This window comes from Nerophis lumbriciformis, linkage group LG15 (genome assembly GCF_033978685.3).
Source record: "Nerophis lumbriciformis linkage group LG15, RoL_Nlum_v2.1, whole genome shotgun sequence".
Lineage (NCBI taxonomy): Eukaryota > Metazoa > Chordata > Actinopteri > Syngnathiformes > Syngnathidae > Nerophis > Nerophis lumbriciformis.
The window spans coordinates 42,262,620-42,324,561 of record NC_084562.2 but is presented as its reverse complement, the minus strand read 5'-3'; the positions used below and the strand labels follow the sequence as shown (position 1 = coordinate 42,324,561).

General features: G+C 38.3%; 1 protein-coding gene across 2 annotated transcripts; it reads left to right on the top strand.

Moving 5' to 3' along the window:
* The first annotated feature begins 36,310 nt into the window (after positions 1-36,310).
* LOC133616134 (zinc transporter ZIP13-like) lies at positions 36,311-59,452 on the top strand. 2 transcript variants are annotated; one of them, XM_061975252.1, is made up of 10 exons: positions 36,311-36,558; positions 40,550-40,912; positions 42,137-42,244; positions 44,592-44,734; positions 47,328-47,447; positions 50,066-50,155; positions 53,373-53,423; positions 54,981-55,113; positions 58,586-58,685; positions 58,766-59,452. In XM_061975252.1, the coding sequence occupies exons 2-10, from the start codon at positions 40,588-40,590 to the stop codon at positions 58,833-58,835; spliced, it is 1,140 nt and encodes a 379-aa protein (XP_061831236.1). In that variant the 5' UTR covers positions 36,311-36,558; positions 40,550-40,587; the 3' UTR covers positions 58,836-59,452. The 2 variants fall into 2 exon arrangements, with proteins under 2 accessions (XP_061831236.1, XP_061831235.1); XM_061975251.1 differs by having other exon boundaries at positions 36,312-36,535.
* Positions 59,453-61,942: the final 2,490 nt, after the last annotated feature.

Sequence of the window (61,942 nt, the reverse complement as noted above, 5' to 3'; positions counted from 1 at the left end):
CGTTGTGTCCTTGGGCAAGACACTTTACCCACCTGCTCCCAGTGCCACCCACACTGGTTTAAATGTAACTTAGATATTGGGTTTCACAATGTAAAGCGCTTTGAGTCACTTGAGAAAAAGCGCTATATAAATGTAATTCACTTCACTTCACTTCACTTATAAGGCGCCTTTCTGCGCACTGCGTACAAAATCAAAACAATAACATAAATTGGATAAAAACAACAACAACAACAAAGATCGATAAGATTTACAATGAATAAGCAGCCTGATGTGGATGATCTTCCAAGCAATATTGGTATGGCCGTCACCCGGCCACTACAACATGGCCATGACCTGGAAATACTTTGTCACATCTTGGGTTATTCCTTTAAGCTAGAATTTGGCTTCAAATTGCTAAAATTAAGGGAGTAAATTGTTATTCAAAAGCATAAAGTCTAATGATACAGGTACATCCAAAATAATTTAAATATCATGCGAAAGTAAACTTTGCACAATTATATACTTTTTTTTGAGAAGCGGTAGAAAATGGATGGAATCTAGAATAAGTATGATAGTCTTTGTTGCTGCATTTTTCTCGTCTTTTTCTATCTGTGTGATGCGATGACGAACTGTAACGTCAACAATAACACGTTGAGAATTGTCATTTTTTAGGTTGTTTTCTAACAACTGGCAATTGATACTTCATACTTATGATAAGAACTGATGTTAAATCCTTAGTGTACCGTAAGCGTTATTGCTATGGCTGTCACCCGGCCACTACAACACGGCCACGACCTAGAAATACTTTGTCACATCTTGGGTTATTCCTCTAAATTAGAACTTGGCTTCCAATTGTTGAAACGACGGGAGTAAATTGTTCCGCAAAAGCTTGGTCAACAGTCGCAGCTGCGATGTTCCTTGTTCGCATTCAGCCTTGTTATTGATGTCGAAGAAGAAGTGCATCTTGATTTAAGATGAGAGTTGATCTCCTGATAGTTAATTAACCTGAAATGTTGCACCGATGCTACGTCCAGCTGTTGTATTTTGACTTCACTCACATTAAAGGCTCACCATGTGGAGATGTGTTATTGATGAGGCAGGGGTTGACGTTGAAGTCCATCAAAATGTTGTTCTGCCAAAACTTGATCATCTTGAGTCTGTCGTGAGGAAGATTAACAGTCAGAATATGCTTGAATTTTTATAATTTTATTGTTTTTATCTGCAAAATAGTCAAGCCGCAATATTTGATGTAGCGAGGGACGACTGTACAGTACACTTAGCTGCACGCTTAATTTTTGAATTGATTACAAAAGTGGTCACTTCTACAGATTTTTGAAAACCCAGTTTTAAAGATACACATTTTCCGTTTGGATAGATGAGGGTTGTCCAAAGATATGATGCATAAAGAAAAATTAAATGATGTAAGGGGCTAATTTGATACATTTTGAGACCAATTTAATGTAGGTCAAAATATATACATATACATATACATATACATTCTATACAGTACCGTATTTTTCGGACTATAAGTCGCAGTTTTTTTCATAGTTTGGCCGGGGTTGCGACTTATACTCAGGAGCGACTTATGTGTGAAATTATTAACACATTACCGTAAAATATCAAATAATATTATTTGGCTCATTCACGTAAGAGATTAGACTTATAAGATTTCATGGGATTTAGCGATTAGGAGTGACAGATTGTTTGGTAAACGTATAGCATGTTCTATATGTTATAGTTATTTGAATGACTCTTACCATAATATGCTACGTTAACATACCAGGCACGTTCTCAGTTGGTTATTTATGCCTCATATAACGTACACTTATTCAGCCTGTTGTTTATCATTCTTTATTTATTTTAAATTGCCTTTCAAATGTCTATTCTTGGTGTTGGGTTTTATCAAATAAATGTCCCCAAAAAATGCGACTTATACTCCAGTGCGACTTAGTGTATATATGTTTTTTTCCTTCTTTATTATGCATTTTCGGCCGGTGCAACTTATACTCTGAAAGCGACTTATACTCCGAAAAATGCGGTATATAGTCGACAATGCAAATTAGCATAAAGTCTAATTATACAAGTACATTCCAATAAATGTAAGTATTGTGTGAAAATAAATTTTGCACAATTATATATATATTTTTAAAATTAAATAAAGTATGATAATTTTTTTTTGGCTCCTTATTTCTTGTCGTTTCTATTTGTGTGATGCGAGGACAAGTATTAACACCAACAATGACATGTTAAGAATGGTCATTTTTTTAGGTTGTTTTCTCACAACTGGCAATTGATAAGTCATACTTACAATAAGAACTGATGTTAGATCAAACGTTCTAAAAATCAATGAAATGATAGTAGACTTGACCAAATCTAACCAGATGAGCACACATCGAATGAAATCGTTTGACTGCATGAGTTGTCACATGACAAGTTCTATGAAGCATCAGGCTTTGTCATGGAAGATTTCTATTTGTTCCGTGTTGACAAATATGAGTCATATAGTAGCACTCAAAATCACTCAACCCCTATTGTATATTACACGTATTTTCAAATTGTACAAACTTTCATTAAATGGTAAACAAAAAAAAGAGACCGTTTTGTAATATTAGATGTGTTGAGCTATTTGTTTATGTTGATTTATGAAGTTTATCCATTTGAATAATTTTGAGTGCAACTATATGTCCGCTTTGAATGAAATAGAAAAAAAAAAACGAAATGCACTAATGCACTACACAATTATATATATATATATATATATATATATATATATATATATATATATATATAACAAAAAACAAACACACATCGTTGTATATTATTATTGTATTGTATTTTATTACTATCAATGAAAAGTACTCTAAATACACACATATTCTTACAGATGTGTTCAATTAAAAATATGTTTATAAAAAAAGAGGACTGGAAAGTACAATTATTGGAATATACGGTACTAAATATAATACATATATGTTTCCATATACTACAGACACATAAATGATCAATAATTGCATGTGAGGCAACACAGTACATTTTTATTGATAGCTGTGTCTTAAATGAATTGTTTCTATTGCAATTTTATGCATCTCGGTGGCGTGGAAAAAAAAAAAGTGCAGCATACAAACTACAGCATTACAAGCACAAATGTGAAAAGAGGAAGTGAAAACTTGTCTTCCGGATTCAGTTCTATGAATGTCTTAAAATGGACATATGTACATGTAGCATTCATGGGATGATCCCAATTGTAATAACTATTGTTTAGGGTATTTCTACTGTTGCAAAACACAAGTAACTACATCATATCAAAATATAATTTCAATGCACAAGTAATATTATAAATCAAAATGTTTCTTTTTAAGTTATGCAATCACAGTTACTGAGAAGACTGAACAAAGAAAAACTGAAAATAACACCAAGAACTGATCTTTTACTGTCCTTTAGTCATGTCAACAATTCAATGATGGTGTTGCAGATACATTAACATGCAGCAATAGTTCAACAATTTTAAATGTACCACCATTTACATGACTGTATTAATTACGGAAAAAAAACACTTGAAATGGAACTCATCTAAATCAGTGGTTCTCAACCTTTTTTCAGTGATGTACCCACTGTTAAATTATTTTTAATTCAAGTACCGTATTTTTCGCACCATAAGGCGCCCTGGGTTAAAAGCCGCGCCTTCAATGAACGGCATATTTCAAAAGCCGCATCTAACTGCGCTAAAGGAATGTCAAAAAAACAGTCAGATAGGTCAGTCAAACTTTAATAATATACCGTATTAAAAACCAGCGTTCTAACAACTCTGTTCACTCCCAAAATGTACGCAAATGTGCAATCACAAACATACGTATATCAACATGGACAGAGCTGCGTGAAAAAAGCCACCCGGCCTCTTCGCGTAAACTTAAACTTACCTTAACCACTCGCTCATCTTTTCTTCATCCATCCCTTCGAGTTAGCTTTTATGATGACGCCGGCTGGAAAGGTCTCTTTTGGCAAGGTCTTCCTTTTGAATATCACCATGGGTGGAAGTTTCTGGCCATTAGCATGGCAAGCTAGAACCACAGTGAAGGATGACTTCTCATTCCCTGTGGTGCGAATATTCACCGTACGTGCTCCCGTTGTATCCAGTGCGGTTCACAGGAATATCAGTTGCTGTGAAATAGTACCGGTAATCCGTGTGCGGATGGAGAGATTGCGTCTTTTCATGAACCGGATCCCTGACGCTTAGTAGGAGCCATTTTGTGGTCTTTACAGATGTAAACACACAAAGGAAATGAAACGTACGGTGATATCCGCGCGCTTTTTCTTCTTCTACGCGGGCGGGTGGTTGCTTACAGTAGAAGAAGAAGCGCTTCCTGTTCTATGGGGGCGGGTGCTTACCTTGGCGGTTGCTTGCGTAGAAGAAGAAGCGCTTCCTGTTCTACCGGGAAAAAAGATGGCGGCTGTTTACCGAAGTTGCGAGATCGAAACTTTATGAAAATGAATCGTAATATTAATCCATATATAAAGCGCACCGGGTTAAAAGCCGCACTGTCAGCTTTTGAGTAAATTTGTGGTTTTTAGGTGCGGCTAATAGTGCGGAAAATACGGTACCCCCTAATCAGAGCAAAGCATTTTTTTGGTTGAAAAAAGAGATAAATAAGTAAAATACAGCACTATGTCATCAGTTTCTGATTTATTAAATTGTATAACAGTGCAAAATATTGCTCATTTGTAGTGGTCTGTCTTGAACTATTTGGAAAAAAAGATATAAAAATAATTAAAAACTTGTTGAAAAATAAACACGCTATTCAATTATAAATAAAGATTTTTACACAGAAGTAATCATTAACTTAAAGTGCCCTCTTTGGGGATTGTAATAGAGATCCATCTGGATTCATGAACTTAATTCTAAACATTTCTTCACAAAAAAAGAAATCTTTAACATCAATATTTATGGAACATGTCCACAAAAAATCACGCTGTCAACACTGAATATTGCATTGTTGCATTGTAATGAATGGAATAGCCTACTTGATTTTATGTTCAGTTTATGAACTTACATTCATATTTTGTTGAAGTATTATTCAATAAATATATTTATAAAGGATTTTTGAATTGTTGCTATTTTTAGAATATTTAAAAAAAATCTCACATACCCCTTGGCATACTTTCAAGTACCCCCAGGGGTACGCGCACCCCCATTTGAGAACCACTGATCTAAATGATAACAATTGAGTTGAAAAATTACACTTCGGAGTAAACCTCAAAGCGGATTTTTGCAACTTAATCACAGTACAATTATATACAGTACAGGCCAAAAGTTTGGACACACCTTCTCATTCATTGCGTTTTATTTATTTTCATGTAGATTGTCACTGAAGGCATCAAAACTATGAATGAACACATGTGGAGTTATGTACTTAACAAAAAAAAAGGTGAAATAACTGAAAACATGTTTCATATTCTAGTTTCTTCAAAATAGCCACCCTTTGCTCTGATTACTGCTTTGCACACTCTTGGCATTCTCTCGATGAGCTTCGAGAGGTAGTCACCTGAAATGGTTTTCACTTCACAGGTGTCATAGTTCTGATGCCTTCAGTGACAATCTACAAAGTAACTAGTCATGAAAATAAAGAAAATGCATTGAAATGAGAAGGTGTGTCTGTTCTTTTTTTTTTTAAGCATTCATATTTTTCACAATTACTAAATATATTAAACAAAAATTGCTTGAGCTCGGATCGTGTGCACATACACGAAAGCATTCATTTCATTTCATTTCATTTTTTATTTATCTCCTTCATTGATGTGCATCTTTGATCGATAGACAATTAAACCTTAGCAACTAAACACACATTTACACAACAATACCTGAGAAGGAGCAGGATGAAGAAAAATCTTATATTTTCCTGCCCCTTTCAACATAATACTAGTCTTACTTCATAGATATCATATAAACCAAACAAATACATCCAAATATAATGAAAACAAACAAAAAACACAAAAAAACACAACAAGTGCAAAACTTCATGAAGTACAAACCGAACAAAAAAAGTAAATACACCTCACGGGATGACACAAAACAAATACAAAACCAGACAAAAAAAATAAGTAAAATTCCAAGAGAAGCAGTTAACAATTTGCAGTCATGTTGTTGTTAAGATAGAATGCACCAACATTCGAAAATAGTTCATGTTAGTCAGCCAAATCGCTATCATTAGTTGACTACACTCAAAACCAATGGTGAGTAGAGGTCGGAATCTTTGGCGACCTCCCGATGCGATTAAGATTACGATTCAGGAGGTATATGAGGCGATTGAAAGTCGATTATTGATGCATCTTTAATTCGTGTACACCAGTGGTTCTTAACCTTGTTGGAGGTACCGAACCCCACCAGTTTCATATGTGCATTCACCGAACCCTTCTTTAGTGAAAAATAAAATGTTTTTATATTTCAAATTCAAGACAAAGTTATTGGTAACACTTTAGTTTGGGGAACATATTCTAAGTAACAAAGACTTAATTTAGAGTTTTTTGGACACTATGGGAACATATTCTAAGTAACAAAGACTAAATCCAGAGTTATTTGGTTAGGGTTAGGGTTAGAGGGTTAGGGCCAGGGTTAGAGGGTTATAATAAGGCCATGCCGAATAAGGCATTAATAAGTACCTAATAATGAGTTAAGTAAGCCAATATGTTACTAATTTACGAGCCAATATGTTACTAATTTGCATGTTAATAAGCAACTAATTAATGGTGAATATGTTCCCCATACTAAAGTGTTACCATGTTTTTTACTGGTGCATAAAATGAACCGTGCATGAACATCACCTTGTTCAAAGAACGAAACCAACACAGTGCATAAACTCACAACAAATTACACACCTGCAAATCAGTGTGACTTCTGCTGTTGCCGTATCGTAATACACCGATAGGGAGAAGTTTTTATTTACACGATGAGTCGGGTGTGTCTTGACCTCCGCCGAATCCCTGAGCCCGACTCACCGAACCCCTAGGGTTCGATCGAACCCAGGTTAAGAACCACTGGTGTACACTGATGCAGATTTACATTTATTTTTCGTTTCACTAAATACGCGTTTATCACTTGCAACTTTAAAAAATTATCAAATTATAAAATGTATGGAAATGTGTGCAAAACTGGAACATAAGTTCCCTAAAACACAAGAGCTGGTCAGATCTCTCGGTGAGGTGGCTATCTGCAGTCAGCCAAATCTTAAAAAATTGTCTGCAATACTTTATATACAATAAATAAATTGATTATCGACGTTTACTAATCAATTTTATAATCGTCCAAATTGCGATGCATCTAAAAATCGATTATTTCCCCCACCTCTAATTGTTAGCGCGTGTTACGCACAGGTGTAGTTACGTCATTAGGTGTGGAAGAGGGTGGGACACAATGCTTAAAACATGTTGGAAAGCTGGCGCCCTCTAGGCATCCGCATAAAGGCTGCAAGCAGCCCCTTTAAGAAATGCATGACAGAGTACACAGTGGTACTGTACCTCGAATTATGAGTGTTTCGATATACAAGATGTCCCTCTGCTTTTTGTTACACTGAGTTGCGAGTGGAAATTTTAGTTATGAGCCTCCCAACCGCTAGTTGGTGTACAATTGTAAAATCCACCCCCAAATTTAAGTCCCATCTTAAAACTCATTTGTATACTCTAGCCTTTAAATAGACCCCCTTTTTAGACCAGTTGATCTGCCGTTTCTTTTCTTTTCTCCTCTGCCCCCCTCTCCCTTGTGGAGGAGGGGGGGGCACAGGTTCGGTGGCCATGGATGAAGTGCTGGCTGTCCAGAGTCGGGACCCGGGGTGGACCGCTCGCCTGTGCATCGGTTGGGGACATCTCTGCGCTGCTGACCCGTCTCCGCTCGGGATGGTCTCCTGCTGGCCCCACTATAGACTGGACTCTCACTATTATGTTAGATCCACTACAGGTAAAAGCCAGTAAATTAGAATATTTTGAAAAACTTGATTTATTTCAGTAATTGCATTCAAAAGGTGTAACTTGTACATTATATTTATTCATTGCACACAGACTGATGCATTCAAATGTTTATTTCATTTAATTGTGATGATTTGAAGTGGCAACAAATGAAAATCCAAAATTCCGTGTGTCACAAAATTAGAATATTACTTAAGGCTAATACAAAAAAGGGATTTTTAGAAATGTTGGCCAACTGAAAAGTATGAAAATGAAAAATATGAGCATGTACAATACTCAATACTTGGTTGGAGCTCCTTTTGCCTCAATTACTGCGTTAATGCGGCGTGGCATGGAGTCGATGAGTTTCTGGCACTGCTCAGGTGTTATGAGAGCCCAGGTTGCTCTGATAGTGGCCTTCAACTCTTCTGCGTTTTTGGGTCTGGCATTCTGCATCTTCCTTTTCACAATACCCCACAGATTTTCTATGGGGCTAAGGTCAGGGGAGTTGGCGGGCCAATTTAGAACAGAAATACCATGGTCCGTAAACCAGGCACGGGTAGATTTTGCGCTGTGTGCAGGCGCCAAGTCCTGTTGGAACTTGAAATCTCCATCTCCATAGAGCAGGTCAGCAGCAGGAAGCATGAAGTGCTCTAAAACTTGCTGGTAGACGGCTGCGTTGACCCTGGATCTCAGGAAACAGAGTGGACCGACACCAGCAGATGACATGGCTTGTGCAGCCCTTTGAGACACTTGTGATTTAGGGCTATATGAATAAACATTGATTGATTAATTGATTGATTGAAATGTTGGTCTTACTAGTCAGCATCAGTTTATAGCTCGATATTGACATAACTTTGTTTTCCAACCTTGGGAAAGAAAAAAAGGAGTGTGGAGGACAGTGCTGACAAGAAGAAGTGGATAATATTTATTCAATTTAGGAAATAATTAAAAACAGCACGGTGGAACAGGGGTTAGTAGTGCATGTGCCTCACAATACAAAGGTCCTAGGTTCGATCCTGGGCTCGGGATCTTTCTGTATCGAGTTTGCATTTTCTCCCCGTGACTGCGTGGGTTCCCTCCGGGTACTCCGGCTTCCTCCCACCTCCAAAGACATGCACCTGGGGATAGGTTGATTGGCAACACTAAATTGGCCCTAGTGTGTGAATGTGAGTGTGAATGTTGTCTGTCTATCTGTGTTGGCCTTGTGATGAGGTGGCAGCTTGTCCAGGGTTGTATCCCCGCCTTCCGCCCGAATGCAGCTGAGATAGGCTCCAGCAAAAGGGACAAGTGGTAGAAAATGGATGGATGGATAAAAACATAACCAACCTTGTGGCCAACAACTGTAATGGCAGTGTGCAGCCGTTCAAGTGTGTCGGCAGACTTGACACCCTACTGAAACAGTATCTCGGATTTGTGCCAGCCAAGAACGTTTAAATAGTATTCAAACGGCAGACATGTATCCATGAAAATATGGAGAAGGAGTAAATTGTCGCGGTCCGCGGCTGCCCTAAGAGGTAATTGTACATTATTACATGACTTGAGAAAACTACAGTAGCTGTTTGCGGTACATTTTCTTTTGTCATGCAATATTTCATATTTTAAAGTTGATTTTTCTTTTTAAAAGGCAGATTGCATGTTAAAATTGTGCTGTTTTAAATTGAGATATTTATATTTATATAATTATATATATTTGATTGAGAAAAAACATTGAGATAAATGTTTTTTTAGTTCCAAACTCGTAAGTTGAGGTACATGCTGTATTTGTTTTTCGTTTCCATGCTAACTACACACATGCTAGCATACTCATAAATTATTGTTATTATTTAATGTTTTCAATGTGTGGGTTCCCTCCGGGTTCTCCGGCTTCCTCCCACCTCCAAAGACATGCACCTGGGGATAGGTTGATTGGCAACACTAAATTGGCCCTAGTGTGTGAATGTGAGTGTGAATGTTGTCTGTCTATCTGTGTTGGCCCTGTGATGAGGTGGCGACTTGTCCAGGGTATACCCCGCCTTCCGCCCGAATGCAGCTGAGATAGGCTCCAGCACCCCCTTTGACCCCAAAAGGGACAAGCAGTAGAAAATGGATGGATGGATGGATAGTCAAGCTAAGCGTTGCACGCATTACAGTCAACCATAACACAAGGATGTTTATGAGACAGGAAAAACAAAGCACAAGATCCAGTGGCTTACAACCAGTATAGGAAGTGTTGGCATGGCAACCCAGGACAAATGGGTACATCAAGAGAGAACCCCCACCTGCACCCACACCCTTCCTCCATCTGAGGAGGACAGAGGCTATATGTTGGTGAAAGCAAGAAGGGGGGGAAGACATTTTGATAGCAGCCAACGTCTCTCTTCTTTAAATTGTACATTTCAATCATTCAGTCAATGCGGGGCATGTATCAAAAAGTATGTCGTTACTAAGTTAATAATGCTCAGTTTTGATATTGAACAAAATGTTATGAACAATTAAATTTAAAAAAAGGACCCTGCATTATTCAATCATTCCAGCCCGTAGCTATAGAAACTGTATTGACATAAAATGTGTATTTTGGTATAAGTACTACACTCCTGCACAAAATTGTGAGCTGTGACAAAGCATTATTCTTGTGTGCTCTCACAACAGGGTGTCATTTTCCACTTCTCAGTTTTCTGTCCAATTACAGTCAAAAGATTATCATCTTCGATAGTTATGTCAGGCAAACATTTGCAATGTTTTTTTGCAGCATGTAGTGGTGTTTATGTAATAAAAAAATATATTAATTTTTTTTTTTTCCTTGCACCACCTTGTCTTGGGGTTATACAGTTGGGTTGTGTGATACATATAAATAATATACATTTGGCCGATGATGGAGCTTTTAATACTTTCGTTATATCGTGATAATGCATGTTGATGACACATTCTTGCTGTGTTGATACAAATATTGACAGACAGTATAGACTTGATACAATATTGGTTAGATTATTTTTTTTTGCTATTGTCGTTTTTGTTGTTGTTTACAAAAGGAGGACTTTAAGGGCAAAAACCAAAGGATTTAAATCAAAGCCAATAGTTAGAAATAATTGTAATATTTTTTATTTATATTGTTACGTTGCCATCCTGTTTTTTGTCTAAATATAATTGTGATAAAAAATGTTAACATTAATTTATCTTAAAAAGTTAACGTATGAGCATTGGTATGGTCGATACTGCCCCTGTGACTACTTGGTATTTGATCCACACCCACATTTGTAGTATTACCCAAAACTAATGCAAAGTATTCAACATTAGAATAAGTGTTTATAAAATTTTAACAGATTTATCAGGGATATAAACAAAAAATAAAAAACTACATTTTAACAGAAATGTAGATAGAACCATGTTACAACAGAAAGTAACCAATTATTAACAGTAAAATAGCAAATAGATTAGTAATAATTTTTACAAAATAAAACAACTGAAAATAACACAATATTTTACTGCATAGGTCAGCAGCTAAATTAGGAGCCTTTGTAATCCATTTTAAAATGCTTCCATTATCAAATAATATATATCTAAGTTGCAAATGCAAGTAATTACATCTTATTAAAAGTTGACTTCCATTCACAAGCAACAATAGTCTTTTCTGATTATTTTCACGCAGGAGGCTGCAATATATATCTCGATATAGATTTTAGGCCATTCTGCCCATCCCTATTATGCAGTAATTTCAGGTGTCAAACTGAATGCATTAATCCTGATTAGTTCGTTTGCGTGATTAATTTGATTGAACCTTCAATTCAATTCAATATCAATTAAATGTTTTTTTATTTGGTCATCGGTTCATATAAACAGTACACCTCAAGTTCATAGCAGATAAACAAATAAAAGTATCGGTTTACATATCCTGACCAACAAGGTTTAGGCTGAAGCTAAAAGCTTATTATGCCTACAGTTTCCACATTAACTTTGTACACGTCAAATAGAGAGAGAAAAAAAAAAAGACTTCAATCTTTTGAGATGAAGAAACACAAGAAAGGACTGGAGAGTCTCTGTCAAAATCATAGTACTTGATCACATGCATTTACCTATATATATATATATATATATATATATATATATATATATATATATATATATATATATGTATGTGTGGGAAAAAAATCACAAGACTATTTCATCTCTACAGGCCTGTTTCATGAGGGGGTTCCCTCAATCATCAGGATATATATATATATATATACATATATATACTTATACACATACCAGCAACCTTTGAACACTGTGACTCAAAATCCTACTGAAGTACCCCAAAGCCAACTACATCAAGTAGTTTACACTTCTTAGAGTATAAAATGTATGAGATATGATAATTAAATAGAATATGCCACCAACTGCTGACACTGCACAAAGTCCTTCCCTGGCAGATGCCATCTGGTGGTTATTGGGCGGTTTTGGGGCCTGAGTTATATAAAATACCACTTGGTATTTTTGTCCAAGTGGACAAAAAATTGGACAAACATTTTACATTTTAAGAAACGTGTAAAATCAGCAATGACCCATTGCAAAATTCCTTGGTGGTGCAGTTAAATAATCCTACCACCTTCAAAGACTGAAAGCTCTTTTGCATTTTGCATCAGGTCATCAGTTGCCCAGCGTTGTACTTTTTAAGGCTAGGTTTTTTTGGTCTCTTGCTTTTGTTTTCGTTCCTTGTTTTTTTCTTTTCTTTTTTTTTTTGCATTTGATGCCCTACTTACAATCTCGTGACAATCCACCAGCCCAAAATGGGAATCCATCCATCCATCCATGTTCTTCAGCATTTCCGGAAATCGGATAGCAGTCCCAGTAGGGAAGCCCTGACATCTCTTCCAGTTCCGGGGTTGGGCCGAGGCGTTCCCAGGCGAGACATAATCCCTCCTTCTGGCTGGGCATGCCTGGAGCATCTGACTAGGGAGACGTCCAGGAGGCATCCGAACTAGATGCCCGATCCACCTCAACTGGCTCCTTTCGATGTGAAGGAGCAGCAGCTCTACTTTGAGCTCCTCCCGGATCACTGAGCTCCTCACCCTGCAAAATAGGAAAACTTGTAAATGTCCCCAGGCCTGTTTGAGAGTGTAGTTTTAGATGATCCCTCGTTTTGTGTTATGTCATGTGTTTTTAGGGCCCGAGCAGCGGAGCAAGCACCACAGGTGCAATGCAAGGTGCAGTGCAAGGCCCTTTTGAAAATGCTGTGGTTTTTATTATTATTATTATTATGGTTCTGACACTTTTTTGAGACACTTAACGTACACAAAAAGTCTCAAAATTTTGCAGGCGAAAAAAATGTAATATTTTGGGGTTCCCAAAAATGATTTTTTTTTTAATTGACTCTCCAGTGCCACCTGTAAAATTGGTCAAATATATATAGTCTACATACCAGTTTCACGAATCGACACAAAAATCGCCAGTGACGTCCATCATGGGGACGTACATAAAACTCTGAAGAACCCATAACTGAAAACAAACAGGAAGTCAGCCCTCTTGTTTTCCGTCAAAAAACAGGGGTCGTTCTTTTTTAACAAAGTTTTGAGTATTATGTTACATCGGCAGGTCCAATTACCTCGATCGTCTTTTTTTTAGTCATTTAATAATGTGAACACTAATGTGAATGTACCCTTTATGTGCCACCAAGAACAAAATAAATCATTTGATTGATTCCAAACACCCTCACAAAAGCCCCGGGGCCCTTAATCACTATGCCTCTGTCAACGGACAAATAGATTGCAAAAAACTGCAGCCTGATTAATTAAATGTTAGGACACAGACTTTTTAAAGGGTTTGCAAGTTGCATCTTAAGGCAGTGTTTTTCAACCACTGTGAGATACAGTCTGGTGTGCCGTGGGAGATCATCTAGTTTCACTTATTTGGGTTAAAAATATTTTTTGCAAACCAGTAATTATAGTCTGCACATTATGTGTTGTTGTTGAGTGTCGGTGCTGTCTAGAGCTCGGCAGAGTAACCGTGTAATACTCTTCCATATCAGTAGGTGGCAGCCGGTAGCTAATTGTGTTGTAGATGTCGGGAACAGCGGGAGGCAGTGCGCAGGTAAAAAGGTGTCTAATGCTTAAACCAAAAATAAGCAAACGTTTAGTGCCCCTAAGAAAAGGCATTGAAGCTTAGGGAAGGCAATGCAGAAGAAAACTAAAACTGAACTGGCTACAAAGTAAACAAAAACAGAATGCTGGACGACAGCAAAGACTTACTGTGGAGCAAAGACGGCGTCCACAAAGTACATCCGAACGTGACATGATAATCAACAATGTCCCCACAAAGAAGGATTAAAACAACTGAAATATTCTTGATTGCTAAAACAAAGCAGGTGTGGGGAATAGCAGTCAAGGAAGACATGAAACTGCTACAGGAAAATACCAAAAAAAGAGGAAAAAGCCACCAAATTAGGAGCGCAAGACAAGAACTAAAACACTACACACAGGAAAACAGCAAAAAACTCCAAATAAGTCAGGGCGTGATGTGACAGGTGGTGACTGTACACCTACTTTGAGACAAGAGCTTTAAAGTCATACCCAACAATTGACGTTAAAACGTTTTACTGTCAACTGTGTTTTGTTTTTTAATGATTTCTGCTGGTGGTGTGCCTCCGAATTTTTTCAACACAAAAAATGTGCCTTGGCTCAAAAAAGGTTGAAAAACACCGCCTTAAGGCGTTTGCACAAGGCGGCATCAAGAAGCACAATAACGATAACCATTGAAACAGAACATTAGTAATGAACAGAGCTGTCGCACCCCATACAGAAGACTCCTGAAGGGCCCGCCATCCCACACTAAACCTAATGTTACAACACTCTTGGTAGGTTTATACACACAAACAAAACCTAATTATTGCATGCACTGGGTTGAAACCATCTTTTTAAAAGACATATAAAAACCTTGATGAGACATATTACTTTTTTAAAGATGGGATTAACATATCTAGATAAACCACCCTAAATACTTTGGCTTTGTTGAAAAAAACAACACATGTTTTTTAACAAACAAGTGCCAACAAATTCAATATAAAGTGGCCAGAATGATTTTAAATATTCATATAATGTGTCATTATGTACTTTAATATGATAATAAATATGTCAAATTCCCTTTACTTCAGTGCATAGAGTAGAGATTTGCTGATTGTTGTTGTTTTTTTTTGGTTTTGTTTATTGAGTCAGTTCCACATCTTACATGTAGTACATAATATACATACCAGTACATATCTCCATTGAACAGTCTTGTGCTCAATGGCAATATTATTATTTCACAAAAAATAAAATAAAATTGAATTAAGAAAATACAATTAAATACAATTAAACATATCTCAAAAGGGTAATGGGAAGCTTTTTAATTCCCCCCTTTTTTACACAGTTGTTTTAACTATTATCCATTCACGTTGGATAATATGAATCATAATAATCCATCGTTATTATTATAACTATATTATTAAAGTGCATCCACTGTCTTTTAAACCTAGTGACGCCTCTGTTTCTACCTTTATTCAAGGGTCTTTGAACGCACCACAGTTATGTGCAACGAGATGCAAAAGTGAAACCTAAACATAACTTTCTCCTATGCTGCCACAGATAGATTTATTACATTTGTACCTTTTTTCTATCACCTCATCCTTGTTCCAAAATGTTGGTGCTTTGTGTCGAACGCTTTATAAGTGAGCTTTGATGACTTTATGATGTCTGTGGTGACGGAAGTGTTACACGCTGGGTTTTCGCTAGGTAGAACGAACCATTTTGTATTTTCTATAAATTATTTTTGTAATATATTTATATTATATTAACATTTATGATATCACTTTTTATCATGTATATATTAAAATTACCAGGGAAACAACATTACAAAAGCCCAGGCTTGTGCTTGGAAGCTTCTTATAATGGATTGGTGTGAACCGTAATTAATCTTGAATTAATCCACATCGATGTTGTGATCAATCTGACATAAAACTTGATGATTGACAGCCCTAGTTGTAATATTAATATGTTGGACCAATATGTTGTATTAGCAGTCATATCAGAGCTTCTGTGAACCTTGCACACACTAAAATGATCTCGCAACAGATGAAGTCACACACACAATTTGTGTTTTTGCCTTAGTGTTGACCATATTTAGGTACCTGTAACCTTTGTGTTGATCTAAGCTGCGTCTGTTTCAATTAACAACTGAAAGTAAGAGGAAAGTGGCTGAGGCAAGTTGGACAACAAAAAGGGTAAAGCATGTCAAAGTTCGATTTGAATATACATCAATTTTCCCCTATTTGGTTCCACGTCGGCCCGAAAGATAAAACTGCTGCCTGACACAACTGACACGTTCTAATTGTCAACTGACAATTTGTTGTGTTGCAAAACACCTTTTTGCTGACATTTAGAGTCTCTCGTGTCGGAGTTTCACACTCACAGCACACAGGGTCACAAGATTGTGCCCACGCAGGCCTGCAGAGGGGAATGACACGCATGACCACTGACTGTGGAAAACAGGATACAGGCTACGTCGCAACAGGAAGTGTTGCGCTCCTCCTCTACAGAACATCAGTTTGGCCAGACTGAGTGCCGGGCTATGTCCACATAGCTGTAACTCCTGTGGTAGCGTGCATATTTCGCAATCACCTTCGCTCAACATTTCTTCTGAGATAGTTGAGAAATGTAGTTGCAAAAAAAAGTTTGTTAAATCTTCGGTAAAATACCCCCTTACTAACAGTTAACATAAGTATTTATTGAAAAATTAAAAATAAATTTAAAAATAAATAAATAAATAAAAATAAATGTATATATATATATATATATATACACACACACACATATACGTAACTCCTGTGTAACACTGTCCATCATTCACTTTTTAAACATGCTTGAAAAATGTTATTGCATTGACATTTCAGTAGGGATTAATTACACTACGAAACATATTTAACTATGGCTATGACAACAAAGTATTGTATCTAAACTATTTTGGTTTTAATTGAATTAATTCATTATTATTTGTATCTTGATTTGATTTTTATTGATGATTTTATTCACTGTCTCGCAATTTTAAAAATGTGTAAAAATCTCAAAATTACCTTGTGTGTGAATTGTGATTTACAAATAAACTTGCTACAAATAAGCATGCATAAACTTGTTTATACACCACAAATAAACAATAATTAAACTGAACCCCAAGCAGTTCCTTCTTAAATTTGCGACTTTAAGACAACATTGTCTTATTCTTTTTAATACACACTTTGTGCATTTTCTGTTCCAATTTGAATATGTAAAACTAGACTAATCCTATCCAACACTGTGATGTGTCTTTTGAGTAATACAGTCATTTGGCTCTTATATCCATTTTTTGGTCATCAATTTTAAAGCATGATTTCAAATAATTGATTGAATTCTAAGAAAATAAATACAACTAAATTTAGTAGATAAAAATAACAGAAATGATGAGGTAAATTAAATTGATTAAACAAAATATATACACTGTTACTAATGAATGAATAAATAATGATTAAAAAACAATTGGAAATAAAACAAGGCAAGCTTATTTTAGAGTACAATTTGTCCGCAAAGCATTTTAAACTGTTTTACAGAAACAAGCAGTGAAATAAAAACATGAAAAAATCAAAAATTAAATCATCAAGATTTTAAATCCATTAAAATCAAAATGCATACAAAATACTTGAAATAAGGTGCAAATGGTTTATTGCAATAAGTTGCAAATTAATTATTAGTGATGTACTGTTTGAAAACTGACTGTTTGAAAAATATAGAAATTTAATGAAAGTAGCTTGCGATTAGAAAATTACTGCTCAACACAACTAAAGTAGTAAAAGCAAGAACTGGTCAACTGTCAACAATTTGTGTATTTTGCAAATAATTGTCATTTCACCAATTTAGTGTGTAAAGTCACTAACACATTTGACAGTCGACAACTGAACATAGACAAAGTAACACTAAAACTAACACTAGTGTGTCCCGCTCAGGTAACGCCCACAGTCACCCGAGAAGCAAAAGCTCTTTGGTCTTACCATCATGTTGTTTAAATCCTCCACGGACACGCACGTATGTTCCCACAAAAGTCCATCCGTTAACTGCTGGAAGCAAATTGTCAAAGATGGTTGATAAATGCAGCTTTCTATATATCTGTGAATTAGCAGGGGAACTAAAAGCTTCCTTAATTCTGCCAATTTAGGTTGGGTACCATAAAGCTTCTTCTCCTATTTTCTTCTTCCTTATTAAAAACAAGAAGGTGACAAACTTCCTACAGAATGTGTTTTTCAACCCAACCGAGATAGACAGATAGATGAGCATTATAGATAGATTTTTGTAGAGCAACTGCAATATCCATATCCATATACGGTATATATATATATATATATATATATATATATATATATATATATATATATATATATATATATATATATATATATATATATATATATATATATATATATATATATAAATATATATATATATATATATATATATATATATATATATATATATATATATATATATATGCATATATAAATATATATATGTATATATATACACACTCTATATATATATATATATACTGTATATATATATATATATATATATATATATATATACAGTCTATATATATATATATATATATATATATTGTCCTCACATTAGGTTAAATATAGGTGTTCCCCGGGTTTTGCAAGCCCCACTTTTTGTATGATTTGATTTTCAGCAAAAATATCACCCAATTGTTCCTGCACTTTTCGTAACAGTCTGGGTTATCATACAGGCAAAACATGCCCGCGTATCAGTCCGCAGAATCAAGTACCCAAACAAAGAATTTCACATGTTGGTGATTCAGTCTCTGGGCTTTTTTTTATAGCATAGGGCAGCAAAAATGCTTTTTGGGGCCAAATAAAGTTGTGAGGTGCAGCACTTAAAAAAAGAAGGTAAGAAACACCATTGAATTCAAGAAAGAGTCTTAAATCATTAATATCATTCGTATGTGTTTATATGTAGTTCCCATTGTTTACTGCATGTACAGCAGTGCTTCTCAAATATTCCCTGTTGCGCCTCCCTGAGGAAGAAGAAATTATTTTACGCCACCCCCTCTCTCCACCGTCAATGTAAATATATATATATTTTTTTAAATAAAATTGTTATAACTATACTTCTGCATTACATTGTAAGCTTATTAACACAAAAGTAAACAACACACTGGTCTTTCCTTTTCTCCCACCGTAGTTACAGTCAAGCCAAGTGCTACATACACTTCGTCATATTCTGGTATGGCAAAAAAAAGCATGCTCTCAGAGGTCACACGCGCCCCTCCACGGGGGCCCGCCTCGCTATATGAGAAGGACTGATGTACAGTAATACCTGGTTTATATCCCTGAAGTAGAAATCATTAATTATAAATTTTATAGCTGGAGAATGTATAAAAAACTGGGTTATGTTGAATTCATCAGATAAACGGAGAACTCAAGCCTTGTGCTGAAAGATACAACATCCCATCAGTCGACATCCAAGTGAGAGCAGACATTGTGCAGTAAGTGATTGTTTTATCATGTTCCCAGTTTGTATTTCTTGTTTAAAGGCCTACTGAAATGCGATTTTCTTATTTAAACGGGGATAGCAGGTCCATTCTATGTGTCATACTTGATCATTTCGGGATATTGCCATATTTTTGCTGAAAGTATTTAGTAGAGAACATCGACGATAAAGTTTGCAACTTTTGGTCGCTGATAAAAAAGCCTTGCTTGTACCGGAAGTAGCAGATGATATGCGCGTGACGTCACAGGTTGTGGAGCTCCTCACATCTGCACATTGTTTACAATCATGGCCACCAGCAGCGAGAGCGATTCGGACCGAGAAAGCGACAATTTCCCCATTAATTTGAGCGAGGATGAAAGATTCATGGATGAGGAAAGTGAGAGTGAAGGACTAGAGGGCAGTGGAAGCGATTCAGATAGGGAAGATGCTGTGAGAGGCGGGTGGGACCTGATATTCAGCTGGGAATGACTAAAACAGTAAATAAACACAAGACATATATATACTCTATTAGCCACAACACAACCAGGCTTATATTTAATATGCCACAAATTAATACCGCATAACAAACACCTCCCCCCTCCCATCCATATAACCCGCCAATACAACTCAAACACCTGCACAACACACTCAATCCCACAGCCCAAAGTACCGTTCACATCCCCAAAGTTCATACAGCACATATATTTCCCCAAAGTCCCCAAAGTTACGTACGTGACATGCACATAGCGGCACGTACGTACGGGCAAGCGATCAAATGTTTGGAAGCCGCAGCTGCATGCGTACTCACGGTACCGTGTCTGTGTATCCAACTCAAAGTCCTCCTGGTAAGAGTCTCTGTTGTCCCAGTTCTCCACAGGCCAATGGTAAAGCTTGACTGTCATCTTCCAGGAATGTAAACAATGAAACACCGGCTGTGTTATCCGGCACAACAGTCAGGGGGTGCATTCTACGGCGGGGGGGTGTTATCCGGCACAACACCTGCCGCAATACACCGCTTTCCACCTACAGCTTTCTTCTTTGCTGTCTCCATTGTTCATTGAACAAATTGCAAAAGATTCACCAACACAGATGTCCAGAATACTGTGGAATTTTGCGATGAAAACAGGCGACTTAATAGTTGGCCACCATGCTGTCCCAAAATGTCCTCTACAATCCGTGACGTCACGCGCAGACGTCATCATACCGAGACGTTTTCAGCAGGATATTTCACGCGAAATTTAAAATTGCACTTTAGTAAGCTAACCCGGCCGTATTGGCATGTGTTGCAATGTTTAGATTTCATCATTGATATATAAACTATCAGACTGCGTGGTCGGTAGTAGTGGGTTTCAGTAGGCCTTTAATTATACATTTTATAGCTGGAGAATTTATAAAAAAAAACTGTGTACTACTTTCTACATAAAATTGTCAACATTATGAGAGAGCTCTGTAGACATGAAGTGATATAATTTAGTCACCTTTACACTCTTTTGGCCCGGTTTAGTAATGCTGTCTGAGGCTGAGCCAATCAGTGGCCACGATACTGAACAACACAATCTGATTGGTTTGGTCTCCTCTAGTAGCCAGTACTAATATAGTATTGATATTTTTAGTTAATATCGCCATTTTTATGCCTGAAAACGCTTAATTTAGGACACAAATGTAGAATATAGAAAATCTGCAAGTGGCAATGTTATAAGAGCAATGTGGCGAAGGATGACTGTAAAACTATATAGTAACTATTCATTATAAAAATAAAAAATGTTTAATATTTTGGATGTCTGGAAAGGGTTTATTGGATTCACATTAATTATTTCATTGTCATCTGAGTTTGAACAGATTTTTCTAACTAATACCGACACCGTACTGTATTTCATTTGTGTGGGTGGACAGTGCACAAAGAAGGACATTGTTGCCTGACTGACAGTCGGCAGAGGTTTCAGTGGCCATCATGTGTTTCACAATGACATCCAACAGTTGCCTGCTTGCGTGCAGGGGACATCCAGTTCTCTCACTTCTTATTCCTGATTCCTCATTTTCTTCTGACTCCATGACACCAACCCCCTCAGCCGAGGCTGTAAGTATTATTAGACGAGGCTGAATCACAAGGCGCATGGACAAGCGTGATCAGTAACGTGCACATAAAAAGAGATGCTCCAAAAATGGACACTTAAAGCCTAAAGTAATGTACAGTACAAATATGATTTTTTTTCTAACTCATACTGGATGTTTCATGTGCAACAACTAAACAAATGCACAGTGAGAATTTAATATCCATATAAGGATTTTTCAGCGCCTATTCTTCCAAACCAAGTTCCTCTTTTTTTTTTGCATTGCTTAAGCCAGACAAAGATGACTCAGTGCAGATATTAATCATGTTTTATTTTTTTTCACTGTTGTTATCTTGATATCGCACTAAACCGAGTTTGCCACAAGCACAGTTATCTATTTTTAAAATAAGAGAAGTTAGATAGGTAAGCTAGATATATAAAAAATATCAGTTTGACTAAGAAAACTATGTGGACTTGTAAGAACCATGTTGTTGATGTTTTTTTGAACATATTAGCAATTTATATAATTAATGTGTGGTTTGAACTGAGGAGGAGCCGAAATGCGTGCGTATGCAACAAATGCGAGCTAGCTTAGCTGTGTGATTTTAACTCACTCCCTGATAACTTAAACGGGAACTGCACTTCTTTTGGAATTTTTGTATAAAATTGGAAATCCCTATGTGAGACAAGAACAATTGCAATAAATGTGTTTCTCTTTTCTGTGCAGCATAGATTGTAAAAACAAAACTGCTAGCATGAGGTGGCTCACAATCAGTGGCGGGCCATGAGTTGCCCACCTAGGCCTTCAGTGATGTACGACTTAAATGATTACCTCTCAAAATACCATAATTTATGTCACCACATGACCATTGCTGGAGAAATACTATACAGAAACACATTTCCGCACTACTGGGCATTGTAGAAAATGGGTTATTATGTGCCGCATTTAAAAACCAATAAACCCGCATCAGCAATTAAAACGTATCTTATGTGGTACTGTCAAAATTTAAATAGCAAAAAACATATTAAACGTGAAAAAATAAAGAAATAAAATATTTGAACTCACAATTTGTGGCACCCATTGGACACCGTATAAGCCAGCGGTACCACTCGTCGATTCGAGTGGAAATGGCAGGCATTTCCCCATTTCATCGCCGACATCGTATCACAAGATGTAGTATCTCTTTAAATATCCTTCTTGAAAATGGCCTTGCAAATATATAACCTAATCAACGTTTTGTTCTCCTTCTTTGCGGGTCAACACTTCCTGCTTATTGCTAATTGAGTATCCAATCACAGTCTCGTTAACATCAGGCTACCTACATAGGCTACTGTCAAAACTTGTGATCTGATTGGCTATCGCAACTGTCTATCAACTCTATGTGTCCTCAAATGCATCCTCTAACGGTCCCGGTGAGTATCCAATCACAGGACACGTAAATGTCACGTTCAACGTAAGGCATTACTGACAACAACTCGTGATCTGATTGGCTATTGCAACTGTCTATCACCTGTATGTGCCCGTTCTCTTAAAGTGTATAGACGCCTGCTAGAAATGCGCGGATAGGCAAATATTTCATCCGCAACCGCATCAGAAAGTCGTCAACCATCCGCCATCCACCCGATGTAACGTTTGATCAGAACTGCACCCGCCCGCCATCCGCCCGCACCCGCCCGTTGTTATATATCTAATATAGACGATGCAAGGCATTAGTGAGGCATACCTGCCAACTACTCCGGTTTTCCCGTAATTTGTACGGTTTTCATCAACCTATTCCGGGTTACGGTTGCAGTGATAAAAAATACGGTTTTTCATTAATTAAAAAAAAAAAAAGGGTGAAAACTACGCGAATTGCACCTTGTGCAGACAAGATTTTTCGATCGGACACGGAGGAATTAGCGATGTAAAAGACCACGTTGGGACAAAAAAACACAAGTCTAATGCCGTTGCTAGCGATACAAGTGGAAAACTTTCAACGTTTTTCGTCGCCCAAACAGATTCTTTGGATGTGATAAATGCCGAAGTTTTATTTACGGAGGCAATAATTGAGCATGGACTTCCAATCGCACTGGCTGATCACATGGGACAGTTAAATGTTTGTAATGCAACCTTTAAAAATCATTACGCGGTGATCGCGGTCCCAAAAATAAACTTTTCTTGCATGATAATGCCCAGAAAAATTTGCTTTATATTACTATAGAGTCCTTTTAACGAATGAGTTTGATGGTTTATCACAAACCTTAAATGAAAGAAGTCCTTTGTTCTCCTGCAGCATGCATGCACTTTGGCCTTGCTTCGTGTTTGGTGCGCAATCCTGTCAGCTGTATTTCACAGCACGACATACTGTTAAAAGTGTTTATACTATTTATGCTTTCAAGTCCAAGTTAAAGAAATCTTGTTAAATGTTAAATAACTACCAAAATACAGAAGTATGTCCTTAATATTTTTGCAGTGCTATTTCTGTTGAAAAGTTCAAATGATTACATTAGAGATGTGATGTGCCACTTTTCAAGTGTCTGATGGCTTAAATTAATTTTCATAAATTTTTCATATTTTGAATTCTTTTGAAAGGCTTACAAAAAAACTACATTTGAATTGTAATTCCATGCTATTGACAGGACTATTAATTTTAATGAAGTTAGCTTACCATGTTTACAGTATGATAATTGTGATAGAAATGTGAATTTTAGGCACATAATATTTTTTACAATTGAACAAGGCAGTAGATTATACAAGCTTGGACAGAAAGTTAATAATGACACCAATTTTTTTTTTTATGGAATTGTTTAGTACTGTTTTACCATTTGTTTACTGTAAAAAGTGTTTATACTGTTTATACTTTCAATTAACAAATTGAAGTCTTGTGAAAGGTTGACAGGATAACTGGCATTGACTGTCAAAATAATTTCAAACTATTGAAGTTAGCTTACAGAATAAACATGCCAATCAACCCATATGATTTTTGCTGTAATATTTTTGTTTTGAAAAGTCACTGTGACTGATAGAAAAGTGATGGTTTTAGCAACATTTTAACCTGTCTGAATGCTAATAATCATTTTGCGTCGGGGGGCGAAGCCCTGAACCCTCCACCAGGACTTTGTCCTGGACCTACCGGGGCCTGCGGCCCTTGGACCCTGGCTACTAGGTTTTTCTGATTTCAAAAGTTGGCAGGTATGGTGAGGTTATAAAGCTTTTGCCTGTTAAAGAAAGGAGACTGATCCAATGCAGCACAGACTTTCGCGTGCCACGCTGTCACGACCCAGACGCACACCAGTGCGCAATCATATGGGAGCCGCGCTGAGCGCACCTCCAAGCGCGTCTCGCTGCCGGCGACGGCCGGGTATGGGCCCGACGCTCCAGCGCCATCCATTTTCAGGGCTAGTTGATTCGGCAGGTGGGTTGTTACACATTCCTTAGCGGGTTCCGACTTCCATGGCCACCGTCCTGCTCTCTATATCAACCTGGGTGAGCCCCACCCCTTTCGTGAGCGCACTGCGCGCGGAGTGACCCCTGTTACGCTCCCCCGGCAACAGGGGTGGCGGGCAGATAAGCTGCGCGGGCGGAGCGCGCGGAGTGACCCCTGTTACGAGCCCCCGGCCACGGGGGTGGCGGGCAGGTAAGCTGCTTACCTGCTGCGCGTGACGCCGGCCGCGGCGAAGGCGGACGAGGCGGACGAGGCGGGGTGTCGGTGCGGTGGGCGCGGTAGTGACCCTGGACGTGCGTCGGGCCCTTCTCGCGGATCGCCTCAGCTACGGCTCCAGGTGGGGCCCTCTCGGGGGAAGGGGCCTCGGTCCCGGACCGCGGCGAGGCATCCCTTCTCCGCTCCGTAAAAGTGTCCATCTCTTTTCTTTTTTTTTCTTCTGTTGTGGCATATGCAGCAGGTGCCTGCTCGTTTTTCGTATGTGGGTAACAACATTTAACTATGTATATATATTTCCGAATTGGTTTAACTGCCACCCGCCTGAATCTATTTAAAATCAAATTTTTTTTAATTTCAATCGCCCGACCCGATCCGACCCGATCCGACCCGACTCGCGGATAAAATCTAATTTTTTTTAATTTCATCCGCCCGATCCGCGGATAATCCGCGGACTCCGCGGTTGTGCCCGCAAACCGCGCATCTCTAACGCCTGCATTGTGATTCTGAAGACCCCGGGCAGATTTCTTTCAGCATGGTAACATAAGCCTGCTGAATTCTGATTGGATAAAAACTCTAAACTATATGCATAATATATATGAAGAGAATATGAATACTTTTAAGATAGTTAGGGAAAGTAAAGTAAAAAATACTTGTATCTTTAATTATGATCATGATTTCTGGTTGACGGCCCACCACTGCTAGCAATGGGATTCATCCATTCTGCCTATAAAGTCGTCTAAAAACATTCAAAAAAGGACAAAAGTAAGTTCATTTACATGCCGTGACCTCCATATTAACCAAGATACGACGACGCAGTTATTATAAGAACTGACACAGCGCATTGCTCACAGAGGTAAGCTAGCTACTGAGCTATTGAGCTGCTGATGAATATAAGTGTGTGCTAGATTATAAATAATGCCTCTCACCTGCATAGTAGAAGGTGAGAACTTGGTAAACTTTGAAATTCAACTTAAACCCGAAGACATCGCTAGTAAGACGTGACAACAGAAGTGTAGATAGAACAGGTTAAAAGAGAAAGTAAGCGGATATTAACAGTAAATGAACAAGTAGATTAATCATTCATTTTCTACCACTTGTCCTTAATAATTTTGACAAAATAATAGAATGGAAAATGACACAATATGTTACTGCATATGTCAGCAGCTAAATTAGTAGTCTTTGTTTGCTTACTTACTAATAAAAGATATGTTGTCTTGTATGTTCACTATTTTATTTAAGGACACACTTGCAATAAGAAACATATGTTTAATGTACCGTAAGATTGTTTGTTAAAATAAAGCCAATAATGCAATTTTTTGTGGTCCCCTTTATTGGTATCGGGACAACACTACAAGGTACAAATAGTAAACACACACATAAACAACTTTGTATAGTGCAGTATTTAAATCTGTATTTACTTTTCCTTTTAAAAAAAGACACATCATAGAATAATATTTGCATCCTTTAAATGTATTAAAAATAAGCTGAGTCAATTAAACATCTTGAATAGATTGTGTTTTACACCCTCTCAATTGTTTAAAATGGGTCCAGTGGATAGCAAGTTATGTATAAAGTGTCAGACAGCTGAAGGAACTCCAATTCATTTACTGTGGGAATGTCAGAGAATACAAGTTGTGTCTATTGTGAGAATTGTCTTGTTAGTCCATCCAAGGCCACCGTAGGTCACATGTGTCAGCAGACCTGCTAACGTAAGCGAAGTTATCGCATGCGTTTTGAAGTGGAGACGGCTGAGGGAGTGTATGAATCAAGCTAGGCTTCCTCATTAACATGACATGGTGTCACAGTTAAGGACTAGACGCCCACAGTCACCAAAGAATGACAAAGTTTGGGCTCCCAGAACCGTTTCATTTGCCATATGGAGGCAGCTCTTTTCAAGCTTTAAAACCTTACAAGACCTTTTGTATCCAGTATGCAAGCCGCAGCCAAAGAAAACAAACAGAGACCCACGACGCAATTTATCAATGACGGCAGTTATTGAGTTCATTTTAATTTACCGATGATTGACTTACCACTGTCCGCACAGTCAATCAATCAATCAATCAAAGTTTATTTATATAGCCCTTAATCACAAGTGTCTCAAAGAGCTGCACAAGCCACAACGACATCCTCGGCTCAGATTCCACATCAGGGTAATAAAAAACTCAACCCCCCCCCAACCCCCTGGGCGACCGGTGTAATGGATGTCGAGTGGATCTAGTTAATAGTGTGAGAGTCCAGTCCATAGTGGGGCCAGCAGGAGATCATCTTGAGTGGAGACAAGTCAGCAGCGCAGAGACGTCCCCAACTGATGCACGGAGGAGTGGTCCACCCCGGGTCCCGACTTTGAACAGCTAGCGCGTCATCTGTGGTCACCTAATAACCTCTCCACGCAGGAGAGAGGGGCAGAGCAGAAAAGAGACGGCAGATCAACTGGTCTAAAAGGCGGGTTTATTTAAAGGCTAGCGTATACAAATTAGTTTTATGATGGGACTTAAATGCTTCTACTGAGGTAGCATCTCTAACTGTTACCGGGAGGGCATTCCAGAGTATCCATCCATCCATTTTCTACCGCTTGTCCCGTTTGGGGTCGCAGGTGGTGCTGGAGCCTATCTCAGCTGCATTCGGGCGGAAGGCGGGGTACAAACTGGACAAGTCGCCACGTCATCGCAGGGCCAACACAGATAGACAGACAACATTCACACTCACATTCACACACTAGGGCCAATTTAGTGTTGCCAATCAACCTATCCCCAGGTGCATGTTTTTGGAGGTGGGAGGAAGCCGGAGTGCCCAGAGGGAACCCACGTAGTCACGGGGAGAACATGTAAACTCTACACAGAAAGATCCCGGACCTTCGTGTTGTGAGGCACATGTACTAACCCCTGTTCCACCGGGCTGCCCCATTCCAGAGTACTGGAGCCCAAATAGAAAACGCTCTATAGCTCGCAGACTTTTTTGGGGCTCTGGGAATCACTAATAAGCCGGAGTTCTTAGAACGCAGATTTCTTGCCGGGGCATATGGTACAATACAATCAGCAAGATAGGATGGAGCTAGACCGTTTAGTATTGTATATGTAAGTAGCAGTCCTACAATTGTATACACTTTTTTAATGCCTCTAGACATCAAATGTAATGCTTTTCAATGCCATTTAAGGCCTTGATTTTTGTTAAATTCATTTAATGACGTTTAATGCCTCGCGGAAACTCTGTATGTGCATTGCTTTAAGATGCTATTTTAAACTTGTTGTGGGCCGATGACAAAAAAGTATGTTGCTGCAATGCCAACAAATTACCTCAGTTTGATCGAAAGTTCCACCGGAGTTTGTTCTGAAGTGAAATTGGCCGCCTCTCCTCACACACTGTTGCACCATGAAACAATAGGCGCAAACCTCTGGGTTTATACCAAGTCATAACAAATGGTGTGATTATTTTCATATTTGAATTATTTTTTCATTAATCACATGCGCTATGTGTTAATGTTCACAGCCCTAATACAAATATTTAAATACAACAAAATATCAATGAAATAATTAAATAATTACCTTATTCCTTTTTATTACAGAATAATAACCCCAGGAAAACAGGAAAGAGGAAAACAAAAACAAAAACTACTATAGTATTTGTTTCAATAAAATTCTTTGGCTTTTGCCCTACTGTGTCCAATAACTTATTTCCTGGGTATGTAACCCCAAAACAATAGCAAAAACCCAACAAACACATATAGTGTATCCAGGGGCGCCGCTAGGGATTTTGGGCCCCATGAAAATAATCTTTACAGGGCCCCCAACACAGTGTCATTATTTTTTCTGTATTATAATTTCATCATCATTAGGGGCCTCTCTGGGCCCCCTCCACCATGGGCCCCTAGAATCCGTCTCCTTTACCCTCCCTTTTCGGCGCCCCTGACTGTATCTGAAAATGTATACAGTACAGGCCAAAAGTTTGGACACACCTTCTCATTTCAATGCGTTTTTCTTTATTTTCATGACTATTTACATTGTAGGTTGTCACTGAAGTCATCAAAACTATGACACCTCCATCCATCCATCCATTTTCTACCGCTTGTCCCTTTTGGAGTCGCGGGGGGTGCTGGATCCTATCTCAGCTCCATTCGGGTGGAAGGCGGGGTACACCCTGGACAAGTAGCCTCATCGCAGGCCTGTGAAGTGAACACCATTTCAGGTGACTACCTCTTGAAGCTCATCGAGAGAATGCCAAGAGTGTGCAAAGCAGTAATCTGAGCAAAGGGTGGCTGTTTTGAAGAAACTAGATTATAAAACATGTTTTCAGTCAATTCACCTTTTTTTGTCAAGTACATAACTCCACATGTGTTCATTCATAGGTTTGATGCCTTCATTGACAATCTACATGGTCATGAAAATAAATAAAAACGCATTGAATGAGAAGGTGTGTCCAACCTTTCGGCCTGTACCGTATACATATATATAAATATATATATGAAGTTTTCTCGTATCTCCTTTAAGCCTGGTTCTACAGCAGAAGCCTGGGAGATTGAGGGTCCTGAGCAGGTTAGCTGTTCCCAGCATTGCACACTTCTGGACGGAAAGGTCAGATGATGTTCCTGGTATCTGCTGGAGCCGTCCACCCAGCTTGGGACGTGACTTCCCCCAGTGCTCCGATCCCTACTGACACATTATCTCCAGCACTTCCTTCAGCCAGTTTACTTGAGTTTTTAACAGATGTTGCTATCACTCAAGATAGCTATATCTATCTCAACCGCTGTCTTCTGATGTCTAGCCGCCACCACTATGTCAGGCATGTCTGATTGATAAACATCCAAACACAGCGGTAGTGATATTACATTAAAATCCCCCACACATCAAAAGACCCCAAAAAATTTAATGTAAGGCGTTGAGTAAACGACATAGGCGCCAATCCAAAGCCGAGCACCCACGTGGGATTGATGGCAACTTTCAATCTTTAAAATCATTTTGGAAAAATCAATCTTGTTGTTGTTTATTTTGTGGCGAGTTTGGTCCGTTTTACAAAATAATAAAGCCACAAATCATTTTGGATATTAACTTTGATGAACGTCTTTTTTTTTTTTAATACACACACACCGAGCACCCACTGGCAGAAATGTAGATCGGCACCTATAGGTAAACAATACTCCTGCAATGTTTTGTCCCTGTGCAATGGTTGCATGAGGAAAGTGCTGTATGTGGTTGCTGCCTCACAGTGGTGGTGTTGTAGGCTCCAAAAAAGGTTAAGGCAGCTCTCTCTCTGTAGAGGCTGTATTTTTTTCCCTCTTCCTCTTAAATTCTGCTTCCTCTCACAGTCCAAAAACACGTACGTTTATTCAATCAGTGATAACCAGTGGTCAAGGAGAGAAACTGCCGCTGAAATACGTCCGATCGCTTTATTTACACACTAGTGCTCTCTTCAAATAGTCAAAGATTCGACTATTTGATTTGGAGGAGTCTGATTCGACTGTCTATCTCACAGACCCTCTAGACACTCTATGGGAGGAAGGTCATTTAATAAATGCTCGGTACCCTGCATGCAGTTTTGATTGATTGATTGAGAAGTTTATTGACATCTTAAAGAATTGAATCCATGCAATGCTTTAAAAAGGCAAATGGATGGCACAAAAAGCCAAAAGGCTTGTTTCCATTGCGGTCCATTAAACATTCATCATATTTGATACATTCAATTATAAAATATATATAAACTGTAACATGTATGTAAAAAAAATTACGTTAAAAAAACGATAAATTATGTACATATACACAGTATACATGTCAGGTGATTTGAAAAACAATATATACAAAAATGTGTATATGTACATGACACTATGCACATGTTGACTCCAAGAGTGTGTAAAACAGAATGAGAAAATATATATACACTATAACCACATATAAACCTGCTTGATGTTTCGAAGAGTTGCTTGGGATCAATTTTGGCTCAGATCAGGTAAATGTTGAGCTGAGCCATGATTTTATGGCAGTTTTAAAATTTAGTAGGGAAGTTCGAATTTTAAGGTCTGTTGGTAGTGCATTCCACTGTGTGGTGGCAAAATAGTAGAATGAAATTGTGGAAATGAAGAAACAGGTCTATATTTGTAAATTGGTGTTTGTCTCCAGCCTTATAAATCATTGCTACTTTAGCTAATTTCATTTTGTTTGGGAATATACCTGTTTGAAATGATAGGTTACTGATTATTAATGGTCCTGAGATCTCTTCAATCACCCTTTTTATCGTTTCCATATCAATTTCATTACAATCGATTGAATTTTTTCACGATATTAACTATTTCCTCCTGTGTCACATTATTGAGGAACATTGAGTTGGGATTTCTATCTAGTTCGGAACATTATTCAACATTTATCCATCCATCCATTTTCTAACCTTGTCCCTTTTGGGTCAGAGATCATTATTTTGTTAGCGCAATTGGACCGGATTTGACACATAGTACTATTCTTGTGAAGGCTGGAAGTGTGTGACTGGTGGGAAAAAATAGTGCTAATTTAAGTTGTGCTCATTAAACAAGTGCCTCTAGAGTTCTTACCCGCCAAGCTTGCAGATCCTCAGTTAAAAATAGTTGACCATTTTGAGCACTTTAATACCACACACATATTTGAGATTAAAAGTGTCACTCTCCACTTGCATCCTGCACTGACATGCTGTAGCTCTTGCTGTGTGGATCACTTATTTTGGTGTCATTGAGAAATAGGTTCGGTAGTTTTAGAGATATAACGATAAACAGTAATACTGATAATCGTGGTAAAAATAGGTTAGTATGACCGTTTTAAATTAAAATTATCGGAAAAACAGTGATTTGTAAACTGATGAATTGATAAACTCATGGACTGACTGGCTCTAGCTCGCAACTTTAAACGCTATCATGAAAACAACAGACATTAACAACATTCCCCATTAAGAACCAACATTATCCAATACAAACTTGTATAAACACATTGCTGCCTCAGCATCTAAGAAATTCAATTGTGCACATTGAATCTGCGAGCTGTGCTCGCTTAGAAAAGAGTGATCGATATATACTCGGAGGAATATGACACAGAGGTCTTTTTGCCGTGCATTCAAGGAAGACTGAAAAGAGTAAGACACCACAACCCCCAGAACACTTATCAGTGAAGCATGAAAAACACAAATCATTCAAAATAGTTGCCTTTCTCACAGTGGTTCTACAAACCCTGTTTCCATATGAGTTGGGAAATTGGGTTAGATGTAAATATAAACGGAATACAATGATTTGCAAATCATTTCCAACCCATATTCAGTTGAATATGCTACAAAGACAACATATTTGATGTTCAATCTGATAAACATTTTTTTTTTGCAAATAATCATTAACTTTAGAATTTGATGCCAGCAACACGTGACAAAGAAGTTGGGAAAGGTGGCAATAAATACTGATAAAGTTGAGAAATGCTCATCAAACACTTATTTGGAACATCCCACAGGTGAACAGGCAAATTGGGAACAGGTGGGTGCCATGATTGGGTATAAAAGTAGATTCCATGAAATGCTCAGTCATTCACAAACAAGGATGGGGCGAGGGTCACCACTTTGTCAAAAAAATGTGTGAGCAAATTGTTGAACAGTTTAAGAAAAACCTTTCTCAACCAGCTATTGAAAGGAATTTAGGGCGTTCACCATCTACGGTCCGTAATATCATCAAAGGGTTCAGAGAATCTGGAGAAATCACTGCACGTAAGCAGCTAAGCCTGTGACCTTCGATCCCTCAGGCTGTACTGCATCAACACGCGACATCAGTGTGTAAAGGATATCACCACATGGGTTCACGAACACTTCAGAAACCCACTGTCAGTAACTACAGTTGGTCGCTACATCTGTAAATGCAAGTTAAAACTCTCCTATGCAAGGCGAAAACCGTTTATCAACAACACCCAGAAACGCAGTCGGCTTCGCTGGGCCTGAGCTCATCTAAGATGGACTGATACAAAGTGGAAAAGTGTTCTGTGGTCTGACGAGTCCACATTTCAAATTGTTTTTGGAAACTGTGGACGTCGTGTCCTCCGGACCAAAGAGGAAAATAACTATCCGGATTGTTATAGGCGCAAAGTTCAAAAGCCAGCATCTGTGATGGTATGGGGGTGTATTAGTGCCCAAGATATGGGTAACTTACAGATCTGTGAAGGCGCCATTAATGCTGAAAAATACATACAGGTTTTGGAGAAACATATGTTGCCATCCAAGCAACGTTACCATGGACGCCCCTGCTTATTTCAGAAAGACAATGCCAAGCCATGTGTTACATCAACGTGGCTTCATAGTAAAAGAGTGCGGGTACTAGACTGGCCTGCCTGTAGTCCAGATCTGTCTCCCATTGAAAATGTGTGGCGCATTATGAAGCCTAAAATACCACAACGGAGACCCCCGGACTGTTGAACAACTTAAGCTGTACATCAAGCAATAATGGGAAAGAATTCCACCTGAGAAGCTTAAAAAATGTGTCTACTCGGTTCCCAAACACATCCGCTGGCAGTGCGCCCAGACATGCCCCTGCTTGCGCTGGGCACGGCACCCCCACGCAGCGACAAGACTGCAGGCAATCGGGAATCAGCGCACCTGGGTCCAACGAGAGGGAGCGGCATAAAGACCAGCGGACCCAAGGAACCTTTGCCGGAACGTAGCCAATCTTCACAGTAAGCATCACGTCTGGCACCCCTCCCTCGTTCCTTGCTCGCCTTCTCTGTGCTTTTCCTTGTTCCCAAGCTTATGTCCCTTGTGTCTTCCGCAGTGTCTTCCCCGTCGTCTGTTATCGTGTGTTGCCTTACGACATCCATCCAGATCTTTGACTGCCTTCCTCGATCCTCGACCCCTGCTTGGACACGGACATCGTTGCCTCTCTCCAACTCTCGACTGCTTGCCTCCCTTCGGACTTTCTCTTCGCCTTGCCCCCTTGATTCGATGAAAGATTCATCCAACACACACAGAAAAAAAAACCCTGGTAATACTTACATAGTTAATTATACACATCGTCCGCACTCATTTACTTGAAGTAGCTTAGACACTCCACACACTCATCAAAGGTTTCAATAAACCTGGTAAACCGCAGTTCTGCCTTGGTGTCACCTCTTTCCCTTTCCCTGTACACAATACCTGTGATATGAAATGTTCTTTACATGCCTAGGAAGTTTTAATAAAAAAAACATTTGTTTTCTTCTCGCCTTTGCCTCGTTTGCGCTCCACTTCTCCTTGTCTTGAGAAAAAAACCTCTCATAACCACCCCAACAGGTTTGTTTTGGTCTGTCTTCCAGAATTAAGTCTAAGTCTGTGCACGTGCGATAGCATGGAATAGTCCATTCTGTGAGATGGAGGGGAAGAGTTGTCAAAACTGATCATGATTGATACATATTTTGAAGCACACAAATTAAGACAAAATATACAGATTTTTTTTTAAATAGAATATAACGTCATTAATATATTTTTTTGTTTTGGGGCCCCATAGAAATCTTTGGTCTCAAGCAACTCACTATGTTTGCCAAATGGTAAGTCCACTCCTGACTTTTTTTTTTCTCTCTCAATACTTTATTCATCTTTTCAATTTGCAATCAATTATGTAAATGAGGTCATCTAGCGACTTTTAGGACAGCAAATAACTACTTTTCTGACTTTAAAGTTGGTACCAATGCTTTCTAGCTGACTTCGGGCTACCCTGGACTGATTACCAGCTCATCGCAGTGCACATACTGTATAGACAAACAACCACTCACACTCACATTAATGCCTATGGACAATTTCGGATAAACACAACAGAACAAATACCCAGAACCCTTTACAGCACTAACTCTTCCGGGACGCTACAAGATGTGTGTGTGGGGGGGGAGGTTTGGTGGTAGCGGGGGTGTATTTTGTAGCTTCCCGGAAGAGTTAGTGCTGCAAAGGATTCTGGGTATTTGTTCTGTTGTGTTTATGTTGTGTTACGGTGCGGATGTTCTCCCGAAAAGTGTTTGTCATTCTTGTTTGGTGTGGATTCACAGTGTGGCGTATATTTCTAACAGTGTTCAAGTTTTTTATACTGGCACCCTCAGTGTAACCTGTATCGCTGTTGATAAAGTATGCGTTGCATTCACTTGAGTGTGCATACAGAAGCCGCACATATCTTGTGACTGGGTCTGAACAACATTAGAATGGATGAAAAGCGGACGTGACGTTAACTCGTAGAGTACGTTAAAGGCAGTGCATTTAACACGGCTGTGGTCCGGGTGGACGAGATATAATGACTGATGAACACCTTAGTTCGATAATGAAGGTTACCTCAGCTCAAAGCCTGAGCCCTGACATTAATGAACTAGCATCCAAGAAAAGATAGCAGGTATCTGGCTTGGGCACATCAGATTAGATCAGTGTTTTGCAAACTGAGCAGTTTAAAGTCCTGAATGGTTGGTTTATTAATTATTTTATTTTCAAATTTATTAGCCTGTGGAAAAAGTTAATGTTGATATTTACCTCAGAAGGCTGCAAATAGAAAATATTTTTATTTAAATTGTATTTGATTTGCCATTGATATTTTTTAATTATTATTATTATTATTTGAAACTCGATTTTGCATGTCACTATAAAGTTAGAGTGTCCGCCCTGAGATCGGTAGGTTGTGAGTTCAAACCCCGGCCGAGTCATACCAAAGACTATAAAAATGGGACCCATTACCTCCCTGCTTGGCACTCAGCATCAAGGGTTGGAATTGGGGGTTAAATCACCAAAAATGATTCCCGGGCGCGGCCACCGCTGCTGCTCACTGCTCCCCTCACCTCCCAGGGGGTGATCAAGGGTGATGGGTCAAATGCAGAGAATAATTTCGCCACACCTAGTGTGTGTGTGACAATCATTGGTACTTTAACTTATATAAGCCTTGCTTGTTCAATGCAAAACTTCTTTGGGTCCTTATTAAAAGGTTAATTTGTTCAACCTTAGCCTGCGGCTTTGTTCAGTTTTAAAGTTTGGCCCACTCTGTTATTGAGTTTGACACCCCTGGTCTAGGGCCTTGTGCCATCTCATGTGCTGGTATGATAATAAATGTCCTTGAATTAAACACACAAATAAAAATGGCTAAAATAAATTACGTCGACTTGCCCTGCAAGGTGTCCCTTATTTTTTTTCCCCCATGGAGTTGGCAACGGTAGGTTTGACTAATCCGCCATGTCTTCAAAATCACATGCGCATTTTTTTTTTAGTAGCAGTGTGATCATCCACGTCCCAAACTTCCTGTCTGGTTGAGCAGTTTTTCCCCTTCCCAGATCCTCATACGTGGCTGCAAGGAGGAGGAAGAGGAGGGAGAGCCAGGCAGCTGCAGCTGGCCCATTCCTGCCGTCAGCTGCCCGCCGGGAGTGTTGACAGTTTGCGGCGCTAGTCAGCCTCCCTCTCGTCGGCTTGGATGGCAGGGACACTCCGGTGCGAACCCTGCTTAAGCCACAAGGTATTTGCCCAGGGATAAGGCGGGTATGTGTCGCTGCAGCAACTTAGTTCAATGTGTCACTTGTCTCTTGACGTGCACTGATTGAGCCTCCATGCTAATAGCATTAGCATGCAAGTGTTTCCATCGCGCTAATGCTAGCATGCTAACACTTTAAGTGCAAATGCGTCAGAGCTAGTTTAGAATGATAGGGTCAAAAATATAAATTATTTAAGATAATTTCCCTTAACTCCAGCGGAAACTTTTTTATTTTTTTTTATTTTTAATATGAGTGAGGCTCAATCAAACTACCCTTCTAACTTTAATTCATGGACATATTTTACTAATCTGCAATGCGTCTATGCTTGTATTTTGTCTATAAGTGTGTGAGAAGCTGCATTATCTTACTGTCACCTTTCTGTGAACCTCTCAGAGGCATGGCCACTTTCATTCACGGAAAAATGCTACTTGAAAGCAAACACTTATTCTGAAAACTTGTGTTGTTTACATTTAGAACACTTTCCATTCCATCTTACTTGTACCATTGTTTTAAGGTGGCTGGCAGTGGCGAAAACACAACAGAACTACATTTTTTTTTTAAAAACATCACACAAACACCCTAAAATAGTTTCGATGGAAAAATGCGGTAGTGCACACCCCTGCTATTTGGGGGGTTATGTTCTGAGACCACTTGCAAATCACGAAAATGAGGAGAGTAATTGAGACTACCTAAATATGTTTTGTTATTGGAGAGTTGACTTAACAATATCAATAATTTTTGGGATAGACACTATTAATATCAATAAAAAATGTGCTCAATAATGTTTTCTCAAAAATAATACAAAATGTGTTCAATAATATGCTCCATATGTATATATATATATTCACACCTAGTGTGTGTGTGACAATCATGGGTGCTTCCACTAATCAACCCTGATAAGGCACACCTGTGAAGTGAAAACCATTTAAAGTTAAAGTACCAATAATTGTCACACACATTCTAGGTGTGGTGAAATGTGTCCTCTGCATTTGACCCATCCCCTTGTTCACCCCCTGGGAGGGAAGGGGAGTAGTGAGCAGCAGCGGTGGCCTCGCTCGAAAATCATTTTAGTGATTTAACCCCCAATTCCAACCCTTGATGCTGAGTGCTAAGCAGGGAGGTAATGGGTCTCATTTTTTATAATCTTTGGTATGACTTGGTCAGGGTTTGAACTCACGACCAATGTTCCCTCTAATTGTTCATGTGTCTGAGCAAACACAAAAACTCCCTGAGCATTCAGTGGAGCACATGTGAGCAACATCACACCTGTCTCAAACCAATCTTTTATAATAACACTCAAATGACAGGAGTCATTTTCATGAGATTATTTTGTAATATTAGTGATTTGGCCCACTTGCAATGAAAATAAAAGAAATCTTGTTTTTCATAAGCTATGGATTAGTATTGTACAATATGTCTGGGTGGGGGTCCTGCTTTGGAAATCATTTGTACCCCTTTCAGAGATCACATTTAGTTCCCCTTAAACATCCTCATGTTGCACAATGAAATGTAAGCATAGGATGAAGTGTGTAATCCTGTAACTTTCTCTAGTAACAGCATTCCATGATTAATATCAATAAATTAACATTAATAATAAATGACAGTAAAATAAGCACACGTATGACTGAGGAGTCATAGTGTAACTTTGTGTGGTGTTTGAGTTGTCCGACTTTTTGTGTGGCCATAAACGCACCAGTGGCTTGGTGGTATGCGTGTTGGTGACAGATGACAAGTTGGTTTTGGCCTGGTTTGTACGGCAGAAAATGACTAGTTTTTCGAGATAGAAGTTTCCTACTCATGTTTTTGGTGTGGTCATGGCCGAATATAAACAGTTTTGCTCAATAAAGTGATCAATATAATTCCTGTCCTCGAAGCATCTCGATAGACGTTACAATAATTGAACGGTGTTGACGAACACCGTTAGGGTCGCTTGTTGTCACTGTCACTCAGAGTTGCATTGCAAAATTACACTGAATAAATGTGTTTATTTTTGTTTAGAATTCAGATGGGTTTGATATTTGCTGTGCGCAGAGGACGCTTGAGCAGTGCACAATTGCGCAGGCGCGCACCTTAGAGGGAACGTTGCTCACGACCTACCGATCTCAGGGCGGACACTCTAACCACTAGGCCACTGAGGAGGTTCGAGTGACCACCTCTTGAAGCTCATCGAGAGAATGCCAAGAGTGTGCAAAGCAGTAATCAGAGCAAAGGGTGACTATTTTGAAAAAACTAGACTTTAGAACATATTTGAGATCGTTAGGTCGTGAATTCAAACCCCGGCCGAGTCATACCAAAGACTATAAAAATGTGACCCATTACCTCCCTGCTTGGCACTCAGCATCAAGGGTTGGTATTGGGGGTTAAATCATGAAAATGATTCCCGAGCGCGGCCACCGCTGCTGCTCACTGCTCCCCTCACCTCCCAGGGGGTGGAACAAGGGGATGGGTCAAATGCAGAGAGTAATTTAACCACACCTAGCGTGTGTCTGACTTTAACTTTTCAGTTATTTCACCCTTTTGTGTTAAGTACATAACTCCACGTGTGTTCATTCATAGTTTTGATGCCTTCAGTGACAATCTACAATGTAAATAGTCATGAAAATAAGGAAATGGCATTGAATGAGAAGGTGTGTTCAAACTTTTGGCCTGTACTGTATGTATATAGGTATTTTGTTGGAGGAAACTGGAAAGAATGAAGCATGGTTGGTTGCATGAACAAGGGCACTCACGGTCTGGTTCTCTAGCAAAACAGAAAGTGATCAGTGAGCAATGGGAGGGACACGCTAGACAGCCAATCGTGTAACACTATAAACTATCAAGTTTGATTGCGCTGTCTCTCTGTTGATTCTCTGCATGGAGTGAGAAGAGAACTAAAATGAGTGCTCGGAAAAGTCACCTTGAGAGTATGGTAGTTTTTTGGATTTTTTTCAAACGGCTCTTAATCCTTCGCCACACTCATCTTTTCTTTTCAACCCTCGTCCGTTATGTATTCGTATGTACAGAAACAACAGGTAGGAACTTCAGTGCAGGACTGTATGAATAAAATAAGTAACAAAATATAACAAATGTGCTACTTTAGAAAAATATTTTGGTCCAATAATATTTAAATAGTGATGACTGCATAACATAAATTCATTTTCATACCTAAATAAGAATAACATACCAATTTACATGTTCGACAGGCCACGTAACTTCCTCGCAGTAAACTTGCAAAAAAAAACAATATACACAAAGAACACCACCGCTAGCTTATGTTGCCACCGGTAGTTTAACAGAGCACATTTATTTGACAATTTTTTCACAATTACAAAGTTGATGAAATAAAAATTTTTACCGGCCCGAATAAAATGATTGGTGTTTACGACGGTCACACACCCGGTCTCGTCTACACATACAAAAGCAGTGCAAGCGAAGCAATGAACAATTTGCAGTCATGTTGATGTTATAATAGAGTATACATTTATTGACAGCTAATGCTAGCTATCTAAATGACTATTATTAGCTAACAACACCCCAAGCTAATGTGTTATGTATGTACGCAGTTGCCATTACATACGAAAAACCGTAACAGGGCGGGATATAATGTGTAAAATACATATTGTAAAGCGCTATATCCATGCTGTTTAAGCTAGTTGGCTACAAAAACACCTTTATGTCATGGTTCTTGATGATTTCTTTCTTTAATTCAATGAATATCATTTGTTTCTTCTCAGCGCTGTCCTATACATTTACTTTTTTCTGACCCTTTGTTGTAAAAACAAAGTTTTGTCTTTCGAGTTATCAATCAGCCATTATCGTATCATCCTGACAGAAGTGCAATGGAGGTTTTTTTTCATTGCTTCTGTACTAGTGACACATTTCAGAAAACAATAGCCCATTTATGTATGTCCAATACAGAGGATCCTGGCTTCCAGCAAGACAATAAATCCAGCAGATTTAGCACAGAGTGTAGATATATTGTCAAAATAAAAGCTCATTGTGTGTATCTTTTAATACAGGATTACCGGTTACAAGTGGTCTTTGGTCCGTGGGACGGATGAACGCTGAAGGCTGTCACAGGCCCACCTGGGCTGTTGCTGCTCTGTGTATCATAGTCATCCTGTTGATGCTGACCTCCAAGGGGTCATTAAGCCAGAAGATTACACAAACTGCTATGGCTCATGCTACAGCCACAGCTGCAAGACCCGGCCCTAACCTCACAGATGATCTCCAAGGCCTCCAGGTGCTAGCAGACTTCCTAGCTAGTGAGCGCACCCATATTTGGCTCTTGTCCCTTGCGGGATCAGTTGTTGTAGGCCTCACTGGGATTTTTCCTCTGCTCATCATTCCCATTGAAGCTGGGGCAGCCCTCAAAACAGAAGGTAGGACCTGGTCACTTGTATCTGAAGGTTTTGATTTTGATCTGTGCCAGCGTTTATACATGTGCAAGTTTTAAACGATCGCAATGCTAATTTTGCCAACCTCCATCCTTTATGGTATGCATATGCACTTCATGAGTACATTATATATTTTCCTTTGGGTGCTTAGTTTTACAGTAACTTTATTGTGGAGACTAATAATAAACATCCAAGTTTTTCATCTCAAATTTAAAGGATTGTTTACCTATATGCCAAACTAAATTCCAACTTTTCTAGGGGGCTGGGGTGTACAAAGTGTAGCCTGTGTTAAATTGTTGTAATAAAATCAGCAGCAACAATTTCAAAATACAGCAAAATAATGTAACGTGACAATAAAATAATATGTTGATATTAACAACTAATAACACAGATTTGTCTTTAAATATATGTATTTTTTAAAGCTTTTTTAAGAAAATAAATGCATGCCTTATGGCTTTGACAAGCTCCCACCAAACTTCCTGGCCAGTTCCTGACGCCACAAATAATTGCAAGTTTATGGGAACCACTGCCGTGACCCATTGGTAAACCCCCAGTGCTACAGTACCCTGTTCAAAACATTATCAGCAAACAAGGGGGCTGCTTGGCTACCTGGCCTACTTCTATAACCTTACTGTACCGATCAACCTAAATCAGTTTTTTTGTCAGTGAGCGTGCAACATATTCTGATGTGTTCTGGTTAGATACAAAAACATATCTGTAAAACAACTGCTGATATTAGGTTTACCATAACCCTGTCCATGATAGCAATACAGCAGCTGGAAGACGAAAAATTTCAAAAATAGACAACTAGCGATAATGCTAAGACTTGGCTAGAGTAAACTGCAGTTATAAAAATGTCCAAAGGGATATGGCTGGCAAATAATGTGTCTCCTACAAGTGCAGTTTTGCTTTTACAATCAGACTGCAATTAAATCAGCTGGATGCTTGTGGCCTCTTCAGTGTCCCCACCCAAAGTACCATGAATGTATTTTTGGCCTTTTGATTTTCAAATGCAATCTTGACTGTAGGTTAGTAATTTCCAGAGTAGGTGCAAAAGAATAATAATTGCTTGATCATTTAACACTAGATTGAGTTAAGACATAACTTATTTGAGTTGCATTTGATTGGATCATGTTATTGTCACCGAATGTTTTTTGTAGAGAGAAGAAAATGAAATAACTCATATTGTTGATATTTATTATTTCCTAGCTGGATGCCAGAAGCTGAAGCAGCTTTTGAGCTTTGCAATTGGTGGTCTTCTTGGTGATGTATTCCTTCACCTCCTCCCTGAAGCATGGGCACTCTCTGATTCCTCAGGTAGTTTTCTTTCTATAAATGTCATTATGTCTTTGAGAAACACGACTAGAGGTGGGGGAAATCATCGATTTTTAGATGCCTCGCAATTCGTACATGGAGGATTATAAAATCGATTAGTAAATGCCAATAATTGATAATTGATTTATTTATTGTAAATAAACTATTGTAGACAGTTCTAAAATTTGGCTGAGTGCAGCGGGCCACCTCACCGAGAGAGCCGACCAGCTCCTTTATTATAGGGCACTTATGTTCCAGTTTTGCACACATTTCTATTAAGTTAATATATGTAATGGGAATTAATTTACCTGTTTCTTATTACAAATGCACTGTTTTTAAAAGTTGCAAGTGATAAACACGTATTTAGTGAAACAAAATTAAATCTAAAAGTGCGTAAATATACATAACTTAAAGATGTATCAATAATCGATTTTTCATCGAAACGTAGCTCCTGAATCATAATCGTAATCAAATCGTGAGGTGCCCAAAGATTGCCACCTCTACACATGACCTTCATTATGTCGATACAGTGTAACCATTTATGTCGACAACCCGTGTATGTCGACCAAATTTATCAAGCCTCGGACCACCATGTTCTTATTACTAAAAGACGTGTGCCTATGCAGACATTGACATACAATTCGAGGTTCATTCTTTTGAACAGTTGGTCTGTTTATGTCGACATGTTGTAGGGTTGTTGATAGGGGTAAATGATACTGCGACATTGTCGACAAAAATCGATCCATACGGAAAAGAAAATATGCGCGTTGACTGGTGACTGCCGAGCAATAGGAAAATAAGAATTGCTATGACCACAGGAAGAACACCGACAGTGAAGACTAAACACATCAAAGATATGATGTAACAAAATTGTTTGCTAAGCAGACTTTGTTTTTCATGGCATCAAGTTTGTAAGGCGGGAACATTTAAAGCAGAGGCATGTCAGCCATCTGGATGATGCAGTCTCCGACTCTCCTCCGTAAACTAGTTAGCTTGTTAGCTAGATAGATAGACAACCAAGAGACGGAGTTGTGTAAAAAATAACTTGAACTATCTTTTTAGCCGAGGTAGTTGGTCGATAAGGCAGCTCTCTTAGTCGATAGTCGACTATCAAAATAGTCGTTAGTTGCAGACCTAATTGTTAATAAGTCTGCCAAATGTTTTGACACCTGCAATTAATCACAACAATTTTCACATTAATCTTGTGTGCATGCAGATAAATAACGCAATGTATTTTAAACCGCACATGCTCCATTACCTTAACCGCTGATTGTTAACTAAATGTTGTGCAGGTTGCTATACGGTCAGTGATCAACGCACATGGCAGTGCAAAGATGAGTAAGGAGACTTTGAATGGTGTCTGAAAAACAATTTTGAAATCAATAAAACAAAGAAGAGTGAGGGGGGCAACAGTAAAGTAACTGCAACTTACCTCTGTAGCCTCAGCATGGGACCAACGTTTTTTTTCTTCTTTGGCGGTAGACTTCTCAACCATTCTTTCAGTTCAGTTCTGTTATTTGTATTAGCTTTTGTCTGTTCTCTCCTGAACAAAACACAGTTGTATCATCTGCAAATAATACTAACCTTAAGTCCTTTGTAACATTACAGATGTTGTTTATATAAAGATTGAACAATTTTGGTCCAAGTATTGATCCCAACAAAATATTTTCAGCTCTGTAGAAGTGTGTTCGCCTATCTTCACACATTGTTTCCTGTTGGTTAAGTAGCTTCTAACCCAATTCAAAACCAACCCTCTGATTTCATTCCTTTCTAATTTGTTTATTAAGATGCTGTGATTAATTGTGTCAAATGCTTTTGTTAAATCCATAAAAATCGGTCATGCTCGTTTATGCAACGAACGCATAACACACGTTAAAACTTTGCACAATTGGAGGGAAACCTCAGTAGGTTTGGGTATTGTTTACATATTACCGGTATGTAATAACGGTTCCAAATCAGTACTTTTGAAATAGTGCTTAAATGGTGCCCAAGTTGGTACTTAAAAAAAGGAAAACATACACATTGTGTCCAAAAACGATACCTTTTTGTTTGTACGGAACAGAAAAGTAATTCAATAATTTAAAAAATTGTATAAGTAACAAAATCACTAATATAAAATTAAAGTCACAACAAACCAGCAGAAAGTTGTATTTTACAGTAGTCAATGATAGTCAGTGATTTGCAATCTTGTATTTTTGAGCACACAAAGTGATACAATTCCATGGCATTTTAACATAGAACCATTAAGAAGTTACTGTTCTGTTTCAGTACAAGTCACATAATGCCTATTATATTGTAAACCTGTAGCTACTATAAAAGTCTAAATAAAATGTCTCTTTAACCCATACAGCCCATAAAGAAAAGCATTACATGACGCAGGGCCTCTGGGTAATTATTGGCTTGCTGGCCTTCCTTCTCCTGGAGAAGATGTTCCCAGACCAAGATGGCCAGAAGGACGCACCATCTCATTCAGACCTGAATTCTAACTCTGCTGTAAGTTATGGAATGATTTTGCATATGATTACATTCACCAGCCACAACATAAACACGATAAATACAATAAATTATGTTGTAAAAAGTATTCCCTGCTTAAATGTAACTGACGGATAGCATATTTCTTTCACAGTACACCTTGTCATTGTCAACATTGTCAGTCACAAAAAACTATATGGGCATTTGCGCCCAAAGAAATGAAATTAATAAATGGATGCTCAAATCTATAAAATATATATTTGTTACCAAGCAAAGTGACCTGCATTTTGATCTAATTGCATATTTAATGAACATTTCAACTACCTTGAGCACTGGGAAATAGCATGTCGCCTCATCCCACTTTCTACCATGAAATATAATTTAAACATCCATCCTTCCATCCATTTTCTACCGCTTGTCCCTTACGAGGTCGTGGGGGTGCTGGAGCCTATCTCAGCTGCACACGGGCGGAAGGCGGGGTACACCCTGGACAAGTCGCCATCTCAGATAGACAGACAACATTCACACTCACATTCATTAAATTTAAAAATATATATATATTTTGTTTTTTACATGTGTTTCTTCCTATCTCAGCTACAGTGAAATGCAATAATTAGTTAAAATTCCAAATCTGTTCTGTCCCTGGGGTTTTACTCAGTCCTGGTACCAGTCTGGGCATCCTCATGTTGTATGAAAGATATATTTGTGAAACAGTTTCAGGTCCTTATAAGACAATAATGTAATAGTCTTTTGGTTTGATTTGAACAGGCATTTTCATGAACAAAACCCAAAACTAGTGAAGTTGGCATGTTGTGTAAATCGTAAATAAAAAGAGAATACAATGATTTGCAAATCCTTTTCTACCTATATTCAATTCAATACACTGCAAAGACAAGATACTTAACGCTCGAACAGGTAAACGTTGTTATTTTTTGCGAATATTAGCTCATTTGGAATTTGATGCCTGCAACATGTTTCAAAAAAGCTCGCACAAGTGGCACGAGACTGAGAAGGTTGAGGAATGCTCATCAAACACTTATTTGGAACATCCCACAGATGAACAGGCTAATTGGGTCACCTGGTGGGTGCCATGATTGGGTATAACCACCAGGTGTGAATGTGGAGTGAATGAATGATGGGTTCTCACTTCTCTGTGAAGCGCTTTGAGTGTCTACAAAAGCGCTATATAAATCAAATCCATTATTATTATTATTACCCCAAAAGGGACAAGCGGTAAAAGATGGATGGATGGATGGATTATTGTTATTATTATTATTAAGGCAGCTTCCATGAAATGCTCAGTCATTCACAAACAAGGATGAGGCAAGGGTCAACACTTTGTGAACAAAGGCGTAAGCAAATTGTCGAACAGTTTAAGAACAACATTTCTCAACGAGCTATTGCAAGGAATTTAGGGATTTCACCATCTACGGTCCGTAATATCATCAAAAGGTTCAGAGAATCTGGAGAAATCACTTCACGTAAGCAGCAAGGCCAAAAAACAACATTGAATGCCAGTGACCTTCGATACCTCAGGCGGTACTGCATCAAAAACCGACATCAGTGTGTAAAGGATATCACCACATGGGCTTAGGAACACTTCAGAAAACCACTGTCAGTAACTACAGTTTGTCGCTACATCTGTAAGTGCAAGTTAAAACTCTTCTATGCAAAGCAAAAGCCATTTATCAGCAACACCCAGAAACGCCGCCGGCTTTGCTGGGCCCGAGCTCATCTAAGATGGACTGATGCAAAGTGGAAAAGTGTTCTGTCGTCTGACAAGTCCACATTTCAAATTGTTTTTGGAAACTGTGGCGTCGTGTCTTTTGGACCAAAGAGGAAAAGAACCATCCGGAATGTTATAGGCGCAAACTTCAAAAGCCAGAATATATTAGTGCCCAAAGCATGGGTAACTTACACATCTGTGAAGGCACCATTAATGCTGAAAGGTACATACAGGTTTTGGAGCAACATATGTTGCCATGCAAGCAACGTCTTTTTCATGAACGCCCCTGCTTATTTCAGCCAGACAATGCCAAGTCACATTCTGCTTGTGTTATAACAGCATTGCTTCGTAGTAAAAGAGTGTGGGTACTAGACTGGCCTGATTGTAGTCCAGACCTCTCTCCCATTGAAATTTTGTGCTGCATTATGAAGTGTAAAATACAACAACGGAGACCCCGTACTGTTGAACAACTTCAGCTGTACATCAAGCAAGAATGGGAAATAATTCCACCTGAAAAGCTTCAAAAAATTGGGCTCCTCAGTTCCCAAACGTTTACCAAGTGTTGTTAAAAGGAAAAGTGATGTATAGTAACACAGTGGTAAAAATGCCCCTGTGCCAACTTTTTTGCAATGTGTTGCTGCCATTAAATTGTAAGTTAATGATTATTTGTATGTTAGTGTAAAAAAAAAAAAAGTTTTTCAGTTCGAACATTAAATATCTTGTCTTTACAGTGTATTCAATAGAATATAAGTTGAAAAGGATTTGCAAATAATTGTATTCTGTTTTTATTTACGATTTACACAACGTGCCAACTTCACTGGTTTTGGGTTTTGTAGTTATTGGTCTATGATTGCAGCTGTGCATTTCAATCTTTGTTTTTCTCCACAGACACATTCAAATTCAGTTTATAGCGGAAATACTGTTGTGTTACGTGGAAATGGGCCACACACTGACTCACAGAAATCCTCAAAGCAACAGAGTCTGCAGGGAACATCAGACAAAGTCAAGGTACTGTATGTATTGTACGCTGGCATTTCCATGTTTATATTTTAGGCAGCAACTATTTGCTGTGATGAAACTTGCCAACGCATGCTATGTGTTTTTTGTGTAGCTCAACAAATGTATCAAGGTAAAGCACAATCTGTTCTGGGACACGCGTTGACGTTTTGTAATAATTTTCCAATAAGAATTGGAGATTCTATTGTTACACTGTCGGCAATATAACATATGTAATGACTCTACAGCCAATGTTGTAATTAACAGTCTTTACATCATTGCATCAGACATGTTTGTAGATATACATTGTTTGCAATATACCAATTTATCTTCATGAAATTTTGGGCTGTATCTCAAAAAGCACAGTATATTACTGCCTGGGACTTTTGCGTCAATCCAGCATTGTCACAACTCTAAATAAAAAACGATTGTGTGCTACATGTAAGCTAGAGAAAATGCTAATCAATAAATGAGGAAAAATGCATTTCCAGCACATTCCAGTCTTAAAGCAACAAACCAACACCAGTGAAACAGCAAGTATTGCTATTTGAAGGACGCATTCTTAAACAGAGCAATAGATCAGAGTTTCTTAACATGTTGGTTCATTTTAGATTGTTTACTGTAAAGTTTAATAATACTTAGTCTATGTCATACAGCATGTCTGCAACAAAAACATCTCGATAAATATATTACACCACACAGATTGGTTGAAAAGTTAGTGTAAATTCTCAAAGGGGTTCATGACTTTAGAACCACTTCAAAAGTTGATATTTAACCATTGTTCATATTCAATGTGCCATACTGCAGGATTAACAGGATTCCACAAAGAGAAATAAAAACTAACACTATATTTATCCATAAATGGATTTGGCTTGGCCATTTTACCTTAAAGTTAAACTGGGTCTTTAGACATATGACACTAGTTACTTTCCATAAATCATTAATTGAACAATGCAACAAAATTACTCTTTTGTCAAAATAGTACTAGGTTACAAAGAAAAACGCTTAATTTAGTTACTTAAAAAAAAAAACATACATTTTAAAACATTTGGAGTGTGCCGTTGAGATGTTTCATGTATTTAGAGTTACTCACAACTAGGGATGCAATGATAGATGGTAATAACGATAACTGCGATAAAACTCCTGATGGTTAGTATTACTGTTTTAGATTAAAACTATTGAAAAGCCATGATTGATAACCACATTTTGATACACTCACGGACTGTCCAGCACTAGATCGTTAGCTAGCTTAGATGCTAACATGAACACAAGAGACTTTAACGTCTTTCACCATTAAGAAATGACATACTATAAATGTGTATGAACACATTGCTGCCTTAGGAACTAAGATATTCAATTGTGTACATCGCACATACAGGCTGTGCTGTCTTAGACAGAGTGATCGATCTATACTCAAAGGAATACGACAGGCGGAGGTGGGTTTTTTTTTTAATAACTAAAATACAACAGGAAATGATCTCCCGTGATGTCAGATAAATCGGATATGAAGCCAAGGGATCACTCAATTTGCCCTTATGAACAATCTTTATCAATTAAAAAAATTAAAACTTTTACAAATTAAAAAGGAAGATAAACATATTTAAACCCTCAAATAAAAATATGCTCTTAATAATCAGAACAATATTTAATGTTTATTTGGCCAAGAAAGTATTTTGTGTTCATTTATTGTAGTTTCTTTGAAAAATACACATTGGTTAAAAGATTTCAATGTGTGTGTATAAGTACTTTTTCAGCACATTCAACCCTACTGGCGTGGCGCAGTGGGAGAGTGGCCGTGCGCAACCCGAGGGTCCCTAGTTCAATCCCCACCTAGTACCAACCTCGTCATGTCCGTTGTGTCCTGAGCAAGACACTTCACCCTTGCTCCTGATGGGTGCTGGTTAGCGCCTTGCATGGCAGCTCCCTCCATCAGTGTGTGAATGTGTGTGTGAATGGGTAAATGTGGAAGTAGTGTCAAAGCGCTTTGAGTACCTTGAAGGTAGAAAAGCGCTATACAAGTACAACCCATTTATCATTTATTTAATTTACTGTGATAATGATAACCGTGATAATTTTGCTCACAAAAACCATAACACACGTTAATGTCGTCACATCCCTACTCATAACATACGTGTACACTTTAGTCTTGGACGTATTGTACCTTTCAAGAGAATAAAGGGACAGCATCCAAGTTGGAGAAATATTATACAGTGTTGGAACCGGCCACTGCTGTTGGTCGTGTTAAGGTTGGAATAAAGTCAAAAAAAGAGTGCCAAGACTATGTGTGCTACAATAACGCGACACATTTCACTCTCTCTAATGGCATTTTAACGTTTGAAAAGTGAATTACCGGTATTTAGGTTACCCGTTACTGGAAAACAAAACTTGCATTAATAATGCCGTTATTTTGTACCGCTGTTACTCTTAACACTGCAAATGGAAATGTGGAACCAAAATTGGTTGATGACTGATTACATCTGTGTTTTGTATAAAACCACCCCCAACAATCTATAATTGTTAAAGTGCAGTCGCCAATCTGCTCAGGACTAAATCATTTGGTGTCCTAAAGCTATAAAGGCTTGTTTTTTCTCGTCATGTCAGATTCTGTAATGAACTTGACTATATTTCAGACAAGTGGCTACCTAAACTTACTGGCCAACTGCATTGACAACTTCACCCATGGACTGGCCGTTGCAGGGAGTTTCCTTGTCAGTAAAAAGGTGAGCTGCACGATGTGTGTATGTCATTCAAAAACCTATAGTACATACAATCATGAAAGTTGCTTTTCATTATTAGGTGATAATTGTTATTGTCTTTTTGGTCACATATTCATGTACATTTAGAAACTGCAATCAATTTGACTGATGTTTTAGTGTGATTTGTCTCACTTTAATAGCCGTACAGAATGTTAAGAACACCTGCACAAACAATAAGATCCAATAGTCGGAAATTCTACCTCTCTTTTTTGAAAGATCCTGTCAGAGAACATGTCTATGGATGTTGTCATTCATCCTGTCATTGTATTCTCAGGGCATTCAATTGATTGTAACTGGACTGTTCAGTTTGTCTAAGAAGGCGTTCCACCTCTTATCCAAGTAGGCTTCATCAGTGAATGCTTATAGACTTAGATTGTTCAGATCTAGTCAGAGAGATATTTGTAAATTGTGTCCCACCAGAGAAACTCCTTGGATTTATAGCTTTATAGTAGGGTGTAACGCTTGATCTATATATCAATAGATCGATTTATATTCCTAAGGTTTAAGTATATATCAAGATCGATATACTTGGCAAGTTGACTTTACGGAAGATAGGTATCGATCCAACATCATTTTAAAAGGCAATATATGGATTTTATTGATAACTAGAAAAAAGAAAACATTGGATTTTAAAACAGCAGATTTTATATGAATTTTAGCACTTTTAATGATAAGGACGTTAAACGTTAGGTCTGTCTGCCCCGTCTGTGGTGTCATCAAAAAGAAAATACTAATAGCTACGGTGGCTGAGAAAGGTCATAACAAATGCAAACGCCACAAGACAATATCATTAATTACAACACAACAACTTTCAGCTACAGCACGATTGCAAAAGCCACAACACCAAGAAATCAATCAATCAATCAATCTTTATTTATATAGCCCTAAATCACAAGTGTCTCAAAGGGCTGCACAAGCCACAACGACATCCTCGGTACAAAGCCCACATACGGGCAAGGAAAACTCACCCCAGTGGGACGTCGATGTGAATGACTATGAGAAACCTTGGAGAGGACCGCATATGTGGGTAACCCCCCCCTCTAGGGGAGACCGAAAGCAATGGATGTCGAGTGGGTCTGACATAATATTGTGAGAGTCCAGTCCATAGTGGATCCAACATAATAGTAAGAGTCCAGTCCATAGTGGGGCCAGCAGGACACCATCCCGAGCGGAGACGGGTCAGCAGCGTAGAGATGTTCCCAGCCGATGCACAGGCGAGCGGTCCACCCCGGGTCCCGACTCTGGACAGCCAGCACTTCATCCATGGCCACCGGACCTGTCCCCCCCCCCTCAAGGAAAAGGGGAGCAGAGGAGAAAAGAAAAGAAACGGCAGATCAACTGGTCTAACAGGGGGGCTATTTAAAGGCTAGAGTATACAAATGAGTTTTAAGATGGGACTTAAATGCTTCTACTGAGGTAGCATCTCTAATTGTTACCGTGAGGGCATTCCATAGTACTGGAGCCCGAATAGAAAACGCTCTATAGCCCGCAGACTTTTTTTTTTTCACAATACAATAATTTGAAGCCACAATTCAACTTTAAGCTGCAAAGGATGCGACAGAAAAAACAGAAGTGACAGCGGAGCAAGTTCACCGGCGAACCAGATTGAGACGGAAGCTTAAAAACACTGTAATGAACATAGTATGTCAGCATTATGGAATAAATAAAAACATTTATGACTGAAAAGTGGTCACACTTCTCTTAGTTTTTCAACTTTGTTCATTACACCCTCTTGCATTGGGTTCGTCTGTTGCCGTTGTCACTTCCGTTATGTCTTTACGATGGTCCGTGTTTATTAAAATAAGAGTAGTAGCAGGTCAAACTACTGCTCATTTAACCTGAAAATATTTGTTTGCACTTAATTTATTCTATTCTTTATATTAATATTGCATTAATGTTGAAAAACAAAAGCAGATGTAGCAGGTAGATCTACTGTTAAAATATTGGTTACTGTACTTTTGTTGCAAATGTCTTTGTTGAGCAGAAAATATTTCCTCTTATTAATTCAACCTAAAGTGTTGGTTGCACTTTATTCAAATAAGATGGGAATACATTGACCATTAATTGTTGTTTACTTGCTTGTTTTAATAATTTTTTACCGAATTCTCTTACAAGAAATTACAGGAATATAGGAAACTTCACCTGCAGTATTCAATATTTTTATTTCACAGCCACACTGATATATATATATATTTTTTTAAACTTTGAATTGATTTCAACTCACTGGATTATTTTGAATCAAATTGTTCAAAAATATAATATAATATAATATTAATAATTGTTAACCCCTACTTTGTAGCTATCAGTCTGCTGTGCAAGGCCATCTTAGATATATTTCATTTAGGGAACATACTGATTTTCACAGTTTTTTATTTAAATGCAATTTAATTCAGCATTGTTTTCTACATCATATAACAGACAAGTTACATTTTATTTGACTTATCAGTACAATGTGATTGTCTTGTAACACATGTTATGGTGTATATACAGTATACAACTTTGGCACTTTTTATTTTATTTATTTTATTTTTTACCTTCAGGACCTGATGCTACCATCACTTTTGATGAAAAGCAGTCCACAAATCGTTATGTTTCGTTTGAAAATCATAAAATAATGATATAACAAACGTTCCACTATTAGCAAGGTAATATTACAATTTTGTAACTAAATACTCAACATTTTCTTTAGACATATCCATGTTTGGTACTGATGGGAAAGTGTGAGCTGTTCCAAACTTCAATACTCACTTAAATAGTCTAAAATTAAATTAACCAAACACTTAATTCTAATCAATCGTGCTTTGCAAAATCTCCCAATACAGATTATTTTCGAATCATAAGTCGTTTGTTTGTTTAGAGAAGAGCAATTCAGCAATAACAGTGCTTGGTATCCATCCAGTAGATGAGCATTCTGCCAAGTGTAGCCATGGAGGAGTCCAGCTGGTGTGACATAAGACTATCAGCATGAACTATGATTCTATGTGCCAGGGAGGAAGTTAGCGAGCTGTCCCAAACACATACACGCGTCATTTCACAGGTGTTTTAGTGTGAACTCTTGCAGCAAAGCACGTGCTTATGAGTGTGCCATTTTTTCTGTGGCTTACAAATGTTTTAAAACTACAATTGTAAGATGTTTTGTTGTATACAGAGTTTTGTGACGGGAATTTGAATTTATCTGCAGGTTGGGTTCCTGACGACTTTTGCCATCTTGCTTCATGAAATTCCACATGAGGTGAGACTTGTAATAAATAAAAAATTGTGAAAGTCTTAAAATTCAGCTGTCTTTAAATGAATCATTATATGTGAACTCAGTATTTTTACAGTTGTGGTCAGAAGTTTACCTGCACAAAGTAGACTTGAATGCCAGATTTATTTTGGACCACGGAAGAGACAGCCTTATGCAGGTTGATTTGTGTCTTTATTTCAAAAGGGTTTTTTTTTTGCATTTGAAAAAATTCTGTGTTTTTAAATGTGTTGTATACAAATTCAGTGCAAAAGAATATTCAGTTTTTTCACTTGTAGTGATGGAGTTAAATACAATGATTGTCGTTTTGATATGTTTCTCTCTAAGGGCCTTAGGGCTAATGACTAAAACTTCAGTCTTGTCCTGGTTAGGCTGTAAAAAGTTATGTCATCCAGGCTTTATTATCTAAAATGCAATTAAAAAGAGTATTAATTGGTCTTGCGTCATCAGAAAGCAAGCAAATATACAACTGTGTGTTGTCAGCATAACTTTGATGACAGAGCCAAGTGAAATCATGTAAGTATTAAAAATAATAGGACCTAAGATTGAGCCTTGAGGCACACCACATGGGATTTCATGGGTCTTCGCAGAGCAGGTATCCATATTTACCAATCATTTTCTGTCAGAGATAGAAAGTGAACCATTTATGTTAATTTTGAGAAATTGATCGCAAGAGGCTGCAAAATATATCGTGATATAGATTTTTTTTGGCCATATCGCCTATCCCTATATGGATGTTGTTTACATTTTAACCGATACTGGTTCCAAATCGGTATTTGAAAAACTGTGCTAGTGCCTGAATTGGTTCTTAAAAAATGGAAAACCTGCCCATCCATCCATCCATTTTCTACCACTTGTCCCTTTTGGGGTTGGATGGTGTGCTTTTCCATTTTTATCAAAAGAGAAAAAAAATGTTTTATTCTTGTAGATAAAAAACTAAATAAAATCCACATCAAATTGTCATAATTATTGCAGCAATACAGAACATGGATAATACTTTAGTACTTTGGTACTATTGATGCTCATAATGATGCTCATAATTCCGGGGGTTCGTAAATGCAACCTTGCTTGCCGTAACCATCATTGGTACATAAAAGGAAGTGCTGTGCTGTTGTTGTTGTTGTAACTACTGGATAGCTTAGCACTTTCTTATGAGGGCTGCTGTTGACGTGTTAAGGGCAGTAATGGGTTTAAAAATGGTGTGTCTTCCCTCCAATAACTTCTTCTTTTTTTCGGTGTGGGTACTGCTGCTTACGCTGGCACCGGTGCCATCATGCAACTGAGTCTCGGTCCCCATCCCTTTACCCATATGAGCATATGAAACATCTGACCACGACTGTTAATAATACATAATTATAACATATTGTAATCAATGTCAATATTGGCAATGCAGTATCTATACATCTCACATTCACAAAGCAAACAGTTACAGCTGTTACTGCTGTTGTGTTTTTGTTTGTTTGTTTTCCAAACTTTATAGTTTTTGATTTTAAATTTACATATACCATGAGTGTTAGTTGTGTAAGACTGTTTAATTGTTCTCAGGTGGGGGACTTTGCCATTTTGCTGCGAGCTGGATTCGACCGGTGGAGTGCTGCTCGTCTGCAGCTATCCACTGCACTAGTTGGTGTCCTGGGCGCCTGTTTCGCATTGTGTGCTCAATCACCAGAAGGCACAGGTAACATCTTTTCTTGGTTTATATTTATATATACTGTACAACGGTACCTCGGTTTTTGTTTGTAATCTGTTCTAAAAGCAAAAACTTTGAGAACCACTGATATAGAGTTTAGTCATAGTTTTTAGTTAGTTTTAAAGGGGGCATATTATTATGCTAATCTACATCTTAGACATTATTTGTGGTATGCATAACCTGTAATGGTGGTACTTTGTCGGATTTCGCACAAATGTTGCTTTACAGATAAATCTTCAAGCCCCTTTATGAGTCTCTCTTGAAAACGAGTCGTTTTGGAAACTTTCTTTTTAGATGCAAATCAACTCTTCCAAGCCATGCCCCCTGCAGCTGACTGAGTCTGTTTCTCCACCATGTCAAACATTTTTGTCGTTTTTGAAGTAGGCTTCTTGCCAAGTACTGAAAATGTTATAAGTTCAAATTAAAATCTACTTTTTATTATAAATGGCAACAGCAAGGATTTTAGCATCCAACCTTACATATACGTGTACAGTGAGAGGAAAGCGAAGAAGAAAAACTCCAGAACCGAGGCTTGAAATGAAAGCCATATGTCTCTCAGTGCTACAAAGCAAAGTATTAGGGATGAGTACAGAAATGGTTATTATCAATTGGTACCGACTGAATTTTGTCGGTGCTATCTGGTATCGATTCACATAAGATCAAACGGTCTCATATTTTGATACGTTTTGTTGCAAGTGACGTCACGTCCGGTTACAGACTCGGCCAGTGAAACAATCACTCAAGCAGCCTTCAGAGAGGACTCAGTCGGATTGCCTCTAAATAATGTTGCAATTTTCCATGCCAACAAAGCAAGTATGCCTGATAGAAAACGCTTGAACGTAAAGTAAGGCTCCACTAGCTCAATGCGCCATAGGCATGCTACTGGCTTGCATTTGCGACTTTACATGACAACCTACACATTAGCTAATAAAAACTACAACTAAGATGCATGTAACAAGCAAACCGCTGGTGCGTAATGAATAAAATACTTACAGTATAAACATTTTTTAGGATGTAAAATAGGGCTGCAACTAACGATTAATTTGATAATCGATTAATCTGTCGAATATTACTTTGATTAATCGATTAATAATCGGATAAAAGAGACAAACTACATTTCTATCCTTTCCAGTATTTTGTTGAAAAAAAACAGCATACTGGCACCATACTTATTTTGATTGTTTCTCAGCTGTTTGTACATGTTGCAGTTTATAAATAAAGGTTTATAAAAAAAATTAAAAAAATTGGGAGAAAAAAAAAATGCGCTCCAACGAATCGATGACTAAATTAATCACCAACTATTTTTATAATCGAGTTTAATCGATGTAATCGATTAGTTGTTGCAGCCCTTATGTAAAAAAAGACTTGCACATTCAGCCTAATGGCAAAGACTACTCCCTAGATACCAGTGACGTGCGGTGAGGTTGATGGCTGGTGAGGCACTGACTTCATCACAGTCAGATTTACAAACATATAAACCCTAAAGAGTATCTTATTCACCATTTGATTGGCAGCAGTTAACGGGTTATGTTTAAAAGCTCATACCAGCATTCTTCCCTGCTTGGCACTCAGCATCAAGGGTTGGAATTGGGGGTTAAATCACCAAAAATGATTCCCAGGCGCGGTGCCGCTGCTGCCCACTGCTCCCCTCACCTCCCGGGGGGTGAACAAGGGGATGGGTCAAATGCAGACGACAACTTTCATTACACCTAGTGTGTGTGTGACAATCATTGGTACTTTAACTTAACTTTAACTTTACACATACAAACTGTAGCACACAAAAAAGCACATTTAATAAAAAAACTTTATTATGGTCTTACCTTTACTTAGAAATTAAGTCCATGCGCCGCAACTAAAGTCCTCACTTAAACTTTCCACGTGCAAGATTGAATCTATTTAAAAAAGTGTAACCGAGGGTAGCCTATACTGTATGAAACTACAAAATAACAGACACGGAGGCTCCAGTTTACACGGGGACCACTTTATTTACCTTCTTTCAAAAACCTCAGCAAAGTGACATCACTTCCGCTCTTAGCGCCTTCAAAATAAGAGCTCAAGGCATATACTGTATAACAGCGCATAACAGGAACTTAACATCACAAAGAGGAAAGCCCATGAAAATAGGTCACAAAAGTTATTTAATAAGAAGCCAAAAAGTGCAAAAACAATAATGTTCGTGTTGGAGTTGTGAATTAGGTACACCTGCAGTCTGCAGGTGTACCTAATGTTGTGGCCCTGCAGTCATTCACAACTCCTCCAACACGAACATTATTGTTTTTGCACTTTTTGGCTTCTTATGAAATATTTTTTTTAAATAGATTCAATCTTGCACGTGGAAAGTTTAAGTGTGGGCTTTAGTTGATATAACAATTCTACGGCGAGGGTGCAGGTGGCGGGATTACTGGAGCCTCAGCCAGTGCGTCTTTTGCAGCCGTTTTATGATCGCTCAGCACAAGAAATACGTTACACACATACAGTTGTTGACAAAATACACTGTACATTATATACCTCAGCTAACTAAACTATGGCAATGTATAATATAGTTCATATAGCAATACAGTCTCACTGCATAGCAGGCCAGCAGTTAGCCGAGTCCGGAATCCATGTTGAGGCACTGAGTGACGTGCCTCCACTGGCTGCTGTTCACCGCACCGTCTCTTCTCAGTATTTGAACGGCAAATGTGAAAATTCAGCGATTTTGAATAAAAATAATCTAAAACTGGTGAAGTTAAATGGAAAATAACTTTATAGTATAATCACTGGATACATATAACAATTTAATTATTTTTTATTCTTTTTACATTTTTTTTCTTTCCATGATGGCAGGTGAGGCGCCGCCTCACCTGCCTCTAGTGACTGCACGTCACTGGTAGATAGGCATCCCACTGTAGCTTATATTGCAACTGCATTCAAAGTCTACTATTTAATCCGCCGACATAACAAATTATCCTACGTTACAATTGTTGGTAAATCTCTAACGGCTCATTTTGAACAAAGTAAAATGTTTTCATAAATATATATATATATATATATATATATATATATATATATATATATATATATATATATATATATATATATATATAAAATCTATGTATATATTTTGCATAATATGAGTCCATTAAGTTCTTTTTTCACCTTATTTGTCAAAGTGCTGAAACTTGTAACTTTCTTTGGCCCCATGTCGACTTATTTTTTAGTCGTACTCAATGAACAAAAAGCACAGATGCCAACATGTGAATGACTTGCGAGCAAACGGACTAGTTTGTTCCGAGCAATGTTTGGCCTTACGATAAACGAGACAGTGCACAAAAACCAGGGCAAAATGTCGACAAAGATTTTCGTTAAAAATACCTAATCATACAGGAAGTAGGGTAGAACAAAAACAGAGGTACCACTGTACTTACTGTATATGCTGTCAAACATCACACAAGCTTCAGTATTGATGTACCATCTACAGAAAATGCCACTGCTTGGATACTTCCTTTCACTTCTGGAGGATTTCTCTACATTGCCTTGGTGAATGTGGTTCCTGACCTGCTCGAGGAGTCTAGTTTCAGGTATGCTAGAAACTACATTGACCATCAGCAGACTATTTTGAGACTGTGCAGACTGTGAGCATCAAGGTTTTGTTTTGCAGACACTCTGTTCTCCAGATCCTGCTCATTTTCTGCGGTGTGGCTGTTATGGGTCTTCTGTCTGCTGTTTGAACTTCGAGAAACACTCTTCTTGCCGTAGTAGGAACACTATGGAGGTCTTATCTGTTGCCTGACCGCTAACAATCCATCTCCATAGACAGTCATCAAGCTTTACCTTAAATACATGACTAAAATGGCACTTTATCAATCAATGACAAGACGTTTTTATTGGACCTTTGACAGTGTGCCAGCCCTATATATAAAAGGAAATAAGATATATTTTTTATGGATTTCTGTTACCATGTAAATCTGACAATCCTGTTTTGCACATATAGTTACAGAGGTACATCCAGTAGGTTTGCATCTAACCTAAGCATTGGATGCAATTGTAGCATCTGCATATTTATTAAAAAGAAGACACGCAGCATACAGTATGTCACTTTGGCACCTCTGCCACTCCAGCATTGTCTTTTGTTAGGGAATAAGTGCCAATATTTCTATTACACTCGTGTTAGAGCTACACCAAAGTACATGTCATTTGTGTGTGTGTGCCTACATACCTATTTTCATAATTGCACCTTTTGAGCAGGATTGTTTTGCTAAAAACAGCTACAGTATTATTCATGATACTGGTTGGTGTTCTTTTTATCCCAAAATGTTCTCAAAGAAAATAAAACAATGTAAAGAGGGTTTAATGTACAATTATTTCCAACTTGATACAAACCTATAAAATACCACCTTCGCATTAGCGATTATACAGTCATACTTTGGTTTTTGTTAGTAATCCGTTGAAAATGGTCAGACAAAGACGGAGTTGTAAAACCAAATAGACTTATTTTGAAAATCCAATTAATCTGTTCCAGACACCAAAAAATATTAATATAATTATTTTAATCTTACATGCAGAAAACCAGTGCAACAAATATAGTTGTTGAATAAGATGGATGAAGGAATATTTAACATCACTTTTACCTTTTATTGAAGACTTCCTGGCAAAGACGATGATGAGGGGAAATGAAGGCCCAGAGCTCCATGTGGACGCCACCTTCATACTTGGTAGCTTATTTTGCAGTTTTACTCCATAACAAGCAAATGAATGTCACTAACTTTTTTTGTTTGGGCACTAAATTCAACAAAATAAGACACAGGCAAACCGATTTTTGTTTTACGCACAATGTTTGAGCGCTATATGAAAACATTTTTGTGAAAATGTCTAAAATCAAATCACAAAAAATAAGGTCTACGAAAACATAAGTTCACCTGTATTTATTTTAAATTAAAACAAATATAATCTTCAAATCAACTGATTTTACTTACAATTAAGCGGTATGTCGTATTTGTACACAGACTACAGCAGGTAAAGGGAATAATCCAATTATTGATTCGACCTCACACAAAATCCTGTCCCCTGCATGTAAATCAATCTTGCTAAACTCTTATCTGTGAAATGTCATATGGAAATGAAGGGAGGTGGGGGTCAAGATGGTGTTCGCACTGGTCCTTTTCTGCACAGTTTGGCAGGCTTCTGTTGCCATAACGACTCCACCGCAGGTCCCCTTTCTTAGTCATCAGCCGGTAATGGTGCCTATTGTCTGTGGGAGGCTTCCTCAGTCACACCTTACAAGAATGAATAACATTCGACACGAGAGCATGGTGTTAAATTAGCTTGAAATATTTAACATGAGATACTTTGCTTGTCTCCATCATGCTAGTGTTACACAGACAACTTCACAAAACTGCAATTTTAATTTAATTTGCTGCATCTCAAGATGTTGAATTGGAACCACACAAAGGGGAATTGAATTCATAGCAATTCAGAGAACGTCTTTATCGCTAACTAACAAAGAGTTTGTAACATTTACCAAAATGGGGGCTTAAATACTAAACATACAAACCCTGTTTCCATATGAGTTGGGAAATTGTGTTAGATGTAAATATAAACGGAATACAATGATTTGCAAATCATTTTCAACCCATATTCAGTTGAATATGCTACAAAGACAACATATTTGATGTTCAAACTGGTAAACATTTTTTTTTTCAATCAATCAATCAATGTTTATTTATATAGCCCTAAATCACAAGTGTCTCAAAGGGCTGCACAAGCCACAACGACATCCTCGGTACAAAGCCCACATAAGGGCAAGGAAAAACTCACCCCAGTGGGACGTCGATGTGAATGACTATGAGAAACCTTGGAGAGGACTGCATATGTGGGTAACCCCCCCCCCCCTCTAGGGGAGACCGAAAGCAATGGATGTCGAGTGGGTCTGACATAATATTGTGAGAGTCCAGTCCATAGATGAAGAGCACTTCATCCATGGCCACCGGACCTGTGCCCCCCCCCCCCCCCCCCCTCCACAAGGAATAGGGGAGCAAATAATCATTAACTTTAGAATTTGATGCCAGCAACACGTGACAAAGAAGTTTGGAAAGGTGGCAATAAATACTGATAAAGTTGAGAAATGCTCATCAAACACTTATTTGGAACATCCAACAGGTGAACAGGCAAATTGTGAACAGGTGGGTGCCATGATTTGGTATAAAAACAGCTTCCCAAAAAATGCTCAGTCATTCACTAACAAGGATGGGGCGAGGGTCACCACTTTGTCAACAAATGCGTGAGCAAATTGTTGAACAGTTTAAGAAAAACTTTTCTCAACCAGCTATTGCAAGGAATTTAGGGATTTCACCATCTACGGTCCGTAATATCATCAAAGGGTTCAAAGAATCTGGAGAAATCACTGCACGTAAGCAGCTAAGCCCGTGACCTTCGATCCCTCAGGCTGTACTGCATCAACAAGCGACATCAGTGTGTAAAGGATATCACCACATGGGCTCAGGAACACTTCAGAAACACACTGTCAGTAACTACAGTTGGTCGCTACATCTGTAAGTGCAAGTTAAAACTCCTATGCAAGGCGAAAACCGTTTATCAACAACACCCAGAAACGCCGTCTGCTTCGCTGGGCCTGAGCTCATCTAAGATGGACTGATACAAAGTGGAAAAGTGTTCTGTGGGCTGACGAGTCCACATTTCAAATTGTTTTTGGAAACTGTGGACGTCGTGTCCTCCGGACCAAAAAGGAAAAGAACCATCCGGATTGTTATAGGCGCAAAGTTGAAATTCCAGCATCGGTGATGGTATGGGGGTGTATTAGTGCCCAAGACATGGGTAA

Excerpts from the sequence above, each read along its gene's own strand:
- LOC133616134 (XM_061975252.1), top strand. The coding sequence starts at position 40,588 with ATGAACGCTGAAGGCTGTCACAGGCCCACCTGGGCTGTTGCTGCTCTG. Across the intron at positions 40,913-42,136 it reads GGCAGCCCTCAAAACAGAAG|CTGGATGCCAGAAGCTGAAG; the intron begins GTAGGACCTGGT and ends ATTATTTCCTAG. Across the intron at positions 53,424-54,980 it reads TTCATGAAATTCCACATGAG|GTGGGGGACTTTGCCATTTT; the intron begins GTGAGACTTGTA and ends AATTGTTCTCAG.